Here is a 72,089-nt window from a genome sequence, read left to right as displayed (position 1 = left end):
CAGAAATGTTCCTTACTAACCTATCATCTATTAACTGGAACTTCCTAAAAATCCTCCCCATAGACAATGCTGTAAATGTATTCAGTGCCACTTTCTTGAATATCTTAAACAGCCTTCCACCTCCTAGAAGGAAGTGACTACAAACAAATAATGCAATTTGCTATCTAAAAAGAGTTGAATGCTAATGCAGGAATCAGGCTAGAGAAAAAGTATGGAAAGATTGGAAGAATTATAAAACACTACAATGTCTTCAAAACTTCACAATACCTCACTATTGTACTAAAAACAAATTAATGAAGACAAAAAACTACATTATAATCTACTTCTTCTTTCAGCTGCTCCCATTAAGGGTCGCCACAGCAGATCAACTGTTTCCATTTCTTCCTGTCCTCTGCATCTTGCTCTGTCACACCAACCACCTGCATGTCCTCTCTCACCACATCCATAAACCTTATCTTAGGCCTCCCTCTTTTCCTGTTACCTGGCAGCTTCATCCTTAGCATCTTTTCCCCAATATACTCTGCATCCCTCCTCAGCACATGTCCAAATCAACTTAGTCTTGCCTCTCTGGCTTTGTCTCCAAACATTCCAACCTGGGCTGACCCTCTAATATACTTATTCCTAATCCTGTCCATCCTCGTCACACCCAGTGCAAGTCTTAACATCTTCAGCTCTGCCACATCAAGCTCTGACTCCTGCATTTTTGTCAATGCCACTGTCTCCAACCCATATAACATAGCTGGTCTCACTACCCTCTTGTAAACCTTCCCTTTCACTCTTACTGGTATTCGTCTGTCACAAATCACTCCTGACACTCTTCTCCACTCACTCCATCCTGCCTGTACTCTCTTCGTCACCTCTCTTCCACACTCACCATTACTCTGAACTGTTGATCCCAAGTACTTAAACTCATCCACCTTCACCACCTCTACTCCCTGCATACTCACCATTCCTCTATCCTCCCTCTCATTCACACACATATATTCTGTCTTAGTCCTGCCGACCTTCATTCCTCTTCTCTCTAGAGCATATCTCCACCTCTCCAGGGACTCCTAAACCTGTTCCCTACTCTCACTACAGATCACAATGTCATCTGAAAACATCATAGTCCACGGGGACTCCTGTCTGATCTCGTCTGTCAACCTGTCCATTACCACTGCAAATAAGAAAGAGCTCAGAGCTGATCCTTGATGTAATCCCACCTCCACCTTAAACGCATCCATCACTCCCACAGCAGACCTCACCGCTGTCACACTACCCTCATACATATCCTGTACCACTCTTACATACTTCTCTGACACTCCTGACTTCCTCATACAATACCACAACTCCTCTCTAAGCACCCTGTCATATGTTTTCTCTAAGTCTACAAAAACACAATGCAACTCCTTCTGACATTCTCTGTACTTCTCCATCAACACTCTTAGAGCAAACATCACATCTGTAGTGCTCTTTCCCGGCATGAAACCATACTGCTGATCACTAATCATCACGTCCCTTCTTAACTTAGCTTCCACTACTCTTTCCCATAACTTCATGTTGTGACTGATCAGTTTAATCCCTCTGTAGTTACTACAGCTCTGCACATCACCCTTATTCTTAAATCAGTACCAGAACACTTTTTCTCCATTCCTCAGGCATCCTCTCACTTTCCAAGATTTCATTAAACAATCTGGTTAAAAACTCCACTGCCATTTCACCTAAACACCTCCATGCTTCCACAGGTATGTCATCTGGGCCAACAGCCTTTCAATTCTTCATTCTCTCCTCCTTGCTAATCCATTGTACTTCATGATTCATTGTCCCTACATCATCCAACCTTCTCTCCCTCTCATTCTCTTCATTCATCAACCCCTCAAAGTACTCTTTCCATCCCTCAACACAATCTCCTCACTTGTGAGTATGTTTCCCTCATTATCCTTTACCACCTTTACCTGCTGCACATCTTTCCTAGCTCGGTCCCCCTGTCTAGCCAATTGGTACAGGTCCTTTTCTCCCTCCTTAGTGTCCAACCTTTCATACAACTCTTCATACGCCTTATCCTTAGCCTTCGCCACCTCTCTCTCTTTGCCATGCACCTCATCTCCTTATACTCCTGTCTACTTTCTTCATCTCTCCGACAATCCCACTTCTTCTTTGCCAACCTCTGTCTGTATACTCTCCTGTACTTCCTCATTCCACCACCATGTCTCCTTGTTGTCCTTCCTCTGTCCAGATGTGATACCAAGCACCTTTCTAGCCATCTCCCTTACTAGCTCTGCTGTAGTTACCCAGCTATTTGGTAACTCTTCACTGCCACCCAGTGCCTGTCTTAACTCATCCCTGAACTCCACCTCACAATTACCCTTTTTCAATTTCCACCATTTGATCCTTGGTGCTGCCCTCACACTCCTCCTCCTCTTCTTGATCACCAATGTCATCCTACAAACCACCATCCTATGCTGCCTAACTACACTTTCTCAGGTCACCACTTTACAGTATCCAATCTCCTTCAAACTGGCCCTCCTACATAAGATATAATCCAGCTGTGTGCATTTTCCTCCACTCTTGTGTCACCCTATGCTCCTCCCTCTTGTTAAAATATGTATTCACCACAGCCATGTCCATCCTTTTCACAAAATCCACTACCATCTGACCTTCTGCATTCCTTTGTTTAATACCATACCTACCCATCACTTCCTCATCCCCTCTGTTCCCTTCACCAACATGCCCATTGAAATCTGCTCCAATCACCACTCTCTCACCCTTGGGTACAGTCATCAACACTTCATCCAATTCACTCCAAAATGTTTCTTTCTCATCCATTGCACACCCAAGTTGTGGAGCATATGCACTAACAATATTCATTATTACACCATCAATTTCCAGCTTCATAAACATCACTCTATCCAATACTCTTTTCACCTCCAAAACACTCTTAGCATACTTTTCCTTCAGAATAACTCCTATGCCATTTCTCCTCCCATCCACACCATGATAAAAACAATTTGAACCCACCTCCGATACACCTAGCCTTACTCCCCTTCCATCTGGTCTCTTGCACACACAATATACCAACCTTCCTTCTGTCCTTCATATCAGCTAGCTCTCTCGCTATACCCGTCATACTGCCAACATTCAAAGTTCAGACCCTCGCTACCACAGTCCTAGCCTTTCTCTTCTCTTCCTGCCTTCGGCCATGCCTTCCGTCTCTTCTCTCTTCAAATCGGGATGATTACAAACAACTGCAATTTTATCTACACAGAATTAAACCCTTTAAGAAAGACTATCATCTGTTTGTGTGTTTTGCAGCAAACAAGCTTGGTTCTAAGGTTTCAAAAGTCATTCCATCCAGGTGGCTTTCTGAGTGTGTTTCCTTCACCTGTTCTGTACAGAACTGTCCTTTGCCATGCAAATCTAGGGCTCATTCTACAAAGTCTGTTGTCACTTTAACAGCCTTCTTTCAGAACTTGCCAATGGATGAAATATGTGAACAGCAACCTGGTATGTGATGCACACTTCTGCTAGCATTAGAAATGAACACTATTTGAAGTCTACGGCTTCATTTGGCGACATTATTAACAATGGTCTCCTATTATGATATCACATTGGTGGTATTTTATAATCTGGGATTCTGACCCATCAGTTGGATCAGACAGATGGGATGAATAAAATATGGTAGTTATGTACTTATCACAATGTTAGATCCTTTCATTCACGTCCATCCAATATGACATCCATCCATCCCCACCTTACAAATTGCCATTCTGGAAAATCTGATGGATTGTTAGAGATCTGCTCCAGTGGCTTTATCACAGGACAAATTTTGCTTTCTTCTGCAACAAACTCAGTCTTAGGTAGCACTACAAACAAGTGCATTGTCAGAAACAATTAAAGGCGCTTGAGGCTGGAGCATTGGTTTTGTCCGATCTGATCAGACAAGCAGCATGAAGATACATCAGTCATATCGGATGGATGTAGATGAAAGGATCTAGTGTTACAGTAAGTACAAAACTGCCATTTTCATTTGCTTCAATGTTTATTTGTTCTTATTAAGTACTGAGGTTACTGCAATCTATTTCTGTATTTTGTTTTAGGTAACTCATACAATGTAGATGGTTTATTAGTCTAGATTTACTATTCAGGTTTATTTAATCTGGTCAGTGACTAAAGCAATGTTTTTATTTTTCAAAATTAAATTGTCAGTGGGACAGATTAGTATGTTCAGCTATAATTCCACGACTTTGTTTATTGTGCTGAGCAAATCCAGTAAATAGTAAAATAAAACAATAAACTCAGTTTCCATCACAGAGCATCTGTCTCAATTTTTATGCGGTTTTGCAGTCTTTTCAATATTTTCCATGTTTAGGCCTTGTTGCTTGTTGACATATGAGTGCATCTCACTGCTAAATTCCTCTGCAGTACCACTTTGAAAAATGGTGAAACGAACTAGTCCTAGTATCACACCAAGGTGATCCCATTAGATAGTTTTCTATTACTTACTACTTTACTTCACTGGTTTAATACCTTCTTCGGTACTAGCATGATGCTTAACCCTATCATATTCTTACCCAGTCTAAACATTTTTTATTTAGACTTTGGCTTGGTATTTACATTGTTTACTAGAGTATGAATACATTGATTTTCCACTTCATTAATAGTTTGGGAAAAAATGTCAAAGAAGGTATGGCATAGCTTCTGTAAGAAAAACATTACCTGTGGGGTACATCCATTTTTTTCTCAAGAAGCCATAGGAGACTGTACTTCAATATTGGTAGTGCTTAAGTTAGCCTTCCTACCAGTGATATCAGACTTCAGCATGGGTTATTAGCATTCTGTTAGTTGCTGCTTTTGTTGTCTGGGTGGATCAAAATAGCTTTCCTGACTCCTCTATGTCTCAGTCATATTATATGTCATAAAAGGCAACGTTAGGAGGACAGCTAGAAAGGACCAGTGTTAGCATTTTGGATGTCCCTAGCAAGTGTCAAGCTGTAGGGCTCCTGGACACTTCCAATTCCAGTCTAAGTATCACTGTCACTGACACTCATCCTAAGCAGCTTTTTAGTTAATTTTCCCCGAACTTGGGATCCCATTACCATGCATATTACTTTTATCTTCCTTTCCTCACATTTTGAATTACTCCAGCTTTTCAAGAAGCCATGGCTTTCTAGCATTTTGAAGTGCATTTTAGAGTTTTTTTAAAAACCTTTGCATACAGTGATAGCTTGAACAAAATTTTTGACTATGGAAAGAAATTCAGCATCACTGTTCAACACACCCTTCCTGGCCAAGACAGAACAGTAATAATTATGCAGGAAATAACTCAGTTAATGCACAGGATTATAAATGTTCTGAGGTGCACTATAGTGCATTTTTACAACGTTTTGATCCTGTGATGGCCTGAACTAAAATCATGCTTAAGAAAAGTATGTTAGTCTTATTTTTTTCTTTCACAGAAGATAGAAGTTATTTCCAAGGCTTAATGTTCAAAGCTTGCAAAATAATAAGCCACAATAAACTAACAACAGATGTTTGCGATGATATATAAATCCTATCTGGAATATTGTCTGCCTTCCCCACCACCCAGAAAAACAGATTTACTGTCTATGCATACCTCTGGAGTGTGACTGTGATGAAAGCAGAGGTTCAAATGGCCATGTTCATGTATTTCAACAGACTGCTGTTATACATATACATTGCATGCCTCCTCGCCCCTACCCCCCAAAGGCAACCATCTGTATATGACTGGGGATCACATCAGTCGCCCTGCTTGACAGGGGTCCTGAGAAGTAAATATTGTGGGAAGAAATATCCAGGGAATTGTTATGGCTAGGCTTGTATAGGCCCTAGGGCCGATAGCCTAGCACCAACCTATGAACCTATGAATCTATATGTCAGTGACTGTGAGGAAAAAAATATAATGATCCAGCATTGTATTCCAACTTATTCCTACTAGACAGTGCACATTGCTCCTACACAAGCTATACTAACCTTTTTTGCTCACAAGATCTGTCAGAAAAGTAAAAGAAACAATGACCATATTGTCCCTCTCCCAACACAAACTATTATGAACTCCCATGCACACCTGTGAGATTTGATTGTGATGAAAATTAAAGAAGTAATGACCACACAATTCCCCACTTCCCCAGCATAAGCCACAATAACCTTCTGTACACAGCTTTGTGCAGGGCTGGTTTTAGAATGGGTATGTATGAGGGAAGACACCACCCCTAAGTCCATGTCTAAAGCCATTTATACAGTCTAGGGTGTGAGGGCCACCATACCCCTAGAAGCTCTAAGGCTATGTGATGTAGTTTATGCCTTATTTTTGAAAGATACTTAATTAACTGCATTTTTATTTTACTGAATATCCTGTTTAGTCTTTATGAATACTATTTAGTTCATAGGTTCATAGACTGGTACTAGGCTAGCTGCCGTTGTGGGCTATTTTAAGCATAGTCAGTTACCCCATGTGAGAATCAAACCCTGCATCTTGTACTTGCAAGGTAAACACCTTAACCATTATGCCAACCTCCCAGTCCAGCATTATTGTGTATATGCACAAATAAAATAACACATACATACTCGCACACAAACACATGCATTGCATGCTCACCATCAGGGAAACAGGAGGACTTCTAGTATATCTACTGTATACTTGTGATGGATAGACACACATACAGACAGAGGGCATGCAGACTCCATAAAGAAAACAGCCACAGCCAGGTATTCAACCAGAACAAAACAAAATGAAATGGTAATGCTATTCACTGTGCCACTGAGTAATTGTTTTCACACATATCCTCACCCTGCCAAACCACCAAAGACAGCCATCTATAATGTGTAAGGACTATGTTTGTAATGGTAACTGAAAGAAACTATGTCCAACTTGTTACTCTTAAGTACATTGCATCCCCTGACCACACACAAGCATAATAGCATTGTTGATGAAATTTGTGATTGTGAAAGAAATTATAGCCAACTTGTTACTCCTGCACTACAACCTCTTCCTACACACACACACAAACACACACACACACACACACACACACACACACACACACACACACACACACACACACACACACACACACACACACACACAATCATAAGCCATAGCAATACTAGTTTTACACTTATTTCAGCAAACAGCAATACACTATGCAACACTAGTACTGCACACCAGATCAGGGACTATTGTTTAGCAGTCATCAACCAACAGCAGGGGTAATTACCCTTATTGAGGAGTAATGCATGCCTGTTACTGTTTCTGATTTCACTAAACATCTCTGATTTTGCCTCATGTTTTTGCCTAGTCCCTCATAAAAAAAAATGATTCAAGATTACAATCAATAATTCCAGACATTAGAATTTCATACTTACTGTCCAAAAAAATGTATGTTCATGCAAAATGTGTTATTCTATTAACTTTTTAAGTGAATTAAGGTAATATTTAAAAATCATTCCTGATTTTGAGCCTTTTTTGCCATTATTTTGGCTTTGCCCTATATTCTTGAATAAAAAAGTTTAGAGTTATAGTATGTGGGAGTATTCATAAATCTCCTTGAAAGAGAAAACCACCCAGAAGATTAGGAGTGCCTACTCTAAAATCCCAGGTAAGCGATTAGTTCAATGGGCTGATGATGATAGCACTTACTTCACTCGTGTTCATTCACTGATTGCCATGTTTATCTTATTAGGGTCATATCATAACCTAGTTTTGGTTAAAGCACATAGTAAGAAAATGAATAATCTTTTTTTTCTAATTTTCCCTCAATCAGCTGGAGCTTTTGCAAGGTCCCCACACAGACAAGGATGATCTTTCCCCCCTGGCAGCTGTGGGTATTACTGGTGCCTAATGCTACCTATGATGCTAGTTTTAATGGATAGAATGCCCACCAGCAGGATTTAACTAAGTCAAGGGCACTATGTCAGTGGTAAAACATTTAATGACATTACGAAGCCTGCTACTTAAAAAAAAAACACTGTCACTATAATCAGAGATACCTTTGAATCTTAAAGGAGAAAAAGTGGTCCCAACTCTTAGGATTCTTTATCCTAAGAGTTATTATTACCTACTTGTTTTAATAAGTACGCAAGACTGCTGTACTAGCTTTTCTTGGTTTGACAAACGTAACGATATATCAAAATAAAATAAATAACTCTGTTTGGGACCCCTAGGACCAGGGGGCACCAAGCGACCACAGGGTTTCCTGGTGTCTAAAACTGGCTATGGCTAGAATCACACTTAGCTAGCTTAGAGAATTCTTTACATTTTAATCTATTTTTGGTTCAAGAAATCCACTGATTGACCTCACAGTCCAACCTTCATAGGACTTCTATTAACTCATCTATTCCTTTCATTACTTACAGCAACCTACTCCTTGTTTTAACATATTATTGTCCTTCCTATCACTTTAAAGCACAGGCTGTCAGATTTTATTACAGTTAGCCTTCCTCAAGCCATTGAATAGAGCTTTAGCTACTATGATATAAAAATTCCCCTAAAAGAAGAAGAAGCGGAAAAAAGCAAATGTTGAAATGTATCTTAGAAGTAAAAAGTAATTTCAGCGTATACATTAAGCAATTTAGATTTGTCTCAATGTACTTGTCACTCACCACTGATGCTCAGTCAGATAGGTTCATAGGTCTGTACTAAGTTAATGACCACTGAGGCCTTTAGAAGCCTAGCCATGCAACCCAAATAAATGTATTGTATGAGATATTGTGCCTTAGAGGTTATTTTAAGGGGTGTATTTTAGTTAGGGCATGATTTAACTTCTGCCTCTCTGCACCAGAGACATAGGTGTCAGACCAGGGGTGAAGTTCTGATTTCCTGCCCACTGATTCAGGTTGCACTTGAATAGGGTTAGGGAAGAGCTCTGCTTCATGAGGATGGGAAGCCTATTTAAGTTGCAAGCAAAGTTTAAATCCTTAGGTCTAGTAGTTCTGGTGCTGTTGTTTTGCAAATATGCAAATGATCCATCAGAGTGAGATCCAAGGATGCCTTGTATGCCAGGCATAAATTGCCTCTTATCAGTTTGTAGAAAACAGAGTATAGAAATGGGGCTTTGAAGTGATCTGCAGAGGAAGTTGTGTTTATGCCCCGTATTCCTTTTGTACCTCTGTGATGTTCCAGCTGTTGCATATGCCTGATCAGGGGGCATTTATACTCAATAATGGGTCTGATAAGGACTGAGTATAGTGGCATAATGACTTCCTTGGACCTAGATGCCAGACCTTTACTTTTAAGTTGAGTGACGTAGAATGATTTTCTTACTACCTTAAACACATGTTGGTCGAAAGGGCCAGGCTACTATCTACTTGAGTCCCCAAAATCCCTGACAACTGTGCCTACTTTTAGGTCTGTTATCAATTAGGCAGTTTCTCTGGGTGGCCATATTCTCAAAAGGTTCTGCTATGCAGTTCTTTGCATTGAGCTTTAAACCATGGCTTTGGCACCAGTTATTTGCCTGTGTTAGACCTTCCTGTAAGATGTTAGTATCTTGGAGGGGGGGGGGGTTCTATGATTGTTCCTATCTTACAATCACCTGTAAACCTGGTAAGCCAGAAGCCCTTGACATTGGCCTTGACTCCTGAAAAATAGATGCCAAAGAGGAGCTGACCTAGCACAGAGCCCTGGGGGACCCCACTGTTTACAGGCCTCTTTGTGGGGGTGATCTCACCGATCCTAACTTCCTGGATCCTGTCTGTGAGCCAGCTGGCTATCCAGTGGGTTACACAAAGGGTTATTTATTTTTTGAGATTTGATTACTGGGAAAGTCCAACTGGGTACAAGACCATTTTCAGTGGAGGCCCAGGGAGAAAAGCTCTGAATTATGCTGAATTCCATGAGTTTGTTTACAATGCCCAAGTAGGGTACTGTATCAAATGCCTTAGCTAGGTCAACATAGGCAGTATGCACTGTTTTGCTCTCATCTATTGTCTTGGTGACCTTGTCAAGTATGTCCACCAAGTTCAGTATGCATGACCTGTCTCTGATAAAAACAAGCTGGGTTGGGTCCAGTGTCTGAAGGTTTCCAATGTCAGTGCTAATCATTTCCATGATAATTATTTCAATGGCTTTGCATATGAGAATAGTCAGACTGATGGGTGTTTTTAGTTCCCAGGATTCATTGACGGTCCACCCATGTGCAGAGGAATGACCTTTGCAGTTCTCCATTTGCATGGCAGGAGGGTTGTGCAGAGACTATAGTTGAAAAGTGACTCCAGTGGCCCTGACATGTCATATTTCAGGTTATTTAGGAGGCATCCTCAGATATTATTACAAAGCTGTATTTTTGGCCTTAGAGAGTGCACCTAAGGGTCCCTATCAGTTGATCGAGTTTTCAGAAACTCGAAATTCATATGGTCTCGACCATATGATCCAGTTTTTTAAAACCCAAAGCTTTTGAATGGAGGTCACAGTATAGTGTGGATCGAGAAATTTACCCTTTTTCTCACTGTAGTGTGATCTTGGAGTTGGTTATATATAATTTGCAGGGGGTGTGGGTGGTGCAGGGGAGGTTGCCCCCCTTCAAAAACAAAAAAGGTACATTTTTATATATTTTTTTATGTTTGAGTTTTTGGAAACTCAGTCTTATGGTCTCGACCATATGAATTTTGAATTTCTGAAAAGTCGATCATCTGACATAGACCCCATCTAAGACCATCTCCCTACTGATAGTTGGAGGTGTTATGTTAGGTGGTATTTCCTAGGGGTGACTGGGGAAGAGAGGGGGTAAAGCTGGAGCTAAATTTGTCAGCCAGAAGATTTGCAATATCTCCCAGATCTGTGAATATGGCTCCATTTGCTAACAGTTCGGCACACTGCTGTGTGCGCTGCCTTTGAGGTTTTGGACATAGCTAAAGAAGGTCTTATGGTTGTTCTTGGCCTGGGATACTATCTTTACCTCAAAATTTAGTTTGCTGGATTGAATTAGTCCTCTTAGTTGTCTATTCAGTTTGATGAGAGAGTTTTTATCTGTTTTGGTGTTACACTTCCTAATTTTAGCTGAGGTTTTTTTTCTTTTGTTGTTCAACCTGCTTAGTTTTAGATTCAACCCAGTTAGTTTAGGCTTACTTCTGGTAGGCACAGTAGCCTCTTTGCAATCACTGACATAGTTGTACAGCACTTCTGTGAATAATTCCGCACAGGCTGCTATGTTGTCTGGGTTTGGAGGGGCTTGATGTTTGGTCAGGTTACTAACTGTTGCAGGATTTTCTGGGGTTACAGAACTAATTCATATTTCAAAGGATACTGGTTTGTGGTCTGACCTTACCAGAGAGGACATGACACCGTGGGGGAGTGGGTGCAACCTTCTCTCATATTTGTGAGTACCAGGTCCAATATGTTTGTACCTCTGGCAGGTGTATACTAACTGGTTCAGGGTGTTTTCTGTTTGCAAAGTCTAGGAATCTCTGTCCTTAAAAATATGGGGTAATGTAGGAGTTTATAGAGTGATAATTAAAGCCCCCCCATGAGTATGGTATTTGGTTGAATGGCGAGTGTCTCCAATAGGTCTAAGTATGAGCCATGGGTTTCATGAGACACAGTGAGTGACCTATAACTTGCTAGGATATGGTATGAGACTTTGTCTATGATAATCTGGATGTGGAGGAACTTCAGTGTGTCATCTTGTTTAACCAACCTATAGGTATGCTTGGTTGTTATTGATGTAGATTGAGACACCTCCACCTTTAGTCCCTGTCAGTGCTGTTGCTGGTCTAAATGTCAGGAAGGTGTGCCAAGCTACTCTGTGTGACTTTAAACCATGTCTTGATAACTGCACTGATGTCTGCATTCTCCAAGGTGAGGAGAGCATGGAGGACATGAATGACTCCAGGCATTGTAGAGTAACATTTTTAGATTTTCTTGGGTAGATTTTGCTATGTTGGAAGGTTTGTCAATTTGTCATTGCCTAAAAAGGCTCTGTGGCTGAGGACAATGTTTTAGTCAATGCTCTCAAGCCTGGATGGGACAAGTGCAGACCATTCTTGGCAAAGCAATACGGTTTGTTAACCATGTCCTTCCATGCTGACAAATACTGCATTGCCCTAGAATTAATCAAAAAACTAAGTCAGTTATTAATGTCAGTCATCTTCTGTTCATATTGTAGCATCATCTTCATTGATGGGAATATGCTGCTGTCTACTAGGTACATAGTGCCTGTGACACACAGTCCTAGAGGTCCATAATGTCTCCCTCCATACAGTCTAAGGGGGTATGTCTCAGGTCATTTACACCTACATGGACTACAACTGAACCATGCTAGTTTACCTGTGGTACATTGACTTGAGAGCATGCTTGACTTGTCATATCCTGGCCCCTGATAGGGACCTAACCGTTAGAGAATGTCACTATTTAAAAGTCAGAGTTTTAAATATGTAATACTTTCAGAGTTGGTTGCCCCCCCCCAAAAAAAAAATGAAAACAAAGTGAAGCCTCCATGTGGAGGCTGCCTTCACCATTTTAGAAATAATACTCTGAGAGATTATTAATAATGTATCACCTCCGTACTGGATGATCCAGAAGAGTGGAGGTAAGACTCAGGGTCCTTGGAGGTCAGCCTTTTAACTAGGTACAGTCGAGAATGTTCATGGCCTAATGTTCATGAATATCACACACACTCCGTTAGAAATATAACCGTTAACCTTCCCTTACCCCCAAGAAACTAGTGCTGGATAATGGCCAGTAAATCCCCCCTCCCTGCAGATATCTTTTCTTGTGACTAGCCCACTATTTGAACTCAAGTCAGTGAAATCACATGAGGACATACCTCTCAACCTCTTAGTGCAATAAATCTGGACAAAGGTCCAAAAACAGGGATAGATTCTAAATATTGCTCTTATAAACTTGGAAAGTTGACAGAATAACAGGTTTTGTGTCAACATACATTTTGTAGGATACAAAGTCTGAAACTCAGATGTGTGTCATTATTTTGTGACTTCAATCCTCAGTGATTTGCCAGATAACCACAAATTTTATAAAGAGCAGACCAACATATGAGACAAAAATCTGGACATTCTGCTAAAATCTGGACAGTTGAGATATATGCAAAAGGGCATCCTGCAATGTGTTACTGTACACTGGGTATGGGCATTTTAGACAAATAATGTATTGTGTCAGTGTGTGTATAGTCTTTGCAGAAGTGATGCATTCAATGCTGTTTGATCTTACCCATGATATACTTTGAACGCATTTCATTTTCAGGTATGATTTTGCATTTAAATAATTCAGAATATGTAACATATTTATTCATGTGCAACCAGCATATTATTCCCTAAACATTACAACGTGCATACTTAAACTCAATAACCACAGCACAGATAATTTTAAATGATTACTAGACATAGTGATAGAGGAAAATAAACCATATTAGAAGAGATACACACATGCATAAAAAAGATCAAATTGAGCAGAATGAAATCACATTATGATTTCTTACTGAGGGAAATGCTAAAGATTTTCACTTTGTTTTGACCTGCCACTGAACATTGTATATGACATTGTCAAACACTGACTAGGTTATCCGTAAAATGCTGAAAAAAATATTAGCATAACTATTTTTTCAAGGTAAAGTCCTCTCATACCATCTGTCTATGTATAACCATCCACAAGACTGCACCTTCACTAAACAATTACAAAATCCTTGAGTTTCCTTGAGCCTTTTTACTGTTTTGCAGATGTCTGGTCCACTTTCTGCAATCCTGATTGTTTCTCTTGTGTAAGAATTCTCTTCAACAATTATCCTACTTTTCAGTGCTGCAGATGTCTGACCACTTTGTATTTATTTAAAAAATTAAGATTTAGAATACTCAACACAATGTAGACTGACATGTTGCCAGAAAAGAAGAGCACCGTCCTTTGCCTGCATCAGCATTAGTAACTAAGAGATATAGCCACAGCACAGAGGAGAACACAATACCCAATACACCCCTCCAACCAATGACCTCTACAAGTGACACTGAAAATACTGTGGTAAAGATACATTTGCTGACTGCTGTTGCATTTCTCTCTTTATGCCATCTAGGCAATAATAACCAAATGGAAAGATTTTACTTTATGCATCAGATGTGTGCTCTTATATTTACCTTAATTCAGTAGCTAGCTTTGGTAATAGAAGAAGGCAGTCTCAACCCTGAGCAGGACCTGCTCAACAAATCTGAATTCTTTAAATCTGAAGGCGTTATACTGAAGTGCTAGTTATTGTGATTAAAGAAGTGTTTTTAAAAATGTTTTTACTCCTATTGTGTGCTTTCTTGATATTTTTATTTTTATTTGGAGTCCTTAGATATGAAAAACAGTGTTTCTAAAACCTGAGTTCATCCACATTTCAGCCAGCAGTTTCTCACATGTCCACGTATTATGTGCAGATCAAAGTGAAGCTGCTATGGTACACGACCACATTTGCTTACTTCCAATATTTTGAATCTCATATCATTTATTTATTTATTTATTTGTATGTGTTAACCAGGGTAGAGCAGTGATCATCTACGTGGACCTTATTCATACTCTGGCCAGAAGCACTGTCTGTTTAAGGACCCGCTTAGAGTGACACAGCAGGCAAATGGAAGTGTAAAGAATCAAACCATGTATCTTTGGTTATAGGAAGCAGCTTTCGAGATTTAATCCTTTGTCCTAACTGCTAGATCAACATCAATGCAGTAATCATCAATATCATCAATGGAGAAAGGTTCAGATCAAGCATTTAATTAGCTCTGGATGCTATTTGACATCCAGTATTGCTCTTTTACCTTATTATTTAGTAGATTTAATTTGTCACATCTTATTTGGTGGCTTCCTGGGCACAGATTCTAACATACTATGAAATCAGAGAGACATATGGAACTGAGCGCATAGCTTCAAGCATTCAGAACTGAAATAAGAGTCTGATTATTATACAAAAGCCAGCATTTCTCATGTGATTACAGTTTTCTTTGTATAATAACTTTATTGCAGACAGTCTTCATTGCTTTTCTAAAAACAAATGCTAAACTTAATCTGAAGTTCTTTGATTTAAAAGCACAACGGCTTGATGAATTATTCCATGAAGGTTATATCTTGTGTGAGTATGACCTTAGACTATTTAACCCCTGCATGCATAATTATGTAAAAATGTATATGTGGTTTACTGAGTTCAAATATGAGAGAGAAAATAATAAAACAAAACAAAACACTAATCTTTCTGCTACAATGCATATTCCACCTCTTTGTAAGACTGTCATTCTTTTTCTGTCAAATGAAGTCATTAACCCACTTGGACTGTAGCGTAAGCACTTGTCTGAATGATCCAGAGCATTAGTTTTGACGTATGCTCTTTTTGTATTCTCCCTTCTAAATGGCACACAAGGGTTTCTTATTCCTGTTCTTATGCATAATGTGAAGTTTATTCAGCAAAGGGTGCACTTGTCAGCACAAAGCTGGTGTATATGATTGATTGTATACACTTCCCAGTCTGCAAAAGTTCACATTGCATACATTATCCACAGTATCTGACAACTAACAGCACAGTCATGATACGTGGTTTGTTTGTTAGCAGTATTCAGTTTTTTTATTATCGAGTTCTATTTAAATCTTCATTTTCCTAAGGAAACTAAGGCACTGATTACTTTTCTAGATTCTATATTAGCTTTAGAACTACAAATCAATAAGTAAAAACTGAAGTGCGGAACCTGATATCTGACTGCTGTAGTTTACCAGAAATCAATATTTTGTAATCAGACTTAATGTTGATGTCCCCAATGGCCCCTATCATTTAAAACGTACTCGGCCCTCACAATGTCGTTCCTATACACAGAGGAAAGGAGCTCATTTTTAACTATTGCCACTTATAACCATGAATGGGTACTTTCAGAGCTGCAATAATCTCACATAAATATATTTTGTATAGATCTATACTAAAACCATTTAGATAGTTCTAAACATTCTTTGCTGTAAGTACTGCAATAGCACAATTGCAGGAGGCATTTCTTTTTCTGAAACCTTATCTAAAATGAAAAAGGTTTTTCAGCGGGATCAAAATGAAATCCCCATTGCTCATTAGATCTATTATGATTGTTACGATGGAATTCCCCAACCAGCATCTGTCCTCCTGTGTTATCTGCATTACTGAGTGTTTTTCTCACAGCTTACAGTTTACCTGACAGTCGAACACCTATGCCTAGGAAGTCTATCATTGTATGTTAATCCTAAAGCAGACCCTTCAGTGATTCCCCTATCCGAAACTGGTTCAGCTAAACAAATTGCTAATGCTAACACCATTCTTCCTGACAAGGATGAGAAAAGTTTTTGACTGATTTAGGAAACGTGTACTCTTCTGTCACTTTAACTCTCAGAATGTAAACTACCCGGCTCATATGTTAATTTTTTACTTCTGTCTTTCGAGAACATACAAAAGTTAACTGTTAACATTCCCTTTTCTGAGGTGAAAATTTCTTTGAATGCCTCTAGCATTTGCTTCTCATATAGTTAAACATGCCTTAAAGTGTTCTTATGATGCTGCAGATACTGACTCCAGGGCAGCTGCTTCTGGGTGAGTCATAAGGAGATATGCTTGGTTGTGGTCTCAAAATCTTCCTCAAGATGTTAAAACTGAAATTTTAAATTCTCCCCAAGACAAGGACATTCTGTTTTGCCTTTCTGCGTCTGAGGTGCTTAAGAGGTTTGATAAGAGGGGACAGCTGATACAAGGCATAGCCCAAATATTGTAATTTTCCTTTTTAGGGCAAATAAAAATTTCCTACCACTTCAGCTCCTTTTTTCAATAAGCAATTGAAGCAACAATGTGTCAACAAACAGGATTTTAAAACGCAATGGCAAGAAGGCTACAAAAAGAAATGAAAAGACTTTGAAAACCAAGCACAGTACAAAAAGTTTGAATGGCTATTAACCTTTTCAGGTTCCTCCCGCCACGCATATCTATCAACCTCTTAGAGCGAGAAATCTGGACAAAGCCATTAATAAAAGTGGGACATAGGCCCAAAAATAAGGACAGTTTTTAACTATTGCTTTTAGAAACTTGGAAAGTTGATCGAATAACAGGTTTTATAGTAGCATGAATTTCTGAAGGATATGAAGTCTGAAACTCAAATGCCTGTTATTATTTCCTAATATCAGTCTTTAATGATTTGTCAGTAATTTGCCAGAAAAACCCAGTTTTATGAAAGCTGGACCAAAAATCTGAGGCAAAAATCTGGATATTCTGCAAAATCTGTGCAGTTGCGAGGTATGCGTCCCGTGGCAACGTTTCCTTCTCCCTGAGTCTCTGTCTTCCCATGTGACACCATATTGTTATAGACAATTAGGTTCTGAAAATCATTCAACAGGGGTAGACTTGGCAGTGAGATTCCCTCCTTCCTTTTCAAAAGATCCCTTCTTCCACAGTTATTTAAATTTTCCTATTTTCTCCCTTCTGGAACAAATGTTATTTCCGGGAGTCGTAGAACCAGTTCCTGCAGATCAGAAAGACAATAGATTTCACTGAAAGATTTTTCTGGTGCCAAAGAAAGAAGGGACTTGGAGGCCTGTGCTAGACCTTTCAGCTCTATTTCTTTTTGCAAGGGTTCCAAAGTTCAGAATGTTGCCCCTTCAGACCCTATTACCTTTGGTTCCTTTATTAGCTTTCAGTGTAAAATGATATTTAAAAGATGCTTACCATCTCATTCCCACTGGCAAGCACTTCATACATTTTTGAAGATTTTCTGTATCTGTACACATTATCTGTTTTATGTATTGTAGAGTCTGTCCTTGGAAGACCATTTCTTTCTCCTAGTCAAAGTAGAAATGTTTCACATGTTCTTCCAGAGTTTTTTTACTCGAAAATCTAGCATCTGCAGGGAACCTCTCAGGTTTCTGGGGTACATGGCTTCAATAAGTTTCCCCTAAACAGATTTTACATGAAAAAAAATTCAGTGGTACCTCAGGTCAAGTTTGGATTCAACACCTTCATAATTTCTTTTCAGACCCTTTATTTGGATTTGTGAAGAGGGAAGTTCTATGGTGTGTAGACCAGTTCTCTCAGAATCCATCTCTCCAATTCCCGCTTCCACTTAACAGATGCTTCAGATGTGGCTTAAAGAGTGGTCTCAAAGGATTGAAAGTGCAAGGTATGTGGAAAAAAAACAAGACAAAAAAAACCCATATAATTGTCGGAGATGTTGGGTGTAATAAATGCTTTGAAAACCTTAAACCATCTCTGGTCTCCAGAGCCTTTGCAAATTTTCACAGACAACACCACAGTGATGTGGTACCAGCTCTTACCCTTTTTGAAGAAGCTATCCTAGGATGGAGTGACTTAGCTTAATTTGACTTTTCAGATTACATACATTCTGACACAGGAAAACACTACATTTGTAGCATACTAGCTAAGCAGGACCAGGACAGACCCTCATGAATAAAAACTTTACCCTGTGGTCTGCCGAGAATTGAAACAGCTGTGATAAGCACATCAAGACGATATGTTTACCTTTCTCAAAACAGACAACTAAAGAAATTCTGCTCCAGGATTCCTTGCAAACTGTCCTGGAAGACAGATACCTTCCCATGGCAATAGATGGGAATGCTCCTCTATGATTTTTCATCTTTTGCACTGGTATCCAGGGTTCTTTTAAAGATCCAAAAGGACTCCCCAAAGATTATGGTGGTGATCCACTTTTGTTCCAGAGTGGCTTCTTCTAAAACTGATCAAGGGCAATTACTACAGGCTTCCATACCTCTCAACCTCTTAGTGCAAGAAATCTGGACAAAACCTGACAAAATAGGGGGACAAAGGCCCAAAAATAAGGACAGATTTTAAATATTGCTCTTATAAACTTAGGAAGTTGCTAGAGTAACAGGTTTTGTTTTAACATACATTTTCTGAAGTATTTGAAGTCTGAAACTCAAATGTAAGTCATTATTTAGTGACTTCAATCCTCAGATCATCCCAGTGATTTTCCAGAAAACCAAAAATTTTATGAGGAATAGACCAAAAATATAAGGCAAAAATCTGGACATTCTGCAAGAATCTGTACAGTTGAGAGGTATGCAGGCTTCTTCACAGACTGAATTTACTCAAACAAGAGAGAAGTTGTTTGAGATACCCCAGTCTCTACCTCTCAAATGTCCAGATTTTTGCCTCATATTTTTGGTGTGTTCTTCATGCAATTTGTAGTTTTCTGACAAATCACTGAGATGATCTGAGGATTGAAATCACCATATAATGACATATTGAGTTTCAGACTTCAAATCCTTTAGAAAATGTATGCTAACACAAACCTTATTACTCTAGCAACTTTCTAAGTGTATAAGAGCAATATTTAAAACCTGTCCCTATTTTGGGCCTTTGTTCCCCCATTTTATCAAGCTTTGTCCAGATTTCTTGCACTAAGAAGTTGAGAAGTATGTCCCACTCATTAATCTTTTCAACTGACTGCCTGAATAATAGAATCTTTTTTAAAAATCTTTATTAAATTATCATTTAAAACATAGACACACATAAGTTAAAACATAGACACACATAAGTTAACAGAAAATAAAACAAGCTGTATTAACATTTGCCATATCCATGCATTATACATTACATACATGTTTCTTTCTTTTTAATAATTATCATCGTTATATAAATCGCTCAGTTTCTGCCTTCTCTTAAACCTCTCGCTCCTCCTCCAGAACATTATTTTGTATGTATTATTCCAGGAAGTTCCATTTATTTCTGTGTAATTTGCTCCTCTCCTTTTCTAAAGATTCCACCTCGAGTTTTGTTATTGCCTTTATAATATTCAGTACTTCAATTACAGTTGGTTTAGATTTTGATTTCCATTTTCTAGTAATAGTTTTATTTTTGTCATCTAAAAGCATTACATTTAGTAAAGCTTTATTATGTACATGCTATTCAGACCCTGTATCTCAGCTCAAAAAATAGTTTTCTTAGTTACAATAATTTCCCCTCAACATTTCTGAGTGAGTTCTCTATGGAGGATGTTTAAAATCTGCCAACTCATTAGACTTCCTTTAAAACATCTTCCCAGTTACCTCTGTCTGTTCTATCACACCTCCAAAATGTTGCTGTCTACCTGAGGAAGAATTCTTGAACTCTGGCTGAGCTATAAAAATACCTGTGCAAACACTTCCAAGCAAAAATCTTATGGCCAGATTCAATAAAGCCTACACAGTCCATTTACAACTTGTGTAGGTCACACAAACAAGGTAAACACCATAGCATGCTAATTACAGCATAAGCAGCTGAAGTGTATGCTAATCAACCGATCTGAGATGGAGACGCTATTCAACAAGCTATAAAGCAACAGTGCAGCCTCAGGGGGGGCTGCTGTTGCTTTAATTCATGTGTATGTGGAAAAAGCTGAAGTCTATGCTGCTGCTACTAACAGACCACAGCCAAGAAGGAGAAGAGTTTTCACACCCCAGTTAACTGATCACAATCCACATGATGTGGAAACTGTAGAGTGCTACAGGGTGGAATGAGACACACTATAGGCACTCTGCAACCTTTCCTCAACTCAGAGCCAGGGCAAACTGAGGGGAACCCATACCAGTGGAGACAAGGGTATGTATAGCACTTAAAATTTTAGCTACGGGTACCTTTTAGAGACCAACAGGGGACATTCTGGGGTATCACAGGCATCAGCATTAAGGATTCTCTGTCAGTTCTTGAATGCTATGCTCCAACATGCCAGAGACCACATATATTTCCCTGTACTCCTGAAGACACGGTCAGAAATATGCAGGAGTTCTACCCTGTAGCACACTACCCTGAAGTACTGAGTGCCATAGATTGCATACATGTAGAGATTAAGGCACCACCTGGGGAACAGGGAAGGCTCTACATGAATAGAAAGGGCTTCCACTCTATTAACTGCTGAGCAGTGTGTAATGCCAAGGGAACCATCTTGAACGTGTCTGCTGGCTACCCAGACAGTTACCACAACTCACATATCTGGCACAACTCCCAACTGTATCAGATGTTCAAAGGGGGAATATCCCACAGGGTCATTTACTGGGGCATGCAGGTTATGCACTGGAATTGTGGCTGATGACATCCATCAGAAATGCACACACACCTGCTGAAGAACTCTATAGTAAGGCACATGCTCAAACCAGAAATATCATAGAGCGTGTGTTTGGGCTGCTGAAGTCACAGCTCTGGTGCTTAGAGACATCTGGGTGAGCCCTGAAGTACAGTCAACGTATGTGTACTGAAATATTCACTGTATGTGCCATGCTACACAACATCATCCTGAGAAAACAGCTTCAGCAGGATCAACAATGGAAAAGGGGGCACACATCCCACCACCAATGGCAAGGTCACCACAGCCATGCAGGTGAGGAGTCAGAGGGGAGCCAGCAGCTGCTTTGGATGTAGGCAGATGTAGGCGTGCTCAATATGCCCTTGCATTGACTAAAAGGCAACGCATAGCACACTCACTCACCACCTAAGGGACTAAAACATTCCTTCTATTCACATACATATAGTACAATTGATGCCAGGAAATCCTCACAACATTCACCTACCCATGTAATGGCTGTGTACTCCTAGCATCAGACAGAGTCAGCCCTGAACTAAAACTGCTACAACTACTGGATTTACAAAGTAAGTGTTGAACCTGGAGTGTATTGTGTAATAATATGAATGAATGGCATATCCTTGCATGTTGTTACTTGGTAATGTAAGCAAGTAAAACGTGGGTGATTTGTAAAGAAATTACTTTAACATGTGACAGCAAAGACTTATGTGAATTATAGATGTCCATTATCAAGTAGAAGGCCTCAGGCATCAAAGATACACACAGTCATACCTCTCAAAAGCACTGATGGTCACATAATGTCCTCTGTTTAGCACCAGAATTTTGTACTGGAAAATCATTAAAGAGAGAAGCTAGAAAGTAATGAACTGTCTAACTTTCTAAGGCCAATATAAGTCAAAGTAGCAATTAACAATTCAGCATCTCAAATGCAGATATACTAAGCACTAAGTCAGCTATGCACCCTGAATATCAGATATAAATGTTATGTATCTCTGAATCCAAAAGAAAGAAAACAGGGATATAGCACAGTTATCATTACTTGCAAAGGGTTTTGTGTGGAGGGGCAGGAAGAATAGGGTGACACAAAAGGTCACTGAGTGTGCGTGTGAGTAAGAAAGAGAAGCAGAAAACTTTTTGATAAAGTAACAAATGGCCAGTGAGACAAAATGAGTTTTAAGGTTCACAGCTAAACTATGGAACTGTAGTGTGTGTATCTGTATGGGTCCTCTAGGTGAAACTAGTGTGTGAGTGTCTGCATGAACATGGCCATGCTCTGTGCTAGCTCTACGTCTTAGTATGTTGGACAGGTGTGAGCCATGCATGGCAGAGGTGGCAGTTCATCACTGTTGTACCCAACCACAAGAACTGGCTCTGCCAGGAGTTGCACTGGCATGTCCACGCTTACAGTCAGATGCACTGCTGCTACCTGAATGTGACAGGTCTATATCAGAACACTGAACTTTTAAAACTTTGAATGTTCTAATATCAACCTGTTTTGAGTGAACGCTAAAAATAGCGGTGCTGCAGAACACCGAATTCTTTCCTAGGGAAAGAATTTGGTTGGCCGGTTCTGTGGCTTCGCTATTTTCAGCGCTGTGGTGGAAATTTACAGGTCAGGTTCAGGTAAGTGTGCGATTGTGTGTCTGTTAGGATTAGGGCATTGGTTAGGTGAGTTAGGGTTAAGGCACAGGTTAGGTGAGTGTGCGATAGTGATGGACCTCAGGGTTAGGGTTTGGGTTAAGGTAAGTGGATAGATAGTAGTGTATGTATAGTTCAGTGTAGGGTTAGTTGTAGGATTATAAGTGCATGTGTGTGTATTGATGTTTTTTAGGTGTGCTTGTGTTGTGTGTATGTGTTTTGGAATAGCAAATTTTGTTTCCCAGGGATAAAATTCTCTGTTCTGAATGTTTGATATTATGTGGTTTAGATATTTTAGGTTCGATGAAATAGCGTTCGCTATTTTCATCTTTTGATAATGTGATATAAACACAATGTGACTGATGTCTGCTGGATGAGCTCCCCTCACTAGGACACCCAAGACCAAGACCCCATGACCTGCCATGTCTGGGTGTGGACAGCTCAACCACTGATGCAGAAGTGGAAGTACTGCCACTATGGGAGCGTGTTCAGACATGACCACGTCAGCTAACAGCAGATGATGTGGCTGACCTACACACACAAGGATGCGTCCCCCTGCCAGCAGATGTTCCATCACAGACACCATCCATTCCAACATGTCATTCATCTGATCTATGGAATAGGCAACACTGTGGAGGCAGTTGTGCATGTCAACCTGTGCCACATCTACAACCCTACACATTTCTCTGGAAGACCTATGGGAATGTGCCTGTGCCCCCATGATGGCCCTAAACATACACTGAGTTGTATGGGAACATACACCTGGATCAGGTGGAGGATGGACAGCAGGCCTCCTCTGACCACCCCTAACAATCCTCCTGTGTGGCACCTCACCCACACTTTGGCTATGGCCAGAGTCCACAGGCACTGAAACCCCAGTAACCACACTTCCTTGATCAATTGTCTCACCCTACACCTGTCTAATATCTGAGGGTTCACTGGAATGGGTCGGTGTAGGACTACTGGCTGTGTCCAATGGAATTAGAGGAGATGGTTGTATGCCAACCTCAGTGTCAGATTCAACCTCTGCACCCCCCCACCGACTGTGCCTGTTTAGCCACAATCATCATCAGAGTCTGCTGATACTCTGACATTAGGTGGTAGAAGTCCCACACTTTTACTGTCAGTATCACCTGTGATAATATGCAACAAACACAGGATTAATACCGACACTACTATAGTCCAATATATGCTAACAAACTAACAGTGGTTCCACTATTACAGACAATACAGTGATACACACAACAGTCCTGACACCAACATCACAAAGCAAATATTTCTTTGAACTGCTCATCAGTGCTGACATGAAAATGTTTGGCTTACCATGTGCAGATTACTGTAGGCCCCCTATGCTGGATGGTCCTGGAAGAAGTTAAGCAACAGGCAAGTACAATATCATTACAATTAACAGTAACACAGAGGGTAAAACTTTTTCTCTTTATATGTCCATTAACTATACTTTCAACAAGAACTTGGATGGCAAGTCCAACCTAAGCCCATGTGTAACTAATCAGAATGTGTTGTTAACAGCAACAATCTATAGCCTCCCTAACCAATTTCTTGTTAAACAGAAGTAATGTATTGATGAAAATATTTTACTATACAAGAGTATTTAACAATTGAGATACATAAGCCTTACCTGGAAGCTTCTCCTGGGGCATACTTGCTGTCCCTGAAACAGTAGCACCAATGTCAAGGGCATGATGTTCTGTACTTTCCTGGGAGCTGTTTGTATCCCTGACAGTGGACAGGAGCTCTTTATTTGCCATTAGTGGTGGTTATGTAGCAGGCCCCCCCGGTACCCATCCAATCACTGACCACTGCAGTTGCTCTCCTCTGTGCAGATGAGATCATGTCAGTGGTTATATGGTACACCTGATCATATGTCCTTCTGTGGTCATCTACTGCATTCACATCTGCAACTATCTGCTTCCAGATTTGCATTCTGCCTGACATATCTCCACGTCCCCTCTCAAGCAGAGACAAAATGTCACCTAAAATTTTTCACAATGACCCAATTCTCAGGGTCACTGAAGGGTGGTTTTCAGGGACTGAGATACCTGGGTGGCACAGTACTAGGTGTCCTAAAATACAACAGAAGGATAATGCACATAAGTATCACATAACTAAAAAAATACCTGATCCCAGATAAAACAGAAAAAAGGTAGCATTTCAGTATTACCCACTGAAGAAACATAAAACAGTCTAGATATTTGAAATATGAACAACAGGAATTGTGTGGTTGAAGCATATTACGTAGACACAAAGCAAAGATGAATGCAAATCAATTGAGAATAACAATAACATCACATCCTTGTTTGTGAGAACAGAAATGCAGCTTTGCTCCCCCCCACCCCCAAAAGAACTGGCAAATGACACATGCTGCTAACAAACCATCAGGAAATGCTAGAAGTGCTATCAAATGAACTGTACAGATTTAACATAGGACATTCCATTTTAAGCTACTGCCAATCATGTATACCTGTGAAATGCCCTGACAAACATGACTGACTATGCCATCAGAACACTTGTAAATAATGCATACAGATAACAGCAGCATTTGCTTATATATATATATATATATATATATATATATATATATATATATATATATATATATATATATATATATGTGTGTGTGTGTATGAACAGATTTTTCTTAATGACATTTCAGTATCTGCAGTATATAGATGAAAAAATGCAAGCATATATTTTCCAGTTCAGGAGTCTTCTGTGCAGATATATCTCAAAGTAATAACCTCTTCTGTGTTCTCCACATAAACAAGTCTCATCACCTTCAGGTTTCCTAGCTATATGGTTGCTTTTTTATGGTGTAGATTCAGGGCTGTTAGCATGGTGAAGATGCAATTGAGGTGTGAACTCATTAGAACTGCTGAATCCCAAATACTTAGTTCTGTGCATCAGATGTAAAATACTGAAGGCACTCTCTCAGAGTTTGTTGCTAATAGCAACTGTGAATGATTACTGGTAGGGAGAAGGAAACACAACAGCAATGCAGACTGCTCTACCTCCAGTGGGTGTGTCAGGTTAGACTTATAAAGTGTATAGAAGTCATTTTATCAAGGCTGGAAATGTAAGTAAGCAGCACACAATTCACAGGTTCTGTAATATCCAACCTCCCTTTCATTTGTTGACAACTGTATATTATTGCCATTTAATATCATCATACATTTTAAGGACAATGATATAAAATGGCTTACATACTGCATGTCTCAGATTACTGGACAGATAAGATAAGAATGAGAAAGAAACAGAGAGAGGTAAGACAGAGCTACATTTTTGCAAACAATAGTCATAAATAGTTGTGTAACACTCAGTGCATTACATCCAAAATTAATACAGGTACAAATAATTGTGATGTGGTTTCTTAATACAGTGGATGATGTTGCAGTTGGTTGTATGCAGAATGATTTCAGTTTCCTGCTGCAAAGCTGTTTGTGTGGCAAGGAGGAATAAGGCACTCTTACTGTGTTCTGAAAGTTCATTGAAAGGAGAGCTCAAATCCAGACCTATGTAGAAATATTTCATGTGTACTAATAAACATTTTGTAGTGTTTATATCATAGATTGCTTTTCTTCATTTCAACTAATTTCCCCTTTTATTTATTTATTTTTGCTGGTGTTTGTGCAGTGCATGGCTTAGTGAAAATAAGGGAAATGGAGAAAATGAATGTCAGCTTTGGCTGTGCTTATCTCGTTTGCATGATGCTTAGCAGTGCACACATCCAGACTAGTGGCCACACAGGAAGCAGACAGAACACCTGCAGAACACTGCAGACAGGGCATCTGTAAAAGTCCAAAGGTCAGAAACAATACATTGTTGCAATTTTTGCTTTTCATCAGTGTTGCACTGTGGTTGGCAAGATTCCTCAACAGCTGCAGTCATTGAACACCTGCAGACAGGATGGAAAGGACAATGTATACGGGTGGCAAGAATGACATCTGATTATAATATTATGGTTAGGGAAATCAATAATATAAAAACTATGTTCATTAACAGAGGCTATCCATTGCCCTTATTAAATGATATTTCAGCATACATTATTAAGGAATGGGGTAATAGATATACACCTGTTTTAGGTAAAAAGATGTGTAACTTTACTGATAAGAATAACAAGATAGAGATTTTAATAGAGTATGTGTATTAACATATTCTCTATTTGTGACAGGTGTAAGAAATATTATAGAAAAGAGCTGGAATAATCTTATAATGGATGATGAATTTATGGAAATATTAGGAAAAGAACCAAGCTTTGTGTTTAAAATGGGCTTGAATATTAAGAAATTATTAAATTCGCAAGCAAATTGTATTGCGGAAGGTGATTTTTACACCAAAAAATGTGGGGCTTGTAAGCAGTGGTCCACCATTAATGAAGTGGCCGGAATAAGGTTGGATGATCCCAATAAGACATATGTGACTTTTAAAAAGGGTAACTGTAATAGTAAGAATATAATTTATTTAGCAAAGTGTGAGTTATGTACGGTTTTTTATATTGGAAAAACTGAGAGACAGTTTAGAAAGCGTATCTATGAACACTTATATAAGATCAAAGTGAAGGATATGAATAATGCTTTATCTAGACATATTAATAAGTATGGTGAGGCACATAAATTTAAATTTGCTATAATTGACCAAATATACATCTCACCTAGGGGTGGTAATTATAAAGCTCAGTTGAGTAAGAAGGAATGTGTGTGGCAAATAAAAACAAATGCAACCAGATTTCCTGGTATAAATGAATATATTTCAATTAGACCAATATTGCAACTTATATAAATGGAGTTTAATAATTTTAAGCAATTTTAAGACATTATTGTTATTACATATATATTTTAAAGTAATGTTTTTAATAGGTTATTTATTGATAATTATTTGATATACAATTTTATTGATTACTATGTTATGGTCCGGTTTCATATGTGATTATGAAATATTCATATTTATATTTATTATTAATTAGATAGTTATGACATTGTTGATATATATTTTTATATTCAAGCATTGTTTATGCAATTATATGTACTGGCACTTTAAAGAAGCTGTTCGGCTGCCGATTGAAATGTTTTTTGGCGCCAAAAAGTTTTTAAATCTGCAGAAAGATGTTTGATTTGTTGTTCTGATGAAGTCTGTATTTACAGATGAAAGCATTTAACCGTTTGTTTTAATCATATGTTTGTGTAATAAATATGTTTTTCTTGCCTGGGTCCAGTTTTACTTGTACTTTAAAAATAGCAAGAGACTGCGTGTTGTCTCATCATTATTGATTATCTAGTCGGTTTGATATTTTTGGTGGAGACAGCCAGTAACTGAAAATGGATGTATTCAATTAATTCTCTTGGGCACCGTGCAAACACGCTAAGTGGTGTTGCACAGTGGTTAACACAAAGAACTTAAGAATGAGTAAGACATTATGGAAATGTCATGTAACTAGTCCTGTGGCAGCAGGTGTAAGTGTAGGGCTGGAGTACAGATGGTTCTGGGTTCTGGTACAGGGTGTGCAACCTATTTTTACTCGTGACAGTAAAATTTATAGCAATGAACTGAAAAATAGACAAGTGTTGTTTCAACATTTTTATGACAACAGGTGTAAATGTAGGACTGCCATACACATGGCCCTGGGTTCTAATACAAGATATTCCAAATATTTTAACTGTTGCTCCACTTCCATTATATTTACTCTCACTTATAAAACTTTAGATAGTGGAACTGATATGAATTATATGTATGAGGGATAATACACCCTTATTGTGTTTTCAGATGTATGACTGAAGGTATATTGTCTACTATAGTGATGTAAGTATAATTCTGCCATCTGGACTTGCCTGGCCTTCACAATTACATAAGACACATACATAACTGGATCTATATACAAGAACCTAGTCAGGTCACACACATACATGTGTAACACCTCAAACTGTCAGCTGTATTTATGAATGATTTCTGACTGTGTGAGCAGCACTTTTTCTGTGGTAAAGATGGAAAGTCAATGGTATGTTAGAAAATGTTTTTCCCTTATGCCTAGGTTTGAATCCCACACTTTACAAATGCATTTTATCAGTATATAAAAAGCCAAAAAAAGTGTCAGGTCATAACATTTATGACCCCAGTGCATATCTGCAAACTTAACTAACCTAACAGTTACCTTTCAATTTTCAATATATATTTCCAAGCTGCATCAGCAGACATCCTTCAAACTAAGGTCAAGTGTCAGATTAGCCTTCCTATCTTAAATATTTCTTTCCTCCTATTTGGTTCTGCTGTTCTCCACTTAACATTGTGCAAACATAGTTTGCATCATTGCTCAGGTTTGCCATCACCACTAAACACTAACTTGAATTGGTGGGAAAGCATTAGTTGTCGTTCTATTTTGGATTTCAGACATGTCTGGAGTTTGTGGGGAAGTTGCCCAGTTTAGGGCACAGAGGTGGGGTGTCCAGGAGTCCAGAATATTTATTGGACTGCTGGTAAAGTGCCATAGCCAAAGGCTTCTGCAGAGGGACTATTCTGGATCCCAGTACAAGTCTGAGGCTTGGAGTAGCTTGGCTCAGGCTGTATCCAGTGCTATTTGCATCCCGTGCACTGGAGAACAGTGTAGGCATCATTTCAATGATGTACACAGGCACAAAAGGGATACCTTCAAATATTGGTTGACTGAATTTGAAACTGTAAACATCCCACAGCTGTATGATAATAAGAGAGTACTTGTAATACTTTGAAAGCTAAATATAGAGAAGACTGATATGCATACTGCACTGCTGTTCTTTTCTGTTCTTTCCCCAGCTAATGCTACACTTAAGTTCAATAGATGGGCTCATGCTGTTCAAATTGAGAGACTGAGGGAAGCAAGTGGTATGTATGCAGCACAAGAAATGTATTATTTTAGCTTTAAAAGTTAAAGATAGATTTTTGGGGGTTTTATACAGTTATAGCAAACTGAGCATGCATATCCTAACTATTAAAGCTGGTGCTGTGGTACCTTCAGAGAGCAGTGGCAGAGGTGGGGATTTCATCACCTGCTGGTAGATGCCAGGTTTGGTGCATAGGGTTGTGCACTGCACCACTGGTGTAAACCTACGCCGGATGGAGAGGCTGCTCTCCCTCTTGGTACTTAGGAGGAGAAGATGTCAAGCACTCCATCCACCAATGGAGTAAGGGGACAGTGATGACAGTCCAGTGGGTGAGGCTCAATTCTCACTGTTTCCATGTTTGATGGGCATGAGCTTGTGCTGTCCCCTCCCTCACCCCAATCATGATGTCCCCAAGCTTTTGTGTTCCTCACCATCCCTGTGTCTTGCCTTGTTTGTCTTGTTTGTATTTGTTTCCTCACCTACCCAACTGACCTGACCCAGAAACACCTACGTTCCTTCGCCAGCATTCCTCTCTTACTGAATTAAAAAAATGGGCACCTGTCCCCAAAAAAATATATTGTCCCATACATAGCTCTCCATTTCACACATGTGTCTTATTGACACATGTGATTCAGTCCACTTAACTATACAATATGATTATGTTGTGTTACCCCTCTCTCTGGAGGTGATAGCCCAAATTTAGCTAATACTCTGCACATAATTATCAGTTTTCACTGTTGAAGAAATTGATAGCTATGTTTCTCCCCTACCTCCCTCCTGCATATTCCTTTATTGCTTTCCCTTTGTTCTTTCCCGTGCTTGCTTCCCATTTCACCACTTTCCTATCTAGCCCATTTTAACACCTATAATCTGGTCAGAAAATAGAATCCCACACAACACATATGAGTACCAGTAAAAGCAATGGATCCCTTTACTTTTTGGCCTCCATATTTGTGCGGAGATTGGTATCATGCACCAATGTCAAGCAATGGTGAGTGGCCCTACAATGCTGAGGTTACTGCCTCACAATTCTGCTTAACCCCGCTGTGCTATACCAACACATAATAACACATGTACTATAAAGAATTAATGTCATTGCATTATCACTGTTTATTTAAAAGTATTAGATACACCTGGATTTGAACCCAGTATCATGTGGACTCAAAAATAAATGTGTTAATGCATTTACACCTGCTGTCACAGATTCAGTTAAGCAGCAGGTGTGTTTCATAGACTCAGTACTGACTATTAGACTTTTAGCAATGTGGCTTGTGTTTGCTCACTGCTTATCTATGCACAAACAGACAGTAATGGAAATGTGTATCTCTCATATGCAAACACTTTGCCAGCCATTGTGCAAACCCACTGCTTGCTGCTGTACTATGCAAAGTAAATATTAGGATATATTACTGCTGCTTACTGTCCATTTACTCTTGCTATGAAACTACATGTGGAAACATAACAAAATTAAGACCCTATCTAACAATATGTTACATATTTACAATAAAGCCATGTGTTTCCTCCCCCCATGTACTGCAACCCTGGTGTCTCAGTACTTGTTCACAAATATATCAACTACACTACATAAATTAATTTCAAATGTGTGATATGCAATGCACATCAGTCTGTTAATATGCATAACTAGAACTATCTTCACAGGTGCACATGCCTACACATCCATCAACTAACACTGGGAACTACTGACCCATAAGCCTAACCAGCGTTATCTGCAAGGCTATAGAAGAAATCATCATGGACCACAGGGAGATAGGTGACCTTCAATACACTTGACCTGACCCAGTTTGGTTTTGTCACGGGTAGACCTTGCTTATTAAACCTACTGGACTTCTTTGATAATGTCCCTAAAGCCCTGGATGAGGGGAAACAGGACACACTGCCTATGTTGATTTAGCCAAGGCCTTTGACACAATCCCTCATTCAGGCATCATAGAGAAAATCTCCCATCTGGGATTAATCCATACATTACTAGATGGGTAGCCAACTGGCTCACTGACAGAACACACACTGTCAAAGCTAGGGATACTACCTCCACCAGAAGACGAGTTACCAGTGGAGTACCACAAGGATCTGTGCTGGGCACTCTACTATTTGGAAACTATTTCTCTGAAGTCCAGGTGAAGGTAGATGGCCTGCGGCTTAGCAAGTTTGAAGATGACTGTCAACTGGGGGACAATCATATAGAGTCCCCCAATGATGTTAACATATTACAGAAAAGGCTGACACAGACAAATGATTGTTGCTTAATGCAAAAAAAAATCCCTCATTTTCCCCTTTGGCAAAGAAGTATCCTTGCTAATTATGATATACATAGCACACCTCTTAGCTCAAACTCAGTGGTGCAAGACCTGGGAACATAGGTTGATAGCAATCTAAACTTTAATCACAATGTGTCCATAGTGGTAAGACACACATTCTACATTGCACACCTCGTATATAAAGGCATTACATCCAAGACTAGGAAGGTCATAGCTCTGCTGTTCTTGACCCTTATCAGACCACTAATTGAGTGCATTGCTCCCTTATGTATGTATCTCACCAGGCACCTGCAGGAACTGGAGAAACCACAGAGGTTTCTGACCAGGAGAGTCTAGGTCCTCCAAAATTTGACATACATGGCAAGACTGAGCCCTGTCACTGTACTCAGTATCATACAAACCTCTCAGAGGCAACCTTTACCTGGACTACAAAGCAGTTTCAGACCCTGCCCTACTTTAAATGCTGGACATCTGCAAATCAAATGGGACAAGAATAACTTACTCCAGGGATCTCAACCTAGACTGTAAAATAAACAGAACATGCTGGAGAGACAGATATAACTCCCTGTGATTGCTGCTCCTCTGGAATAGGCTCCCATTGCACGTGAAGTGGTGCTTCTCAATGACCCTATTCAATAGCAACCTTGACAACTGGATGGATGATTGTAAATTTACCCCAGGAATGGCATCTATGTCCCTCATGGACAGTGGCAGTCGGTGCAGATCACAGAATTGCTCTGCTACCATCTACATGACCGTGCTACATAAGGGTACTTAGATTTTTACATGGCTAGGCTTGTAAAGGCCCTACAGCCTTTAGTCTACTGACCTCCTATGAACCTATGAAGCTATGAATCTGTGAGGTAGACCAACATGTCATCATGGACCTTTACTAAATGGACGCTAGTAATATCCCGGCTGTGTGCAATAGACCTGTGTGAGTTTTTAACACTATATCATGTCTGTTACATCTGGTAGATGCTCTCAAAGAGTTCAATGAGGAAATGCATGATGACAGCACTATCATTCTTTTGAACTTGATAAGCCTAAGGCATTTGACACAAATCTGCACTGAGGTATTCACTCAACACTGACAGATGTGGCCATAAACACATATATCAACAAGTGGGAAGACCACTGTATCACATACATGGCATCTAAATATGTTGAAATGTGTGAAGTGACCTATATTTCAGGTCCAGTGATCAGGTCCATACATCAGGGCTGCTTGCTATGCCCTTTTCTGTCCATTATTTCAGTCACGTACATCACAAATGACATACACATCCTGTGTCCAAACAGCTGCCTGAAGGACTTCAGATTGAGAACAATCATTGACTCCATTTGTGATATCAGTCTAATGCAGACAGTATTGACACACACCAAAAATTGCTGCCACAGCCATGACAACACCTGCAATGACACAAAATCATGGGAGGATTTGTTACGTCATAAAAACAAACATACAACCCAAATATAATGTGGACATCACACCCTATAATCAGACCAATAGGTATGTGACCTGTGTCCTGGGGTAGAAGGCATGTGGAGCATCCACCAGGATGTCGCCCCAGTGTTGACTACTCCCTTGTGTGTAGCACAACTACTGAGTATGTGAAGGACATCCACATCAACGGCCATAATACCTCCATAGTTCAAAACCTTCATCACACCAGTAATGGAGAACAATGCACCATTATTCATGTACATCTTCCAGTGATGGGTAACTGACATGTACCACCTTTGTCACAGTGAGCTGTCACACATCTTGTTGGCCATTCCTAGGTATTCTTTTTGTGGCATAAACATTACTGTCTGATGGGGCGGCACCCCTATCTAGTAGTTACACCAGATGTAAGTGTGATACCCTTTCCGGTGATGCACATAGAACATACATAGCTGTATGACAACATTAATTTGATTTGATTGAGATCGAGGAATTTACCCCCTTGATCTCCTTTCCACTCCCTTGCTGGTATTCTCCTGCAGACTTTCATAGTTTGGCCACAAGGTGGCAGTGTTCACCTATTCCCTGTTCCTCTATTTCACCTATGTAAGCACCACACCCCCGCAAATTCCTCCATTTAGCTTACCTTGTTTTTCTGCATCTGGCCCAGTGTCTTTCCCTGTATCAGCTGCCTTTGAGCTTGTTATCTAGCTCCAGGTCTTGTCCTCCACATCACTGATTTTTTTTTTGGCAATTCTCCCTCCTTCTTGACTTTATCTTACTCCATTTTTCTTCCATCTCTTACCCCATCTCCCCTTTTTTCAGTTACCTGTCTCACTCTTTCCTGCCCCTCCCCTTCTTCATACCTATTTTTTGCCCCTTAGTCTATATAGCATGAACACTACCAGTGGCGCCACTTTTAAATTTCCCTGAACCACACCAGTCCTGCCCTGACGTAGGCTGCTGGTTTTGCTCATCAGTGAGTGCATATTCTGCCTTAAATTATTGGTTTAAAACTAGTGCTCCTGTCTACATTGGTCGTTACATGATTTTTTGACTGTTTAACCTTTCTGCTTGTCTGTGTGGAGTTAAACTCGTACTTTTGAGTCTGCTGAATGTACGGTTTATTTATATAGGTCACCTCGAATATTACCAGAGAAAATATCAGCATGAATCATAGCATTGTATAAACTATGGATTCTAGTGTTACTCCACTATATTTAAGTGCTGCAGGCTATTTTTGCAAGCAATTGTAAATGTTTTTATGATACATTTTGTCTGCACTCAGTACAGTAATTTCTATTCAGTGTCTTTAAAATTGTATACAAGAAATAAGAGAAACAGCCATTGTTTAGATGCTGTGACCAGGCTCGTGTTGAACTGTTTTCTTATGTGCAACCTTCATTAACTATTACTGAACTATAACCATTGATGTGTTGTGTCTTGAGACCTTCAGACTATATATTTACCTCATTGAATGAGCTGCAATTGTTGCTGTTTCACGTTGAAACCCTGCAATTGTGGATAGATTTTTATTTTTCATCTTTACCTCACCTCTAGCTTCTATCTACTGATCTGTTGAGCCTTTATCCTCTCTCACTTTCTCTGCCTGATTCCATGCTCTATACACATGCACTCTCACACCAAACCCACCCCTAGGCCACCCACTTTTAATTACAATGAACTTCCCAGCTGTATCCTACCTCTTCCTTCTACTAGCAAGTATACCATAACCTTCTTAATTCTTTTTTCTCTCTCCTTTACAGACTGCTTTTGGTATGTTTCAACCACCCAGGTGTTTTCCCACTGTTCTACAAATCTCCCTGGTATCCAGCCCCTGAAAGAACAACTCATCAGGATTCTGCAGTGCATTTGTACCAAACAGCCTGCCTCCCAAGAACTAGAATTATAACATGTGTGTAACTCTATTGTGCATTTCTTTTTTGCTACTGTTGTATCCTAATTTTACCCTAACACTGCACTCCACCAAGTGTCCACTTGCAGCCTGCGATTTACTCCCTCAATCTCCTTTCCACTCCCTTGCCCATTTCCTGGTATTCTTCTGCAGACTTTCAGAGTTTGGCCACAAGGTGGCAGTATTCACACATTCCCTGTTCCTCTATTTCACCTATAGCAGCCCTGTGTAAGCACCACATCAACATAAAGCCCTCATTTTAGCTTACCTTGTTTTTCTGCATCTGGTCCAGTGTCTTTCCCTGTATCAGCTACTTTTGAGCTTGCTATCTAGCTCCACGTCTTGTTCTCCACATCACTGACTTTTTTTTTGGCAAGCCCCCCTCCTTCTTCTTGGCTCTACCTGCTCCGTTCGCCCTATGGGCTCACTCTGCTCCCCTACCCTGCCCCAATTTCCACCAGACCCCCCCACTACCGCTACACTTATAGCCATGCTACCACTCTCAGTTTTACATAGTCCAATCAGCTGCTTCCACACCTCTCCACATCATAAGCATCCACACCTCCCCTCTCTACTACTTCCCACCCCCCTCATCATTTATCTATACTTGGATAAGTCCATTCAGCTATCTGCCAAACTGTATATTCTTCCTCAGCTGAAACACTAAATTACCATTATACTTAATAAACCTGCCTCCTTCATAACCCTAATACATCTCCTTGTCACCCTATCCTGCCTTAACTTTTTCACAAGTCTCCCTAATACACATCACTCTCCCTCTTTTCATACTATCTGTCCTTACCCTATACAACACAAACATCCTGCAACCTTCATATCCCCTACCTATACCCCTTCAATAACTGTCTACTTTTTCCCTACAAACTTATTCCTACCTATAGATATTTTGCTCCAGTGATAACATTATTCCCTCAGACTACCTCACCCACAAATCAGATACAAAACACTCAATATACCTTTTTTCCCACATCCGACAACTCCTTACCATCCTTCTCTCCAGTGACATTCATCGTAACCCCAGTCCCTCCCCTCCTTCCAAGTCTTCTTCTCCTCTACCTACTCCCCCCTCAACAAAAAAAATCTCTTCTTTTCACTACATTGAATGCTCAAAGCTTATCCAACAAAATCCCTAACTTCCATGCCTGGTTCCATCATAATTAGCCTGATATCCTGTCCATTTCAGAAACTTGACTGAAACCCCACACGAAAGACTCCAAAATAACCCCCCCAACTTTTATATCATTAGAAAAGACAGAACCCATAAGAAAGGGGGTGGAGTCGCTCTCCTCTATTCCTCCTCCCTTTCAGTTGCTCCTTACACAAAACCTATCCCCCAATTTTCCAATGGCGAACTAACTCTGGCCCTACTTCAATTGAATAGACACAAACATATTTGCCTAACTGCTTTCTATATTCCCCTTAGAGACAATATCCATTTTCCTGAGGATATCCTCTCCTGGTTCTCCTCTAATATTACCAATGAGGCTATAATCCTTGGTGATAATATAAACTGGACTACCATTCAATCTCCCATAAACACCTTAAAGATAAACCTATATAGTTTCCCACAGCTAATCAACTCTACTACCAGGCCTTCCAGGGATTACACCCACCCCTATTATATGTGAGATAGTGACACCCTTCCCAACTCTCTCAGCAATCACCTTCCCTCCCATTTACAACTATCTCACACTTATATTTCTACATGATCCCTAAAAACCTTCAACCCTGATAGCTTCTCTAACTCTTTAAAATACACAAACTGGAGCCCCTTAAAAACCCTCTCCCTGGATAATTCTGTTTTCTACTTCAATACAACATTCTTAAAACCTTCTAAATACTTTTGCTCCCCCATAACAAAATGAATTAAAAGCAATACTGTCCCCTAGTTAACCAAAGCAACCTCTACCATCATGTGTCTCTGAGACCAGGCCTGAAAACACTACCAGAAAAATAAAACTCCCAACTCCCTGAATGAACACAAACTACTTCGTAACAAAGTTAAAAAACGTATTGTATCCGATAGCAAATCTTACTTCTCCTTACTTTAAAATAACCATAAAACAAACCCTAAACAATTCTGGAATAGTATCACCTCCCTCCTTAATCCCAGTAAAAAGAAAATCCTTGCCCTGACCCAAATGTCACCGACCTGGCCTTAGCCACCCAATTCAACTCCTTCTTCACTGATTCCATAGCCAACCTAACATCATCCTTTTCCAATAACACTACACCCTCTTCTCCACTTTCTCATATTTCTTCTTCCCAAAATACTACCACCTCCCACCTCTTACCCTTCTCTATCAAAGCCATCCCTACATCTACCATTAGAAAACTCCTTCAGAAACTGAAACTGAAACTATGCTCTATCACCCCCGACAGCATCCCTTCCTACTTCCTAAAACTAGCTGCCGACGCTATTGCTTTCCCCATCTCCAGTCTAATAAATCAGTCAATTCAAGAAGACTATGTACCCCAACTCTGGAAGAAGGCCTTTATCACCCCCCTTCACCCCCTTCACAAAGGAGGCAACAATAATATTTCCAACTTTCGACCTATCACCATCCTATCCCCTATCTCAAAGGCTCTCAAAAAATGTATCCACCTACAACTTTTACCCTACCTCATAGATAACCAGCTGCTTACTCCCACACAACATGGATTCAGACCTGGACATAGTACTACCCCTCCTCTCCTTCCCTGAATCCATCAATAAAGCTTGCGATTCCGGCTACATCATGTCTACCCTCCTTCTGGACCTATCGAAGGCCTTTGATACTGTCTCTCACAAGGCAACAAGCAGTCGAATGGAAAAAAGCCACCTCCCCCTTCCTTAATACTCCTACAGATGTACCCCAGAGTTCCATATTAGGTCCCCTACTGTTTAATATCTTCATAAATAACTTCCACCAGACCATTCCTAATGCTAAACTTTATTCAATATGCATATGACTCTACAATTATCTGCTCTGCCACCTCTATCTCTATGCTTGTTAAACTAACCCAAGATGCCTTCTCTTCCACTGAACAATGGATGCTAGATAACCACTTAGCTCTCAATGCATCAAAAACTAAACTCATGATATTTACCCCTTCTAAAAACTCTACCATAGACAAAACCTCATTCTTCATTACTAGTCAGAATGGGTATATATTAGATAATCGAACTTTCAAAAGTTCGACTGTTAGATGTTCGACATCAAAGTTCGAATATCTAATAAAAAAATAAGCTACACAAATAACCTACCTGATAGTTTTAAGCAGGGGCGCTGCTCCCCCTACACCCCCCCGGTCTTTAAATGTACCAACTCCGAGATTGCACTACAGTGCAGAAAAGGGAAATCTTCCCATTCTGCCCTGTATGGAGATCTCCATTAAAACATTTGAACTTTCAAAAATTCGATCATATGGTGTCGACCATATGACACTCGAACTTTTGAAAGTTTGATTATCTAATAAAGACCCATCAGAACAATACATCTCATGATGTAGTATCCCAGGCCAAACTTCTAGGTGTCCTCATTGACGAGCAGTTTAAGTTTGATACTCACCTACAAATGAATATAAACAAAAACACCAGAAACTTGGTATGCTATGCCACCACATCCATTTCCTCACCCCCTCTACTAAGTTTGCTCTCTCTATCACATATCTCATACCCTCTTATAGGGTGCCCCACTTTTTACCAACCTACATTCTTCTCTCAAGACGAAACTCTCTTCCTGTTACAACAAAATTTCCAAATTTTCTACAGGCTACAAATCCTCCACCCACCACTGCAACACCCTTCACAAGCTAAATTGGCTAGAGCTGCCCAATTATTTTACCTACATTCAACTCACCCATGCTCACAAACTTATCTTTCGTCCTTCTCTCTGCCCCTCCCTTGCCTCCCCTTTTAAAATGCAACTACCTGATCGAATTCTAAGATCTGATAACCAGAACCTGATTGAACTGTATAAGCCTGTCCATCCACCAGGCAAACTTTTATTATCATATTGTCTAGCACGCCTTTGGAACTCCCTGCCACCTCTAATCCATACCACCCATAACCACTCTACCTTTAAGACCTTGCTTCACTCCCATCTCACCTCCTTCTAGGAATGTTCCTGCTCTCACCCCACATAATTCACCCTCAGTCTTAGACCCAGTTTTCTCACTCTTCCCCCCTCTCTTCTTACACTTCACCCTACTCTGCAATCCTCTTAGTCCACCCTCTCTCCTCCACCTTACTTTTCACTTCTTTCCCTACTTCTTCTTACTATTCCCTCTTTACTTAACTTCTTTACTAAACCCCTCCTGTCACACTTACCCTAACTTAACTCTCTTTGGATATCTATGTGAAGCCTCTTTGTCTCTTCTGTTATATTTCCATTCCATGAACAAACAAAACTGTAAATACTCACTAAGGTTTTTTGAGCTTTTCTTTTTTAATTTTTTATACTGTAACACTATGTTTCTTCACCTGCACTCTGTATTACTAAATTGTTAGATTTTATTATATTGACTGGATTATATTGTAAAATATCTTTAAGGAGCTTTTCTCCCCAGGACTCCATTGAAAATGGGCTCCACTCGGCCCAGTGGACTATCCTGGTAAACAAATTGCAAATACATAAAATAAATAAATAAATAAATTAATGTCATGGGTAACAAGAGTGTGGATTGTGCCATATATATATAATATGACATGCACACCAGCCAACTAGCCTGTATTAATCATAATGTCACATACAGGTATAGCAGTGTCCCTCCTAACACCTCCAGCAGATATTACAGTGTCAGGACAGAGTGTGTGATTACCCTCGTAGAGTGCATACATGTCATAACAGTTGTACAAGTGTATTTGTGCAGCACCATCCCTGATCACTCTAAATCACATATGTTATGTCAGAGACAAGGGATAACTGGTGACATTCTGATATTGTCTATGATTGTGCTTGCTTCTTTTAATTTAGTCCACAAGCCTTTATCTGTGTCACACTTGCTGGAGACTTCTGCTGAGATTACATTAATATTCAGGCACATCAGTTTGCAAAGCTTCACAATATGTACTCTGCCCAGTTGTATATAACATCCCTGAGAGACGTCCTTTGCATTGTTCATGTAAGGATGACTCCTCAAATTATAAAACCAGAACTAGTAAACACAAAAATGGCAGCAGCGAGACCACAGCATACACTGTTTTTATTACAAATAGAGTGAGCGCTTTCATCGGTGTAATCCACCAACTTCATCAGGCAAATAAAACCACATATTGTTACAGCTTAAGTACTTTCAAACAGCCATACTAATTAAACAATTAAAACATTTTTTTTTTAAATTAAAGGGATATTTCTCAAAATTGTTACAGCAAACAACGCCAAAGTGGAAGTGAAAACTGCATTAACTGTACTGTAAAGTACATTATGTATAAAATTGAATCCTTTACATTACATGGACATTGCAGAACATTTTTCTCAAAGTGAGACAAAATAATATAAGTAAAACAAACCAATAAAGACAACAACAGTAAGACCTAGTCAGAGTTTTTGTACCTTCCTTATAAACATGTTTATACCCTAATATTCTTCATCAGACAATTATGCTGCTAACCATCACCAAACCCAAATATTTTGCACTAATACACTATGCATATGTTAAAATTAATTTAGGTTGGAAATCCAAGTATTAACTTGTAGGGGTTACTTGAGCCCGAAATCAATGAATGGACAGGCTTACACCATATATTATGATCCTAATAATGCACTAAGAAATGTAGAATGTGGATTATTGTTGATGCTGATAATATTAAGTTATACCAATAATATTAAGTTAAACAAGCCATGTGTAGGGTAGCTTTATCTGTTAAGAGCCTTGAGTTTAAGAAGGCATCTAATAGAAATGTAGTCATTAAGCCCTGGGGGCACATGGGCCGATGTATGTACTTGCCATCTTAGTTCACTTTCCTCCAGTCTAAGTTCCCAAGGCCCACCCCTAATATTGTGTTCTACCTGTTGTAAAACAACAAATTGGAATTGATGGTTGAGGTGTTCTATAATATGTCTCGCCAAAGCGTTGGTAGTGTTGTGCTTACCAATACAGTAGGTATGTTCGAATACCCTTTGTTTCATTTTTCTCTCCGTTTTCCCAATATAGTATGCATCACAGGAGACAAAAGTTGCTGCGTAAACCACTCCTTGGGATTCGCAATTAAACTTCCCCCTTATATGATACTCTTTCTCCCTCGGTTTGACTTTATTTGTAGTTCTAATAAATCTACATTGTGGGCATCTGCCACATTTCACCATGCCCATACCTCTTTTTTATCCTTGTTTCTCTCCACTAAGGTTTTCAAGTTAGGGCCCCTTTGGAAAGTCATAAGAGGTAGTTGTCCCAGTTTGATAAGACTGGTATCCTCGTTGATGAAGGACCAGTTTTTATTAAGGATATCTCTAATGTGTGTGGCATCTAGAGAAAATGTAATGAACCTGCTAGCTGTATTGTCATTAGCGTGATCCCTTGTCACTACATTATTGACTGCCCATCCAGTATGCTCTTGCTCATACCCTTTGCAAACAATCGGGTGAACGTGACCTAAAATTCTCTTCCTATCTACTTCCCCAAAAATGTTATTGAGGAACCCCAATGGGTAACCTCTTTTTAAAAACATAGATTTTAGTAGTGTACATTCGTCTATAAATTTGCCATAACAAGAGATCATTCTAGCAGCCCTAACTGCTTGCCCTTTCACAATAGCCTTTTTCTGATGTAATGGGTGGCTACTGGTGAAATGTAAAAAGGCATTAGAGTAAGTGGGCTTGCAGTAGCTAGTTGTTCTATATCTTTGGTTCGAACTATCCTTACTTAGAAGCACATCCAAGTAGTTGATGTCCTTATGCCCTATCTGATATGTGAAATCCAGAAACATATTATAGAACACCCCAACCATCAATTCCAATTTGTTGTTTTACAACAGGTAGAACACAATATTAGGGGTGGGCCTTGGGAACTTAGACTGGAGGAATGTGAACTAAGATGGCAAGTACGTACATAGCCAAACATGATGCTATGCATGTAGGTGAATGCATGGCCAAAGTAAACCAAGAAAACGACAAAAGGCCAGCAATAAACGGTCCTGGAGTTAAAATAATTATAGCCAATACATAAGTATAGCTTCAAATAATCCTTTATTAAACAGACCAGTTTCGGCAAAAAATGCCTTCTTCAGTGTATCCAAATGATAAAAAAGAGACCCAAATATCCCTAGTATTTATAGACCCACCCCACTTATGAGATTGATGGAATATTTCCACCAGTGGATACTAGAAGGAAAATATATCAAAATTTTAAACAAACTTATGATCAGAATAAATAGATGCGACCACATCAAAACAAAATATCACATATATGAAAACAAATTCCAAATTGTTGCTAAGATATACATTAAAAAATATGAAAAATAAATATAAAAAAGACACACAATATGCCCATATGTTGAACTGATGCAAATCCAAAATTCAAAAACACTAATAAATGCTAATTCATGTATAGTTGTAATAAAGACCTATATCATATAAACTCTCATAACCAAAAAAACCCACATATAGAACCTATAAGTAACAAATAAATGTTCCAGCAAAAAAAATGTGGTTAAAAAATGATAATATGTCCAAGTTGGGAAATGAATACTCCATGGAATAATCCAATAGTGTTCTTTCCAATATAGATACGTATGGCATGTACATGTACCTTTTGTTCATCTCCCTTGGACCCAATGTGACACAGTGAAAAACTGTAAAAAGAATAAGCATACAAGTTAACTATTGACATGTGATTATGCATATACTGTTTTAATAGAGATCCATGAAGCATAAGAACATACCCAAATCTATGTATATTAAAGAAGGATCATAGAATATGCCAACATAAATGTTTAAGTTTATAAGTGGTCATTTAATCCTGGAGGAAATAGGTCACCCAATGTGATAATCCAATGTTGTTCCTTGCGAGTGAGTATCTTGTGCCATCCCTGGGGATTACTGTGATCACCCAGAATTCTATCTATAATCATAAAAGAAAATTGTGCATCAGAGTGTTTCAGAAAGTGCCGATACAGGGCATTAGTTTCCTTCTTGGTTTTAATATCCGAGCTATGTTCATTGATGCGTGTTCTGAGTGGTCTAGAAGTTTGGCCTACATAAAAGGCTTGACACCGACAAGTTGCTAAATAGACCACCCAACTGCTGCTGCAGTTGCCAAATATTTTACATTGGTACACCTTACTGGTATTATGGCTGGTGAATTCCTTGACTTTATTGACTTGTTTGCAGGAACCACAGTGACCACAAGGAAATGTGCCCACTAATATGTCCCCTGACATAGTCAGCTGTTTATGTATCGCTCCCCCACTTTCTATATGTTTAAAGTGTGAAAATAGAGAGCCAAGTGTTTTGCCTCTCCTGTAGGAGAAACGGCACTGTTGATCCAAAATTAGCCTCAAATGTTCATTGGCCATCAGGATATTCCAATATCTATTAATAATGCCCTTGATAGCATTAGAGTTTCTCCCGAAGGTGGTAACAAACCGAATAGTAGGCTCAGAACAGTCCCTAGTTTGAGTTGATATTGTAACAAGGTATTTCTTTCAATGTTATTAGTCCAACTCCAGGCATTTAAAATATCTTGATGTCTGTATCCCCTGTTGGCAAACCTGTGATAAAGATCCAAGCTATCCCTATCAAAATCACCCTGTGTCGAGTTCAGGCATTTAATGCGCATAAATTGAGACTTAGGGATGTTGCGGATGGTGTGGCATGGGTGCATGCTAGATGCATGCAACAAGGTGTTATATTGAGGGTATTTGCGATACGTTCTCGTGTTCAATGTATGATCTATGTTTCTAGTGATGGTAACATCCAAAAAATTAATACTTTGAAGATCATATGTTACCATAAACTCAATCCCCCAAACATTCTGATTAAGATATTCAATGAATTCCTGCAAATACCTAGCATCTGCCCGCCACACCATCCAACAATCATCCAAGTACCTGCGCCAAATGTCTATTTCCACTAGATAGATATTATGTAATGGATCATAGATCATGCATTCCTCAAAGAATGCCATGAAAAGATCGGCATAAATGGGAGCAAAAAATGCTCCCATAGCCGTACCTTGCAGTTGCCAGTAACATTGCCCTTGGAAATAAAAGACATTCTTATTAAGGAAATGTTCCATCATGCAGATAAGAATGGTATTGAACCCAAGGGAATATAAAGCAGCCCTATCCAACCAATATTGTAGGGCCTGTAAGCCAGCCCAGTGTGGAATACTGGTATATAATGCCTTAACATCCAATAAACACATGAGCCATCCAGGCTCAAGTTGACAATCCTGTATAATCTGTAACAAACTGAGTCATATCCTGCAGTCTTGCCCTGACAAAACACAACAATGGTTTTAAATATTGGGTAAGAAAGGCAGATAAAGGCTCCGTCAGGGACCCAATGCCCGATACAATTGGTCTTCCTGGAGGATTTGTGATAGATTTGTGTATTTTGGGAAGCAAATACAAAATTTGCTTCTGGGGATCCTTGACAGTAAGTTGAGAAACACAATTTTTACTTAAAATACCTTACTCCAGGGCAAGATTGAGGAACGAGTCTATTTCCTGTTTGAAATGATTAGTGGGATCAAAGGACATATTCATATAACATCTGGTGTCCGCAAGTTGTGATTGGCTCTCACTCAGATATGAGCTCATATCCATCACAACCACAGCACCACCCTTGTCTGCTGGAAGGATGGCAATGTTGTGATTCTCCCATAGCTCATTGAGAGCGGTAATTTCCTGTGTTGAAAGATTTGATCTTAGTATATCATATTCCCTGTGCTCAAAGTGTAGGTCTCTGAGAACAGCTTGCATGAAAATGGAAACGTGTCTGTTCATCGGTGGTTGAAAATCCGACTTAATAAATCTAAACTCATCAGTTCTTTGAGAGTCTCTATCTGCAAAAAGCAATTTCAAATTCAGGTTACGGCAAAAGCTCATGACATCAGTTACAGTGCAATATTCATTGCAAAAAAAAAACAGGAATAAATCTTAAACCTTTATTAAGAAGTTGTTGTTGCTGTACAGACAAAGTTTCCTTAGATAAATTCAAAACATTGTGATTTACCCCTTGGTGTAAGTTAGAAAATTCTGGATTAATCCCTCCAGAGAATTTGACATATTGGCCACATTTGTGTTTGCGTCCACCCCTATGCCTGGGACCATATCTAAAGGGATAGTCCTATTGGGTTTTTTCTATGAGGTGAATCCTTGTTACTGGAACTATCATAATTGGTACAAGAAGAATCCTCCCCTGAAGCGCTAGCACGGGTTTTGTCCCTGTTTTTCAAAATAGACCTTGGTCTTTTTTTATGATTATTACTAAAATCATTAGATGTTGATCCAGGACTGGTACCCATAAATCTCACTGTTCTATTAGAATCAAAAGGGCATCCTCTCAGATAATCCATATAATCTCTTTTAAACTTTTTGATTTTTCTATCCTTAGTAACTTTTTCATGGTTTGTGAGTTCCTGTGATAATTTTTTGATAGAATCTTGAAATGTAGATTGAGACGTACGTACATAGGCCCATGTGCCCCCAGGGCTTAATGACTACATTTCTATTAGATGCCTTCTTAAACTCAAGGCTCTTAGCAGATAAAGCTACCCTACACATGGCTTGTTTAACTTAATATTATTGGTATAACTTAATATTATCAGCATCAACAATAATCCACATTCTACATTTCTTAGTGCATTATTAGGATCATAATATATGGTGTAAGCCTGTCCATTCATTGATTTCGGGCTCAAGTAACCCCTACAAGTTAATACTTGGGTTTCCAACCTAAATTAATTTTAACATATTCATAGTGTATTAGTGCAAAATATTTGGGTTTGGTGATGGTTAGCAGCATAATTGTCTGATGACGAATATTAGGGTATAAACATGTATATAAGGAAGGTACAAAAACTCTGACTAGGTCTTACTGTTGTCTTTATTGGTTTGTTTTACTTATATTCTTTTGTCTCACTTTGAGATAAATGTTCTGCAATGTCCATGTAATGTAAAGGATTCAATTTTATACATAATGTACATTACAGTACAGTTAATGCAGTTTTCACTTCCACTTTGGCGTTGTTTGTTGTTGTAACAGTTTTGGGAATATCCCTTTAATTTTTTAAAAAATGGTTTTAATTGTTTAATTAGTATGGCTGTTTGAAAGTACTTAAGCTGTAACAATATGTGGTTTTATTTGCCTGATGAAGTTGGTGGATTACACCGACGAAAGTGCTCACTCTATTTGTAATAAAAACAGTGTATGCTGTGGTCTCGCTGCTGCCATTCATGTAAGGATGCTTATCTCACATAGACATCTTCCCCATTGTTATGTCAGCTAATGTGTATTATGTGACTTTAACATTAGCTGACATAACAATGGGGAAGATGTCTAAGTCACATAATACACATTTTCACTGTGCAGTCCATACTGAATCATACTGATATGTGATTGGTGTTGCTGCTATAACTGTCTTCCATTGACATGCCCTCATCTGCTGTACATTAGTTTGTTTCACCTGTCCTCTTCCTCTGTGTTCATTCCTACAATTCATCTGTGTGTCTATATTCAATACACACACTTCCAGAGTGTTTATTTTACATGGCAGTCCATGTACCCTTACAGATCATTTACACAACTTTGGTACAGAATGCCAGCAATGGGATTTCACAATAGTCTGCACTGTATACACTGTCCTGCACTGTGTTTGGACCATATACATAACTCATACCTCTCAACTGTCCAGATTTTTGCAGAATTCCTAGATTTTTGCTTTATATATTTTGGTCTGCTCCTCCTTGGTTTTCTGCCATATTACTGGGATGATCTCAGGACTGACGTCTCTAAATAAATATGTACATTTGAGTTTCAGACTTTAATTCCTTTTGAAAGTGTATCTTAACACCAATATTGTTATACTAGCACATTTCTAGGTTTAAAAGAGCAAAAATGTAAAATCTGTCCCTATTTCTGTGTCATTGTCCCCCATTATGTTGGTCTTTGTCCAGATTTCTTGTAGTAAGAGGATGAGAACTATTAGAATATATGTTAAGCCCTGGTGATCATTGTGGCATTCCTCACAAGCACGCCAACCAGCTGTGCTTTGATGTACAGAGGTTTGCTATCCATGTTGGTTTCATGGTTTCCTGGCCAGTAACACTGTAAACTCTGTGTAGGCTTCGCTCAAGGTTAAACTTTCTAGATTCTTTAGATTCTTTTTAGGCACCATTCTTTCTTGTTCTCTCTTTTTTTTCCTTTTGAAGATGTGCATCAAGTAATAAAGGAGGCTAAAAAAATTTGCTACTGTGAAATCATATATGTGCAAGTGGAAAAGATTTTCTGGTTGGTGTCAGTTAATGACCCAGGACCCTCTTAAGGCCCAGCTGCCTCTGTTTTTTTTATATATTCTTTTTTTGTGTGAGGCACTGTCCTTTGGCCCTTCTTTACTAACAATTAAGGTTCATTGTTCAGCCATCGCTGCTTATCTACCCATGGATCCCCTTCTTTAATCATACACAAATTATTTTTAAGACATTTTACTTATATCCAGCTAGAAAACGAGTGGTTCCTCCTTGGGATCTTGACTTTTTGCTTAAAAAGCATACTCTTTCCAATTGAACTAGTTCACCAGGCTGAACTGACATTTTTAACATGGAGGACTGCTTTGACTTCAGTTAGAACAGTATATGAGTTACAAGCTCTTATGGTGAGGCAACTCTCCCTCATTTTTTACAGAGACACGTTTTCTTTGTTTACTAAGCCATCTTTAATGCCTAAAGTTGTCCAAGAGTTTAACTTCAGCCAGTCTATTAATGTCTCTGTCCTTTTCTTGATCCAAAAAACAAGAGAAAGAAAAACAAATCTTCATACAATAGATGTCCACAGGTAGCTCAGATACTGGCGTTTCAAAACTCAGTTCTTCAGGAAAGCTGATCATCTGTTTGTGTCCTATGAAGGAAAGAGGAAAGGACAGCCATTGTCCAAACAGTCTATTTCTATATGCCTGTCTTGTGCTATTTATTTTTTGTTATTCTCACCTTAATAAGACACTTTGAGACAGAGTTAGGGCCCCGTATGCTAGGGGTTTGGACTTGACTTTTTCAGTGGCTTTCTGAAAAGGGGTGGACTTTAGAAGTATTCTAGAGGCAACATCTTGGTACTTTGTGCATGCCTTTACAAGGTACTATGAACTGCATTCCTTTTATAGACCCAGAACAGACTTTGCTAGGACCATTCTCCAGAAACCCCTGGATTCTTAATGAATTAATTCTGTCTCCTTCCCAGTTACTTGTTAAACCATGGTAATCTAGCCATATACCTTTGGCTACTGAAGCAGTGATCTAATGCTGAACATAGTGCAGTTGTGTAAGTAAACCTACTACAACAGTAGGTGTTCTAATAGATCACTGTTGTAGTAGCTGCATCTGCTCTTCAACCCTGTTTTTGCTGTTTATGGTGTTGCTAGTGTATATATGTATATACCTCTATGTATATAATTACCTTTTCTGATTATTATTTCCTGGCATATTTCTTTCATGGCTATTGTCCCCCTTTATGGGGCAAGACAGCACTGAATATTTTGCTCTTTTTCTTTTATATGCATCTCCTGTCATGCTCCTGGCAGTTAGAGCATGTGGAAGGTTCCCTTTAGCTTTGAAAAGCAGATTGGTAGCAGTGAGGTGGGACACATATAGCTTATGCTACTGCAGCAGTGATCTATCAGAACATCTCCCGTTATGGTAAGCTTACTTATGCAAATGAATTTCCAAGAGGTGCTCAAAAAATGTACTCACTTGAGTATACTGAATGTGCCAAGCCACACCTCTGTGTGACTGTACTAATGGTGTAAGTGCAATTACTATATCTTTGAAGATCTAATTGGAAGGAATCTGGGCAAAGGCAAAAATAATGGAGGAACAAAGGTCTAAAATCAGGGACAGATTTTAAATATCGCTCTTATAAACTCAGCAAGCTGCCAGAATAACAACTTTTGCATTAACATGCATTTAGGATCATAGGAGATTACTAGGCTAATGGCTCTGGGGCCCTTACAAGCCTAGACAAGAGTTTATCCCCAGAAAAGAAACCACAATCAGCAACTTTGCTTGACGTGTATGGGGAGTCTATTCCAGAGATGGGGCAGCCTCTGGGAGACAGACCTGTCTCCAGCAGTTTTGTTAATGTCACATATTAGATTTAAGACTTTTGATCGGGAACTACGTGAGGAGTTAGACTTACGGATATGGAGCATCTCTACTAGAGCAGGGTCTGAGCAGGGTCTGAGACTGCCTTGTAGGTGAGACAAAGGTCACTTCTGAGCAATCTGTATGATACAGAATAGAGAGATAGTGATTTGAGCCTGTCCACATAGGACAGGTGTTGGAGGCCATGGATTCTCTTTGTGAGGTATTTCTGTGGCCTTTCCAGTTGGTGCAGGTGTTTGAAGAGGTACATACCAATTGTACTCAATTATTGGCCTAATGAGGGAGGAATACAGAGTGGTAATAACCTCCTTTTTTTCTGGATGCAATCCCTTTACTTATGAGATGAACCAAGTAAAAGGCTTTTCTGACCACTGCTGCTACATGATGGTCAAATGTGAGATTGTTGTCAACTTATGTACCCAGGTCTCTCACCACAGGTTGTGTGCTTAGGGGGTTGTCACTAATGTGGTAATCAGGGGTCATGTTTTTGCCAAATGGCATGATAATACATTTTTTTGCATTTAACTTAAGGTCATGACTTTGGGACCAGTCATTTGTTGCTGTGAGACCCTCTTGAAGTATGTTAACATCATTTGGGGAGTCAATGACAGCACCCAAATTACAGTCATCTGTAAACTTGGTCAGTCACAGGCCTTTTGTCTTTGCCCAGACCTCTGAGAAGTAGATGCCAAACAATAGGGGTCCCAGGACAGATCCCTGGGGGACACCACTAGTGACAGGTCTGCTATCGGAGGTAGTGGCACCTATTTTGACCTTGTGGGTCCTATCAGTGAGCCAGTTGGCCACCCACCTGATGAGATAGGGATTTACACCAAGTTCTGTTAGCTTTTTGATGAATGCCCGAGTGGGGGATTGTGTCAAAGGCTTTGGTCAAGTCAAGGCAAGCTGTGTGTACTGACTTTCCCTCATCCAGTGCCTTGGTGACAGTCTCAAAAACGTCAACCAGGTTCAACAGGCAAGATCTGCCCTTGACGAATCTGAACTGGGTGGGGTCAAGTGCTTGGAGATTGCCTATGTCCTTGTTTATGAGGTCTATAATAATACACTCCATGGCCTTACAGATCAGACTTGTCAAGCTAATGGGGCAATAATTACCAGGGTCAGTAGTGGCACCACCTTTGTGCAAAGGGATGACAATGGCAGTTCCCCACTCTGCTGGAATGAAGCCTGGCTGAACAGGGTGCTCAATGGTGAGGCTAGTTTTTGATGGAGATGTTGCAGAATACAGTCTGGGATACTATCAGGTCCCATGGAAGCTGTGTTCTATTCCTTGGATAGGGCCTTTAACACTTGATCTACGGAGATGTGAGGTGCGGGGCAAGTACTGGGGATGTTGAATGGGCCTTTGGGGGGGGAACAGGGGTGTGAAGTTTGCTCTGAACCTTTGGGGGAGAAACAGGGGTGTGAAGTTTGCGCTGAACCTATCTGCTAGCAGGTTGGCTAAGTCAACAGGATCAGTGTAAGTGGCACTGTTAAGAGCTAATTCAGAACAAACCTGGGCTTTGCCATGGAGGTTTCTGACGTAACTGAAAAAGGCTTTGTGATTAGCCTTTGTTTTGGAGGCTAATTTCAGTTCATAATTGGCTTTGGAGGTTTTCACTAGTGACCTAATTTGCTTGTTGAGGCTAAGTAGGGAGTTTTTATAGTTGGGAATTTGTGCCTTTTTAGCCTTGGACAACAGTTTCTTCCTTTTGTTGTAAAGCCTGTTGATAGAGGATGTCCACCACATAGGTTTGTGTTTCCTTGAGGAGCAGGTTTTAGTTCTGTTGGGTATGACTGAGTGCATGCAGTTGTACCGGTGCTTGTATACTGCACTGGCATACTGTTCAGCATATTTACCTGCATCCTCTAGGGGGGTGGTGGTGGTGTGAAGCTACTGATACCCTACCTTAGAAGGTTGTAGTCAATTTTTGAGAAGTTTTTTAGCCTGGATACGGCTGGGGGTGGACGGCATAGACACTTCGAATGAGACAGACCAATGGTCTGATCCCACCAGTGAAGAACTTACTATGGGGGTGGTGCATGTTGGTGAGAACCAAGTCTAGAATGCTATCTCCCTTTGTGGAAGATGAGAGAAGCTTGTCTAGTGCATTAGAATTGATGAAATCAAGGAATCATTGGGTGAGTGCATTAGAGCAGGAATAGTTCACCCAGTTTATGATGGGGTAGTTGAAGTCATCAAGGATCAGGGTGTTAGGGAGTACCCTGATGGACTCAAGTAGGTCCAGGTAGGAGGAGTGGGTGTCCTGAGTCATGGGGGGGGGGGGTCTATAGCTGGCTATAACTTGGATGGGTGTCTTTCCAAATATCAGTTGCACCTAGAGAAGTTCTAGTGCATCATACTGGCAAACCAGTCTGGAGGTGTGCTTGTCTTTAATGAAAATAGAAACTCTACCACCCGTAGTCTTCCTGACCTTATTTTGGGGTCAGAATGCGTGGAATGAGATATAGCCTGGTAAGGCAGGGGTGCTCTCAGCAGCCTTGAACCAAGTTTCCGTGACTGCACAGATGTCAGCTTCTTCCAGTGCTAGGAGAGCCTCCATTGAATGCATTTTCAGGTTAAGGCTCCTAGCGTTAAGCAGCATGACCTTCAATTTGCTTTTAGACAGATCTTTTATGTTGAAAGATTTGTCTGTGGGACATTACCTAAAAGGGCACAGTGGGGGAGGCAAGAGCCTTGGCCAGAATCCTGAATCCCAGGGTTGACAAGTGGAGACCATCTCTGGCAAAGCATTGAGGTCTTTCAACCATGTCATCCCAGGCAGACAGATACTGGATCCCCTTGGAATGACACCAGAAACTAAGCCAATTGTTGAAGTCAATTATTTTTTGTTGGTATTGTGGTATCATTCTTGGTGAAGGTAGGATGCTGCTTAGGGCTAGGGTCATACCTGCCTGGGACACATACTTTGACAGCTCTATCATGTCTCTTTTCATATAGTCCAGGGAGGTATGTCTCAAGTCATTTATACCAACATGAACAATGACAGTCATACTTGTACCTGTTGTGAAGAGACTTTAGTGTGTGCATGATGTGGTGGATTCTGGCACCTGACAGACAACTGACCGTGATCTTATCCTTGTCGAGCCTGGTGAGGGGGTCATTGGTGTGTCTCACAAGTGAGTTGCCAATGACTAGTGTGTTTGATTTAATGTTGTGCTTTATGGGCTGTATCAGTTTATTGTTATGCCTTATGGGCTGTGTTTGTGAGACACTGGTGTGCTGTTTGCTGTCTGTGATGTGTTTGGTGTTGCGTGTGGAATGTCTGTGAGTGTGGTTTGGAGGTCTCTTCTGTTTAGGTAAGTTTTTATTGAGGACCTTTGTATATGTGGGTGCGTGCTGTGCTTGGCTATGTGATATGGGTGGTGTGGTGTTTGTGCTGGCAATCTCCTCTTTGTCAGGGGTAGTGACTGAGGCTCGAGACAGCATGGATTCCAGTCTAGTGATATAGATGCATCTCTTGCAACAGAAGAATTATGTGCTAGGAGAAGAGGGTTGTCAGTGAACATGAGGCAGTTGCTATACTGTCTCAGTATGCCCATGTTGACCAGGCTGGCAAGAGAAACTGATGGGAATTGTCCAGACATAGTGTTCTGAAACTTGGATGGACTTGGGGACAGAGGGTTTTTATAAGGGTTTGTCCACAACAGTGTAGACCACAAAAACCCTGTTAAATGTAAAATAATTGGCCTGAAGCCCAAGTGCAAAAACCAAAACTAAGAGGGTTAGAATAACAGACAAATTTAATCAGGCTACTAACAAGCAATAATAAATACAGCAGAATAAAACCCCTTCAACACTTAACAGTAAGGAGGAAGAACACAATAAATAAACAAATAAATAAATAAAGTGTAATTGTTTTTTTTTTTGTGGATAGGAAAGAAACAGAAGATAATTCAGGACTAAGAAACTAAGAAACTAAGGTGGTTGACCTTCCCAAATGCTCTCTCTGTACAAAGTAGAATGAGCTGATGAGATGAGAATGGGAGGAGTGTCCAAAATCAAAGAGGCAGGGGGTAGTCCTACCCAAATGATCATCCTGTACTCAGTACAGTAAGCAAATAAGATGGACTGCGAGAAGTGTCCAACATCAAATTTATAGCAAGGGTGGGAGATTCCAAAGCCATCAAATTTAAGAACACACCAACACTTGAAGGAAATGAAGTCTGAAACTCAAATTTATGTTATTTTGTGAGTCAATCCCCAATGATTTGCTGGAAAACCCAAACTGTATGTGGAACAGATAAAAAATATGAGACAAAAATCTGTACATTCTGTAAAAACCTGCACAATCGGGAGGTATTAGGTAGTCCTGGATTTGTTTTGTTTTCAATGCTAGCTCTGAGTAGCATCCTGCCATCACCCAGAATGATACCACAGTACAAGGACAAAATGATTGACTTCAACAGTTGGCTAAGCTTCTGGTGTCATTCTAAGGGGATCCAGTATCGGTCTGCCTGGGACGACATGGTCGACAGACCACGATGCTTTGCCAGAGATGGCCTGCACCTATCACCCCTGGGATTCTGAATACTGGCTAAGGCTCTTGTCACCCCTATAGTGCCTTTTTTAGGCAAGATTCAAATGACAAATTCACCACCGTAACAGGAATAGGCAAGCAAAAACTAAGAGTAATGCTACTCAATGCTAGAAGTCTAAATCTCAAAATGTACTCCCTCGAGGCACTCCTTAAAATGGAGAACATCGATATCTGTGCAGTGGCTGAGACCTGGTTCAAGGCTCCAGAGAGCACCCCTGCATTATCAGGCTATAACTCATACCACACTTTTTGGCCATCTAACCTGGACCGGAACACCAAAGCCGGAGGTGTATCCATATTCATTAAGGATATCCCCACCTCCAGGCTAGTTGCTCAGCATAATGCATCTGAGGTTATACAAGTGCATCTAACTCTGGGCAAAACAGCAATCCAAACTGTAGCTTGTTGCAGATCCCCCATCATTCCCCAGGATTCCCACTCCTCTTTTCTTGATATACTGGAAAATATTAGGGTTCAACCAAACACCCTAATAATGGATGATTTCAACTACCCCACCATTAACTGGGAAAACTACTCATGTACAAACTCCTTTGCTCATTGCTTTCTGGAATTCATAAATTCCAATGCCCTGGATAAACTTATCCACACCCCCACCAGGGGCAACGATATCATAGACCTAGTCATTACCAACATGAGTGACCGGTGTTCCACACCTGAAGTCAACTCCTCGTTCGTCAGATCTGACCATAAGGTAATCACCCTAGATATCCACATCCCGCCCCACCCCCCATTAAGGAAACCATGGTAAAAATTTTCTCCAAAGCCAACTTCATGTTTCTTAAGACAGAAGTGGCAAACTTCATGACACCCATGCAGATGGACAATACAGTTACAACTGCTGAATCCTACACAAATGCACTCTATAAGCACTTACACGAGTGCATGAATCATGCTATCCCAAACAGAACCAAGATGCTTTCCTCCAAAAAAGGAAGCCAATCTGGTGGTTCCCTGCAATAAAGAAACTCTACAACAGAAGGAAGAAACTGTTGCAAAAGATAGTAAAATCCCATGAGTGGAGGAGTTCCCTGGTCAGCCTCAGTAAGAAGCTGAGATCCCTTATAAGATCCTTCAAAGCTAGCTACAAAAACAAAATTGCCACTGATTCTTGGGACAGCCACAAAGCATTATATACCTATGTCAAGAATCTCAATAGCAACACCCAGATCTGCTCTGAGTTACAGCACAATGGCATGAAAATTACAGAACCAACTGATATTGCCAAAATCCTGGCAGATAGGTTCAGTGCTAACTTTACCCCCCTCTCACCCCTAAAGGGCCCATATCTATACAGGAAGAATGCAGAGTCACTGTAATCACAACTATGCAGGTAAAAGCTGCACTCTCTAAAGCCAAAAACTCAGCATCCATGGGACCGGACAACATCCCAGGCTGCGTTTTACACGAACTTCAGAATGAACTGGCTTCCCACCTAAGCACCATGTTCAATCATAGCCTCAAGTCAGGTTTTGTGCCCACTGAATGGCACACAGCAACAGTTATCCCACTCCACAAAGGGAGAGCCACCACTGATCCCAGGAAGTCAGGTTTTGTGCCCACTGAATGGCACACAGCAACAGTTATCCCACTCCACAAAGGGGGAGCCACCACTGATCCTGGGAGCTATCACCCTATTAGCCTGATGAGCCTGGTCTGTAAGGCAATGGAACATATCATCATGGAACTCATAAACAAAGAAATTGGTAACCTCCAAACTCTGGACCCCACCCAGTTCTGGTTTGTGAAAGGCAGATCATGCTTCCTGAACCTGATCGACTTCTTTGAGGCAGTCACCAAAGCCATAGACGAGGGTAAGGTGGTTCACACAGCCTATCTTGACCTCACCAAGGCTTTTTGACATCATCACCCTTTCTGGAATTATAGCTAAACTCACTAAACTAGGTATAAATCCCTACATCATAAGATGGGTTGCTAAATGGCTCACTGACAGAACCCACACTGTAAAAGTTGCAGACTTCAAATCTGACTTCAAACCAGTGACAAGTTGAGTATCACAGGGTTCAATCCTAGGACCTCTCCTGTTTTTTATCTACTTCTCTGAAGTACAGGCTAACACTGAAGGCCTTTGGCTAATGAAGTTTGCAGATGACTGCAAACTAGGAGCCATAGTCGAGTCCCCAAATGATATGGAATCCTACAGAAGGGCCTCACTGAGACAGATGCCTGGTGTCAGAGCCATGGCCTCAAGCTCAATGCAAAAAAGTTCATTGTCATTCCCTTTGGTAAAAACTCTGTACCCATGAACTATCACATAGGCGGCAGTCTACTTAATGCCAAATATGTGATAAGAGACCTTGGGACCCAGGTGGACAGTAGTCTCTCCTTTGATAACCACATTGCCACAGTAGTGAGTAAATCCTTCTATGTGGCACACCTCATCACAAAAGGGTACTCATCCAGGAAAAAAGAGGTCATTGTTCCCCTCTACTCGACCCTCATTAGACCCATTATAGAGTAAACACCCCTTTTGGAATGTACCTCACAAGACATCTGCAGCAGCTGGAAAGGCCACAGAAGTACCTCACAAAAGGGATTACTGGCCTGAAACAGATAACCTACACTGACCATCTCAAAAAACTCCAGCTTTACTCTGTAGCATATCGCCTACTCTGAGGTGATCTCTAACATATAAAGCTATGTCAAACCCAGAGCTGTTGGACATGCTACACCTAAAGAAATCCTAATCCCTCCAAGCTACATGCTCTAGGGACCTAAACCTTGTCACCACAATAAACAGAACATGCTGGAGGGATAATTCCTGTCCCAGAGGCTTCCCATACGCTGGAACAAACTACCCATCAATCTAAATGAATCTTTGTACAAGCCTCTCTCTGGCATATAGAAGTTCCTTTGTATCCTATTTTAACTCTGTAGTGTCACTGCATATGACCCAACATAATTATTAATGGAAATGATATAGAGCTATATATGGAAAGAGGATCTCAAGTACATAATGTGCATCTATGTGTATGTGCTTGTTCACGTGTGCAAGTGAGAATGCATACACATCATTCACAAAGTTGAATTATTTTAAGTTTAATATCTTCTGGTAATGTTAACTTACCATCAATGTTGAATCGCCAGAGACGACTACCAAGGAGATATAACTTATCCTAAAGTGCTATAACATCAGTGCCAGGTATATTCAGTTGGCTGGGGTTGCAAGAATTCTTCTGACAGGTGGTCCCCCTTTCCTTTACTGTCAGTTATTTTTTTTTTGTTGGAGTTTCCTTTGTCCATCAGTACTGAACTCCTTTTATTTGGTTTACTTTCCATTTAGGTAACTAACACTTAGCAAACAGAAGTATAGATAACTAACACTTAATACTCAGTACAGGTAACTAAAACTTATCAGTACAGCTAACCAGTACTTAGTACATGTAACTAACACTTATCAGAAGTACAGGTAACTAACACTTAGTACTCAGACATACAGGCAACTAACACTTATCAAACATACAGCTAACTAATGTTTAATATTCAGTACAGGTAACTACCACTTATCAAATGTACAGGTAACTAATACTTATACTCAGAAATACAGATAAATAACACATCAAATGTACAGGTAACTAACACTTAGAAGTACAGGTAACCAGTACTTAGTGCTCAGTACAAGTATTTATCAGAAGTACAGGTAACCAAAACTTATTAAACAGTACAGGTAAGCAGCATTTAGTACTCAGTACAGTTATCTAGCACTTAAGAGAAGTACAGGTTTCTAATACTTGCTACTCAGTACAGGTAACTAAGACTTATCAGAAATACAGGTAACTAGCACTTATCAAATACACAGGTAACTAACACATCATAAGTACAGGTAATTAACACATAGTACTCAGAACAGGTAACTAACACTTATCAGAATTTCAGGTGACTAACACTTTTCAGTCAGAAGTACAGGTAAATAGGATAGGTAACTGACTCACAGAACACTTATCAGAGGTACAGGTAATTGACACAACATGTACAGGTACCTAACACTTAACACTATGATGTACAGGTAACTGGTGTAACATTTAGAAGTACATGTAACTAACACTCATCAAAAGTACAGGTAACTAATGTAGCATTCAGAAGTACAGGTAACTAACATTTAGCTCTTAGAAGTACCTTATGCTAAGGAGATTCTCAGAGTGGAAAACTTCAGACTTTGTGGACAGATTTCAGCATATTTTTGCTTCATTTTTAGATGACATAGAAAGCTTAAATTGCGTTTTCATTACTCAAAATATAGCGCCAACATTTATGTTATAGGATTCACAATAACATTTTGATATTGTTTGATAACGTCATTATAACATACTTAAAATTTAACAGTACAGAAATGAAGCAGCTAAGTGTTTTTTTGTGCGAATCTGGCCATTAAAATCTTAGATTTTTAACTGATTTTATAGGTCCTTTACATATTGATAGCATATGAACTATCAAAACTAAACTATGATGAAGAGTTCATATAGTGTTAACATTTATTTAGTTTTCTTTTAAGTCAGCAGTACTAATCTGATAAACTTTTATCCAATGATGCAACTAAATGGAAATATTATGAAAGCTTTGTTCTGTCTTTCCAGACAGCCTACAATGAGATGAACTTACACTGATTTATTCTAATCACAGCTATACAAGTTACTAGCACTGTGCTTTGTGTGACTAGACAGCCAATACAATGACAGAAAGGCAGGGTGATAAAGTAATACAGTATTAGACAAGACACAGTAAAGGGCATTAATGCATACTTCAAGGACATATCTAAGCACAAAATCAGTCAACAATGCCTTTATGATCCTGAAAAGTGCATTTGTATGATTTAATATACATTGTGAAGAGATTTATTACTGCTGTAAGTTGTGCGGCCATCTTAGAATGCTGGGATTTGCTACTGTGCTAGGGATTGCAAATAAAACATTTTATACATATATGTATAATGTATTGGCTTCAGAACATGTTAACATTAAAAATAACTATGTGTTTAATGTCAAAATAGAACAAATTAGCAGCAGTTGATTAAATAACACTTTGAAAAGATTTGTAGTAGTGTTACTTATTTGGCAGTGTAACATTCCTCTAATAAATGCATAATCACCAATACACTTTTTAAAAGCAAATAGGTTTTAGATGTCTGTAGCTGTTACATGTAGTAATGCATTTCACTGAATTAACTTAAGCCATTATACCTTACATGTCAGGTCAATGTAGGTCATATCTCTCAACCTCTTAGACCAAGAAATCTGGCCAAAGCCATTAATAAAAGTGGGACAAAAGCCCAAAAATAGGGACACATTTTAAATATTTCTCTTACAAACTTAGAAAGCTGATAGAATAACAAGTTTTGCATTAGCATTAAATTTCTGGTGTGTGAAGTCTGAAGCACAAATGTCTGTCATTATTTTTTAACTTCGGTCTGTAATGATTTGCCACGAATTTGCCAGAAAACAACAATTTTATGAAGAATTGACCTAAAATATGAGGCAAAAATTTGGGCATTCTGTGAAAATCTGTACAGTTAAGAGGTCTGATGTAGGCACTATGCTAGATTCCAAAGGATTTCAGCAGCACTGTGGTAGGCTTCTGCCAAAAACATACCTGACTTGAGCACAGTGTTACATATATCAAATGTGCACTGCTTCCTAGAGAATTATCCTGAATAAAATAATTAGTAAGGGCAGCTGAGTAGACTGAAGTGAAGAAACCTGACATTCCAAACATATGAAAAATTGGAGGAAATTGAAAGAAAGAAAAGAAAGAAGAAACTGTAGGAATCTTGTAAAAAGCATACAAATGTGAATAAATATGAAGAGAGGCCATATTTTAACAAAGGGTGCAGTTGTTTGCAGAAATGCTGTGCACTCATTGCAGAAAAAAATGCAATACTGAACATGTAACAGAACCATATAGTACCGATAATACTGTAACAGAAATACCACAATCATTATTTATTATGAAATTCTGTCAAATGAGTCAGGAGCTACATGTGGTATTTAATGTATACAATCTCAGAATCCAAGACTGATATATAATGATTCCATTATTAAAATGCATCTTGCTGCTGGAAGGGCTACTAATATAGAATGACTGATTCATGTTCAACATTCAGATCACTGTTGTAGTACCTAAGCTATATGAGTTATATCCTGCCAAGGATATGTCTGACCAGACAGCTTTTCAAAGTTTAAGGACACCTTCCATGCGCTCTTACTGCCTATAGCCTAGGCAGAGCTCTACCTAAAAGGCAGTAAGTCTGTGAAAACCAGCTCTTTAGGCCACTAAAGTACTTAATCTCTATGGGTTTCATGGAACTGACAGTTAGCTAGAGATCCTTTCAAGGCTAGGTAGATAAGTCATCCTGGAGAATATTTTCCACTATATCGTATTCAATGAAAAAACACTGTTTTTTTCTGTGAAATATTTATTTTTCTGCCAGGAATTATTACTTTATGGGGCTGTCATATCTCTGAAGAGATTTTTTACTTGTGTACTGCTTGTGTGAACATAATGTGTAATTTCTTTTTTTCTACTGATTTTATCTATGTTTTTCTGAAGAATAAATGTGTTTTGAGCAGGAATTTGTGTTTTTTGTGACTGTCAGAGAATATTCTATCTCAGAACCTTCATTTTCCTGTCAGAATGTTCAACAATTAATTCAGGCGTCATCATTCGATTGTGAGGTCTCCTTCCTGGCTTGAACATTGAACAATTGTCAGTCATTGTGGTTCTTGCTTCTCCTGTCTGAAAGAAAAAGAAAAAAAAATTAGGGAGTCTTTGTATGTCCAGCTAGTTCCATCATTGCTTGAGCCACTGGTAGGAGAGTGCTTGAGCCACTGGTAGGAGAGTCTGCTGTGGCCAGTACTGTTTCCTCAGACCATCCATCTTTTACTCCTGCTCCATCTGGAAGCCAAAAGTGAACAGAAGATTAGCATGGTCTCTGCAGCTGTAGGGTTACTGTTACCAGGCAAGGGAAGGTTTACTGCTTAGCCAGGATAGGGTGCCTCATGCCCAGGATAGTGCTGCTGTTAGGGGTCAGTCACTTTATATGGAATCTTCTAAAAAGAAAAAGCAGAAACATAAAATGGATAGACATTTTGCAAAAGCCCTGTGGTCCGATAACTGTCAGATTACTAGCTCTTTGATATTATTCAATGTCCCTACCCCAAGTGCAATTCCTAGACATCAGTTACCTGTTCTTTTGTTAATTCTAGCTATTGCTAAAAAATAATTACATTGAACTGGAAAAATAAGCAAGATCTTATGTTTGCTGAGTTTATTTCAATAGCAAAATCTGTATGTAAAAAAGAAATGCAAACTATTTATCAGAGATCATCAAATGTAACACAAAAAAGACTAGCTTGCCAAAAATTGGAGAGATTGTTAGATAAATACTGATTACCTTTCTTGGATAAAACAAATGTTTATCATGGATGTTTGTATATAGTGTAAATAGTTATGTTTTATATTGTTTATTTTTAATATTTTATGTCCATGTATATTAACAAAATTTAATAAAAATGTTTTTGAAAAAAAAGCCGTAGCAGGATTTTTTTTACTAATAAAATGCTGGGTAGTTTTGCTTTAAAGGTATGTTAGTGTTTTTTTTTTAATTCCACTTCTGAAGGGCAGTGAAAAAAAAGATTTCCTCAAAATGAGGTTGTTGCCCTAGGTGGTTGGGGGAGGGGGAAGGCATGAGCAAAGTACTGAGCAGAATGAAATACCAAACTTAGATATGTCTGTCTGAATTTGTGTGTGTGTGTGTTTCTGTATATGTGTATGCATGTGTGTAAAGTACGTGTACAAAAGTATATGAGTTTGTGCTTGTGTGTGTGTGTGTGTGTGTGTGTGTGTGTGTGTGTGTGTGTGTGTGTGTGTGTGTGTGTGTGTGCAACATGTGTGCATACATGGATTTGCTATGGGCGGCTTACTTTCTGCTTTTAACGTGTTAACTCCTAGTTCCTCACTGTTTCTTATAGAAAAAGAATTTCCTCATAGTCTCAACGTGAATTACAGTCAGATGAGCTGGGAGGGGTTGGGGAGGGGGATTCTTCAGTTAATTCTCCACAAGCTGAAGATTCTGAGTCTGAAGTTTTTCCTCAGACTGCCCTCCAGAAGACTTATCTTTTTCCAAAACCATTAATACAATTAGAAAGTTATTTCAGTAGGAACAAAATGAAATCCCTATGTCCCAGCAAAAGTGTTATGATTTGTTACTGCTGGAGTTCCCTCAAACTGCAGCTCTTCCTCCCATGTTGCCTGCCTTAAAGGACGTTTTCTTTACAGACTTAAATCCTCCCTTTCTACCTGTCCTCAAGTTAAGCAGTTTTTGATTGCGGTTTTACCTATGTGTCCTCCTAGAAAACAAGTGGCTGCATCTTGGGATCCTAACTTTTGTCATTGAACATGAACTCTTCTTCCATTTTAACCAGTTCATCCAGATGATTTGAGGTTCTTAACTTGTATGACTGTTCCAGTCTTTGCTCTGATATCTGCAAAAAGAGTATCTGAGTTGTCTAAGCTCTTATGGTGAACTGACCCTATCTCATTTTCTACGAGTACAGAGCTTCTTTTTTTAGAACCAATACTTTCATGCCTGAAGTCATTTTGGCATTTATCTAAAGCCAGACATTAATCTCCCTGTATTCTTTCCATGAGCAGAAACAAGGGAGAAATAGAATATTACATAATCTGGATGTCAGCAGGCAGATGGAACTAAATTGTTCAGGAAGGCATGTATTTGTCTGCTATGAAGGTAAGAAAAAAGGAGAACCAGTGTCAAAACAGTTTCAGGATGGTTGTCTCATTGTTGTTTCATTTCCTTTCAGGGCTGTGGTTTCCCTTTATAGGACAAGGAAGCTCTGAAGTTTTTCATTCCATAATTGCTTGTTATATAGAGCTCTGCCTGAGTTCCAGGCAGTTAGGGTGGGAGGAAAGTGCTGTTACACTTTGAAAAGCTTGACAGGATCTAACCATACAGCCTAGGGTACTGCAAAGTGATCAGGTGGAACATTTAGTTTTATGGTAAGTTCACTTATACAACTTTGTTGTCCACATCCCCCAGGCACAGCGCATGCTCTTTTCTAAACCACCTTGCAGATCCTACAGTTATTGCATGATTGCAATTGTCAAATAAATTATGCAGCCATTACTTTGGAAGTCACTGTGAATTATGAATATGTAGCAGGTGTCTAATATGCCAAAATTAATGTTAAAATTAATGTGAAGACCTATTCTTTTGTAAAGCACGGACACAAACATATAACTTCATGATATGAGTTTCAACACAGTGGACATTGTCAGACAGTGGCTCTTAAATTAGTGCTGTGATTCTACTGGTGTATGTTTAAGATATACCAGCATATGTGTACAACAATAACTTAATAACCACCATATACACTAAACTTTACTGTACGCATAATGTAATTGGCAGTATTCCAAAATTCCAATAGCATTATGAATGATTTCTTGCTTGTGGGATCATGGCAGAATAATTCTCCAGAAGACAGTGCACTTATAAGTGCCTCAAGTAAAACATATACTACTCATACCCTGAGTGTTGGCATATACTGTCACTAGGTGAAGAGTTTATCCTAATCATCTTGTCCATCCAATCCAACTATTGGGTCTTTGGATCACTCGTCTGATCCAATCTGGCTCAGCTAGTGCTCCAGTCTTGAGCTACTTTAAAATTTTCCCTCCAATAATCTACCAGAGGAGCTACTTTCCTTAGATGTCATTTTCTGCTGTACACAACTAGGCTCTCTGCCTTTTTTCAAGAATGTGTTTTTTTTGAAAGTTGTTGTTATTCTTGTTTTTAATATCTATTACAGCTCCAACTTTATTTCTTCTTGGTTTTGCATTTATATTTATACCCATGCCTCTTTCTAAAGGCATTTATTTGTTCCTTTTTCATGTCATATCATGTAAGTAGGAGGCCTACAAACTCTCTGTTGTAGCCCACCCCTCCTATTTTTTGTTACTGTTGTCCCTTCTATTTTTAGAGTTACTCTTTTAAAAAAAATATTTTTGCCCTGCCATTTACTGTGGATGATTGGTACTGTTGTTTTCTCTTAATTGCACCCTTTTTGTTGTGATTACATTCTCTAGTGTGTATGTTCTTTCTTGTCAGTTTAGATAGAATGTTCAGACAAGAGCTTCAGCAAATATGTCAGGTTTGGCTATAAATTCCCACTCAGGAGCACCCATGATCTTTGTGTGGTCTGACCAGTGCTGGAACACCTGTTGGCTGACTACTTGATATGCAGGGCCTTCAGCCCTCAATCACTAGTGGATGGTAAAAATAAATTTATTTATTTATTTTTATTTTTATTTTACATTTGTTAACCGGGCTGGTCCAGCTGGATACATGTCCATTTTCAGTGGAGGAACTTTAAACCTCAATTACAGGATAATTAGGCAATAGAGAACAGTCTGAGACTTAGAAAAATTAATTACAATATTTATGAGTTGAGAAAAGGGTGGAATCTATTTTTGGGAAAAAGCCAGAGGTTGGTTAGGAAGTGTTTGTTTAGTTTTAAATGAGCCAGTGGTTGGTTAGGAAGTGTTTGAGTTTGGTTTTAAATAGTGGAATTGAGGTCAGGGATGTAAGGTCTTGAGGAAGTTGATTCCACACTTTGCCAACTGAGTTGGAAAATGTAGAGTCAATACATCAAGTGAGAAACATAGGAAAGAAAAGGAATAAAAGGATAAAGCAAAGGATAGAAATAAGGAGGGAGAAAATGGGAAGCATATTGTGTCAAAAAAGAGAAAGGTAGATGATGTTACCCCTTCTTAGCTTGTTCTGCACTTGAGAAACTTCCCATGTTGGCTCCTATTCAGTCTAATTCTATAGTGACCTTGGATAAATCACCCAAACATCAGGTCAGGTTAATAGACCTTCTTCTGAGAGTGAGATCCTTCCATTCATTTATTGACCCCTTCAACTTCTTAACTAAGATCTTTCAGGTCCTTCTGTAGTGTGTCACGTGGATTGGGTATATATTATAAGGGCCATTTTGGAGACTGAGATTGATATGGGTGTCACCCCCCCCCCCCGGTATCAAGGGTAAATTGGGCTAACTCCTTCATCACCCATCCTTGCTCCTTCCCTAAACAATCCTGGAGCCTGTGTGCACAGATTTGACTGATCTTTTAGTCTCAGTGTCAGGGTCTTTGGATCCAATTCACTCTTTGCCAAACCCCTAGATGCTGAGTCTTCATCATCTTTCTTGGTGGTGTATGGTTCATTTCTCAGTATCAGAGTCTTTGGCCTTTGAGGTGTTGGCTCCATTTTCCTCTTTGAAGCCCTCCAGTTTGTCAGTCTTCAGGGCTCTTTCTCTGTGCTGTTTATGTCCTCTTCTGGGAGTCTCCTTGGCTCTGACAAACTTGGGTTGGTCTTTGGAATCATGAAGAAGATGATTAACTCCCATCTGAGAGTTTTGCTCAAACTCCAGCAGCCTTTACTCTCTCCCAACACCTGACAGTCAGTATCCCTGCCTGTTCATCCTTCCTAGGGTCAGAGCAGAGCAGATAGCCTCAAAAGATTCACTCAACTGCACTCAGAGCCCTCTGAAGAGCCAGATTCCCCCAGATTATCCCAGAAGGAGGACATGTAAAAGCAGGCATATTGATTCCCCCATGGAGTTGCTCATCTCAGATACTGATTTGGATGATTGAAAATGCTCCCCCAGTCTGCTCCCCAGTCCCCTCAGGAAGAAGCTACATTGAGTTGATGTGACAGAGGGGATCTTGGCTTACAGACCCACCCTCTCAGGGCAAAGAGGTGTTATTTGAGGATTATAGGTCTATACCCTCTACCTCCTGAGTGGTCCCCCCGCCAACTGTCTTGGAGATTTGGGTGCTAAGAGGGCATGGCAGGAACCCGACGCTTCAGAAATCATTCCCATGAAGCCTGACAAAATTATCCACTCAAGGATTGGTCCTTGATTGTAGCAGCAGCCACTAGAAAAGAGCTGTCAGATGATTCAGCTTCTATGCATCCACCCAGCAAGACGTCCAGTGCAATGGATAGATTGAGGAAGTGGGCATATGCCTCAGGTATCTTTTTCTTGAGAGCATTGAATTATACCACTCACATGAACTGATTTCAAAGAGATTTAGTGAACAGTCTTTAGCCTAGTTGAATAAGAAACTCACACCAGACTCTAGGAAACAACTTGAAACTATGGTGGGCAGAAGGGTGAATATCAATCTTTTCATGTGGCTCATGCATAATGCAGCAGATGATATGCCATGACAGGCATTGCCTGTTTGACTTTGCAGATAACTTTAAGGTATCCTTCAGAAGTGCTCCATATGATGGCTCATCCCTGTTTGGCTGTACAATGAAAGAAAAACTTCTGAAGTATGAGCATCAAGGCAAGATGCTGTCTGCCATAGTCACCAAATCTGAGACCTCTCAGAGATCCTACAACAGGAATCAGAAGGGATATAAATCTTTATGGTTTTGAAACCCCCAGTGTCAAACCACTGATTCTTCTTCAAACAGGAGCAATCAAGGCAGAGCTGGCTTGATCAGTGGATGCCAACCTAGAAGTTGAGGTGATCCACAAAATCAGGGATATAGGTCCTTTTGGGATAAACAATACCAATGTCCCTGAAAGTTTGCCCAAGTGCTCCAATCTATAGGCAGTTTGGGAACCATTTATTCCTTTACTTTTTTGCACAGATGACCATTGCGTGGGACTCTTAGATGAGGAGGATAATATCCAGAAGCGAAACAATTTCCTGTTCCCATCCCCACTCTCCCATGTTCAGCTGCCATCAGACATTCTACTTCATCAATGAAAAACAACAGGAAGAGAAATTAATTCTCTATTAGAAAAAAAAGCCATCCCAAAAGTCCCACCAGACTACAGAGAGTAAAGATATTATTCAAGATTATTTTTAGTTCCAAAGGAGAAGAACAAGCCTCAGGCCAATTTTGCATCTCAGTGGTTTAAATCTTCACATAATGAAGACCTCCTTTTAAATGGTCATGGTGCAAGTAATTTTTTGATGTGTATACAGGCAAACAATTGGATGTGTTCAGTAGATCTTCTGGATGCCTACCTCTATACCAGAACAGCTAAGTCACCCATAAGATGTTCACATTTCCATGTTGGAGTCAATCATTTTCAGTTTAGGGCCCTGACATTCAGTTTCTCCACAGCCTCCCGGGGGGTTTACCTGGCATGTGCCAGTAGTTATAGCCCATCTGTGATTCAGGGGAATTTGTATACTTCTGTACCTGGATGATTGGGTCCTCACTGCTACAAGAGAATCTCATATTGCAACCACAACCAGAGACCACTTGATTCAGCTCTACCTATCATTTAGCATTTCTGTAAACTATGACAATTCAAACCTTCAACTCTGTCAGTCTATTCTTTTTTATTAGATGCTATCATGATATAACAAGATGCATTGCATCTCTCCTGCCTGAAATTATCCAATCCTTTAGAAACACAGACTCCTCTCTCTTGGATCATCACTCTCCACTTGCAAATTTAGATGTTCATCATTTGATCACTGCTGCAGTAGCCTTAGACATATGGGTCATATCCTGCTAAAGATAAAACAGCCGGCCAGCTTACAAACCTTAAGAGTACCTTCCACATGTACAAATCATTAACCAACTTGAGCAGAGCTGAAGAAAAATAGTGGTATGGGGGCCAAGACCTTCAAAACTTTCCTGCTGCTGAACAGTACTCCTCTTGTGGGCCTTTGAGGATCAATGGTTGCCGAACACTTTTCCATTGTAGGCAGATACATTTCCTTTGGGTGAAAAAGCCTTTTGCATCTTATTTTTTTGACAGAAAGTTAACTTTTCTATAAAAGTACTAGTTTTAAACCAGGAAAGTTTTTTTTTCTAAACAGTCATGTGACTTCTAGTCACTTTTTTTTACTAGGAATGTTACTTTTAACTTTTCATAGGTTCATAGATAGCTACTAGACTTGCAGTGCAGCGGTCATTGAGGAGTCTAACCAAAATTTCCTGTTACCTCTGCCTGGTTAAGTGACTTTCTAAAGATAACACAGTAGATAAATGAGGGCTGATGGAATAAAACCATGTACCTCAAGAATTACAGTTCATAGCCTTAAGCCACTTTGTCTGAGAGTGTTGATGGAGAAGAACAGAGAAGGTTAGAAGGAGTTGCATTGTGTTTTTGTAGACTTAGAGAAAGCATATGACAGGGTGCCTAGAGAGGAGTTGTGGTATTGTATGAGAAAGTCGGCAGTGTCAGAGAAGTATGTAAGAGTGGTACAGGATATGTACAAGGGTAGTGTGACAGAGGTGAAGTCGGCGGTGGGAGTGACAGATGTGTTTAAGGTGGAGGTGGGGGTTACATCAAGGATCAGCTCTGAGCCCTTTCTTATTTGCAATGGTGATGGACAGGTTGACAGATGAGATCAGACAGGAGTCCCTGTGGACTATGATGTTTGCAGATGACATTGTGATCTGTAGTGAGAGTAGGGAACAGGTGGAGGAGACCCTGGAGTGTTGGAGATATGCTCTAGAGAGAAGAGGAATGAAGGTCAGCAGGACTAAGACAGAATATATGTGTGTGAATGAGAGGGAGGATAGAGGAATGGTGAGGATGCAAGGAGTAGAGGTGGTGAAGGTGGATGAGTTTAAATACTTGGGATCAATAGTTCAGAGTAATGGTGAGTGTGGAAGAGAGGTGAAGAAGAGAGTACAGGCAGGATGGAGTAGGTGGAGAAGAGTGTCAGGAGTGATTTGTGACAGATGAGTACCAGTAAGAGTGAAAGGGAAGTTCTACAAGAGGGTAGTGAGACCAGCTATGTTATATGGGTTTGAGACAGTGGCATTGACAAAAGGCAGGAGTTTGAGCAGGATGTGGCAGAGTTAAAGATGTTAAGGTTTGCACTGGGTGTGACAAGGGTGGACAGGATTAGGAATAAGTATATTAGAGGGTCAGCCCAGGTTGAAAGATTTGGAGACAAAGCCAGAGAGGCAAGATTACATTGGTTTGGACATGTGCTGAGGAGGGATGCTGATTATATTGGGAAAAAGATGCTAAGGATGAAGATAGCAGGTAACAGGAAAATATGAAGGCCTAAGATAAGTTTATGGATGTGGTGAGAGAGGACATGCAGGTGGTTGGTGTGACAGAGCAAGATGCAAGGGACAGGAAGAAATGAAAACAGATGATTCGTTGTGGTGACCCCTAATGGGAACAGCCAAAAGAAGATGATGAGCCTTAAGCCTCTTTGTCAACTCCCAGACTGCACTGGATAATTTTTAAAGAAAAAAGTTATTTAAACTAAGTTAAAATTAGTTTTTCCTGTCTAAACATTGTGTTAAATTGCTTTTGGGCATGAGATTAATTATTTAAAGTGCTTTTCACTATGTTTTAGTGGAGACATTAACTTTTTTTTCTTACCGTTTTCACTGGCTAATGCTGCCATGTTTTCCTGGAATTCATGCATTTTTTTGGGTTCACCATGAACAACCTAGAAGTTTCTTGGCTCTTCATTCTTTTGGCCACAACAGGAAAAGAAAATCCCAGAAGCCTTTGCCCCTTCAGCAGGTTACTACATTTTCTCAACTGTAGATGGGTGACTCTGCTGTGGCCATTTCTGTTTCCTCAGAACATTCAACTTTTTCCTGAGCTCCATCTGGTAAGTCTGTGTAGCCACTGTAGACCCAGGTTTAAACACATCTTTTGAGGCTGTTGGAGTACCCTTGGTGGGCAATGAAGAACCATTTTTTTGGTCTTGGATGAAGATGCAGGGAATACTTCTTTGCCTGGCCAGTCTGGGATGCCTGTTTCTAGGGTGGTTCTGGCTGTCAAAGGTAGGTCTGCTTCTTTAGAAATTCCTGTAAAAATCAAAAAGTTAGATATTTATCTTCACTTGTCCCAGTAACTTTGGATAGGAGTGATTTATTGAGCTTAGCCCAAGTCTTAGTTCAGTCACTTAATCCTACCATTCCTGGTGTTACTACTAAGAGAAAAATGAATTTTTCACTGCCTGAGGATGATCGGGACATAGAACAAGAAAATGATTGTGAAACAACAAGTTCTGTTTCTCTCCTTAGCTTTTTGATTCTGAGATGAGAGCTTCTTCTGGTAGTCCATTGGAAGGATTTACTTTTTCTGAAATCGTATCCAGAATGAATCAGTTGTTTCAGTGGGAGCATAATGATCTTCCACTATCATTATGAAATATTAAGATTAGTTGCAAATGGAATTTTCTGAACCTACTCCAGTTCCTCCTCTTCTTCCAGCATTGGAGCATATATCGATTGCTACCAGTAACTTTCTTGATAGCCAGCCTGGTACCCCTAAGAAAGCCGAAAGATTGTCAGTCTAATCCAGCCATCCATCAACAACCCCTTTTCCCATATTTGCTTGAAGTGTCACTTTAACACTGATGACTATCCAAAACCAAGATTCACACTGCTAGGTGGTTAGCCATACCATGGTTGTTCTTCCATACCACACACGCACATGCATGCATTCATACCTATAGCCACTTTAGAGTGTCAGCTCCACCTATTGCATGTCTTTGGCATATGGGAGGAAACTGGAGCACCCAGAGAAAGAACATAGGGAGGACATGCAGACTCCACATAGAAGGCATCCCAGCTGAGAATCTAGGTAACAGCTCTATCTGCTGCACTATTATACTGCCCTTGTCTTTGTCTTTTTCATTTTCTAACACTAGATCAGACATGATGTAATTTCTTTGATGAAACCAGCTGCTGCAGCTAGTAAATGCTAATGTCTCCCTCTCTGACAAGGATGGAAAAGCTTTTAAAAAACTTGGGAAAGTTGTATTTTTCTGCAACATATATTTTTAGAATTCTTAATTGTCAGGCTCACATGCTAAAGTTTACACTTACCTACTTTTGAGAATATGAAGAACATTATGTCCTCTTTTCCCTTGTTTGAGGAAAAATCATCTTTGTGCAGTCTTATTGCTTCTGTGTCTCAGGTAATTAACATTCTTTGAAGTTTTCTTATGATTCAGCTGATGCCACTTCAAGAGTGTGTTGCTACTGGAACTGTTATGAGGATGTTTATTTGGTTGCAAACATGAAACCTTCCAGAGGATGTAAAAGCTGAAATTTTTGAATTCTTCCTAAGATAGAGAGGTTGCATTTGGATTATCAGTTTCAGAGGCCCTTAGACATATATTGAGTAAGGAAGCTGATTCAGGGAGTTACTCTGACTTTTCAGCCTTCCTTCTTCAAATTAGTCAGTTTCTACAACATTTTACAAAAAGCAAAATAAGCAGACTTCAAAAAAGCAATAGCATTGGAACCCCCAAAAAGAAAAGAACACTCCAGAAACAAGAACAGTTCAACAAGTCTGCATGGCTATCTACAGAATCCCCTCTCTCCTTCCTACAATGGCAAGCCTATAATTCTTCCCAAAAATCTGGTCTTATATTTCTGTCTTTGGCAACAGATAGTCTCAGACAAATGGGTTCTGATAATGATTCACCAGGGATACAGATGGCAGTGGAAATATCTCCCTCCATTTCACAAAATTCCTCCTCATCTACCAGATCAAACTTCTTTTTCCCTTCTGCCATTCAGTATCTACTAGCTTTCGCTATGATAGAAGCTGTCTCTCTTCTTGCAAAGGAGAAGAAGTCTCATGGAGACCAGTCCTAGATCTTTCCTTTCTAAACCAGTTTGTGAAAATTCCCAAATTCAAAATGTTAAGCCCTCATTTTTCATTTAAATTTTTTAGTTACCTTAGATTTAAAAGATGTTTATCATCACATTCTTATAGCACCAGATTTCAAACATTTACAAAGGTTTCTATGTATGGCTTTCACTTTCAGTTCTCTGCATTACCATTTGGGTTATTCTGTGCACCAAGGTTATTCACAGAGTGTCTAGCTCCAGTGGATAGCCAACTGCAGACTGCAAGGTATTCACATTTGTCATTATTTTGACAACTTGTTAATCTTTGCAGACTCATTTTTTAAAGTGTCAAGAATCACTGACTTGGGTAAGAGATCTCCAAAACAGTTTGGGGTTTCTGAAGAACATCTAA

The sequence above is a fragment of the Protopterus annectens genome, chromosome 1.part2 (assembly GCF_019279795.1).
Source record: "Protopterus annectens isolate FY-2018-M chromosome 1.part2, PAN1.0, whole genome shotgun sequence".
Taxonomy (NCBI): Eukaryota; Metazoa; Chordata; order Ceratodontiformes; family Protopteridae; genus Protopterus; species Protopterus annectens.
The sequence above is the reverse complement of the archived record's forward strand: the minus strand, read 5'-3'. Positions refer to the sequence as shown.